A 72,089-nucleotide genomic window follows, 5' to 3' on the forward strand; every position below is an offset into this window, starting at 1 on the left:
CGACTATGCTGGACAACAATAGAATGCCGAAGAGACGAAGAACGGCTCTGGTGAATGTTGGTATGAATAAAGGGACTGTTGTGACACTCATAAAAATAACTGAAGACTTTCAGGTTTTCATTTTTTTTTCTTTTTTTTTTTTTTTTTGGTGGCAGTACAAGTGGTGGTGTCCTCTGGCTCGGGCTAAAAAGTATACCCACAGCAGACTGCTCAGCTGTTGGGCTCCTGTCATTAACACCTCTTTAAAAACACCTCCACCCTACGTTTATTCACAAGCAATTTGCATGATAATAAATTAAAGCATTTACAGACATTGTCCACTAAAGCAGTGGTGTCTTATATGGATAACAGCTTTCAGCAGGCTATGATGATGAATCCAGTTGAAAGGATGCAAGAGTCTCTCCCAGATGAAGCTCTAGTATTCACTCTGGAGCACTCAGGAACACCCATCACCTGAACTCTAGTGCCATCATACTGTAATTTTCTGGGGAGAACCCCGATTGCCTTTGGTGACTGGTTATAATAACTCATGGAAGAAGAACTGGAACATGGAACAACTTTAATAATTGTAGCCCGGGAAGTTTGTTGCCACACAGGTGACAATTACTGGGTTTCATGCAGCACTTTAATTTTAGTCCTTCAATGACTAGTGTAAGCAGACCGGCAATCTTTTACAATTTGACTTCACAAAAAATAAAGTTAAAAAAGACCCCCATTTAGGATGGGCAGTTAGGAACACGGCTGCAAAATTCAGCAGTCAAATATGGAAACAGAATGAGGAAAGAAAATAGAATGAAACAAATTAAAATATGATCAAATACATCAGTGGGCTTTGGATATACACAGAAACCAAGCAATCACTCATTTTTATCTGGAACAAGGTTGTGGGGGCAACAGCTCCAGCAGGGTGCCCCAAGCTTCCCTTTCCTGGGCCACATTAACCACCTCTGACTGGGTGATAATGAGGTGTTCAAAGGCCAATGTATAGATATAATATCTCCACCTAGTCCTGGGTCTTCCCCGGAGTCTCCTGTCAGCTGGACATGTCTGGAACACCTCCCTAGGGAGGCACCCAGGAGTAGAGCCCGACCGATATGGATTTTTTGAGGCTGATGCCGATAACGATATTTGGATGAAAAAATGCAGATAATTAATAAAACGGCAGATTTGGCGATAGCTGCTAAATCGGCCGATATTATTATTATTTTTTTTTATGAATAAAATGTTCTCTTTTGGACCCTTAACAAAAAAGGTATGAGCTAAAAGCTGAAGCTTTGTCCTCATTGTTATATTTCGGACGCAATCGGAGCACCGACCCAGCGTTTGAAGGACCCAGCATAAAATAAGCAGAGCACGGTTCAAAAGATAACAGAATTTAATAAACATAACAGAGTGACGTGCTAAACAACTAAAACATCCGCGGTCTGGTGAGGTGGAAACACGGCGCGCAGATTTGGCGATAGCTGCTAAATCGGCCGATATTATTATTATTTTTTTTTATGAATAAAATGTTCTCTTTTGGACCCTTAACAAAAAAGGTATGAGCTAAAAGCTGAAGCTTTGTCCTCATTGTTATATTTCGGACGCAATCGGAGCACCGACCCAGCGTTTGAAGGACCCAGCATAAAATAAGCAGAGCACGGTTCAAAAGATAACAGAATTTAATAAACATAACAGAGTGACGTGCTAAACAACTAAAACATCCGCGGTCTGGTGAGGTGGAAACACGGCGCGCAGATTGGCGATAGCTGCTAAATCGGCCGATATTATTATTATTTTTTTTATGAATAAAATGTTCTCTTTTGGACCCTTAACAAAAAAGGTATGAGCTAAAAGCTGAAGCTTTGTCCTCATTGTTATATTTCGGACGCAATCGGAGCACCGACCCAGCGTTTGAAGGACCCAGCATAAAATAAGCAGAGCACGGTTCAAAAGATAACAGAATTTAATAAACATAACAGAGTGACGTGCTAAACAACTAAAACATCCGCGGTCTGGTGAGGTGGAAACACGGCGCGCTCTTAACAGCGCAAACGGTCCGGAGCCACAGCAGTTCGGACCCAGGGACCCCGCCGACACCCCCCAGGTGGCCGCGACAAACCGAGTCTGTGAAGAAAGAAAACATGAGGTGAGTCCAACTCCACACAGAGAGACACAACTCAAAGGTGCACGCAATCAGCAAACACTTCCTGGCTTAAAGCTATACATCAGCTTCTCACCCTGCAGGCACGGAACAACTCAGTTCAAATCTCCACTGCAGCAGAAGCTGATTAGACAATTAGCATAACGTGACAGCTCACTAACACAAGGTGTGAGGGACACCTAATCCACTGTCATTACTTCATAAAAGTCACCAAAACCAAATTACCTCAGGAAGTGTGCTGAAGAGCGTGAGACCTCACCCAATCCTCCTTCACAGACTGTGGCGTCAAACCTGGAGCGGTCTCTGCGTCCGTGATGGTGAGATTGTTCTCCTGACGTCGATCTCACACGTCTGCTCACAAGGTCGAGTTTCTGGCAATCACACACTGTGCATTCAAGGTTTAAATGCAGCAATCTCTGATTATGACAAAATACACCACAGCTGTGAGTCCTGATGACCTGCATGTGAAAACAAGCCTCAGGTGTTCAGGGTGAGGTCCTGATGCTCAGACACTCAGTCCTGAATGCATACCACCTGGTGGGAGAAACAGAAAACAAAAACCAAGCCAGCCAAACACCCCAGCCCACAACACTCATATTGATTAACTTTATAACAGAGAAGAATTTTCAAGTTCAAAAAATGCAATTGGAGCAGTTAGGGGGCTATTCAAATGGGCCAACTAGTAAGATATCACTCCTGAAAATGATCTTTGCCATATCACGTGAGGTAAATCTGCCCTACAATTGTTTTTTGGAAAACCATGAGACGGAGAGCCAATTCCGATTGGACACTCACATTGCGCACGTCATCACACATCTTCTATGGGGAGTACCAAGATGGCCGACAGTGGATCGAAAGTCCGCGGAGTTAACTTTTCAGCAAAAAAAAAGAGTAAGTTTCTATCTCAAATCACTAAAAAGTTATTTACAATTTAGTAAAGCTTGGTCCCAGCCGTCGTATATGACGGCGTCAGCCCCAGAGGGTTAATGGCAAATGGCAGTAATTCCCAGAATCCTTCCGGACGACCAGTAAATCTGAATGTTTCAACCTCTTAGCAGTAAATGAAAGTTTTTCATGCTAGAAATAAGGTCTACACAACGTGGGCTTAATAAAAATTGTGACTGACGCAATGAAGCACATTTGACACATTACTACATAAATTGAGTTAATCAAACTGAGATGAAGTGAAATGGGAGAAATGTGGGGTGAATGTAATCACAAAGTTATTACAAACAACATCCTTATAACTGACTTGTATGCTTTTGTCAGCCGATCAGTGCAGTGTGACAGCGAACTACGGGGGCCGGTGATGAACACATTTAAGCAGGGTGTAAGCAGCTCTCAGTTGAATGGAGTCAGAGCTCCATCTACTGGACAAATGGTGCACGGACATTTTACATTGCCGACACAAACATTATTTCAGTAACTGTTCTGTTGATGAGAAATTATCGGCGTTCTATCGGCAAAATTTCGGCCAATGAGTACTTTGAAAAGGGCTTATATCGGTTGATAATATCGGCCGGCTGATATATCGATCAGGCTCTATCCAGGAGGCATCCTTACCAGATGCCTGAACCACCTCAACAGGCTCCTTTCAATGTGAAGGAGCAGTGGCTCTACTCCGAGCTCCCCACAGATGACCGAGCTTCTCACCTAGTCTCTCAGGGAGACACCAGCCACCCATTGAGGAAACCCATTTTGGCCGTTTGTACCCACAATCTAGTTCTGTTGGTAATGACCAAACCCTCATGACCATAGGCGAGAGTAGGAACAAAAATTGAGCAGTAACTCGAGAGCTTCACCATTTGGCTCAACTCCCTTTTCGTCACAACAGTACAGTACATCGAATGCAACACCGTCACTACTGTATCGATTCTGCTTCAATTGAAAGCCTCAATAACTGTAACATGTCGAATACACATTTTTACCACACTTACATTTTCCTGTAGCTTCTCTAATGCCATGTTGGACACTCTCAAGATTGCACATTTAGCACATCGACCTTGCCACACATACCCTACCACCTCCTGGCTACCATTTGTAATATCAGGTGAAGTGCTGGCAATTCACATGAACTCAACATATTACATGTATAACCCCTCAAAAAAACACTACAATCAAAAGAACTGAACAAAGAACACTTCAGTTTCTTATTCTGGGGCACTTCAAACATTTAGGGGAACCCTTAATCAACTTAAGTGGAAGGATGCTATTATGGCTCAAATGTGAATTTGACACTTGGCTACATTCTCCCCTGCAGCTAGTCAATGCCCTCGTTGACTCACAAATCTTGGCTGTCTCAAATGCTCCCTGTAGCACCTTCTCAAAAAGAGCTGTACTCAGGTTTGTTAAAACCTGTGAAACCATGTCTGTACTAACTGTTAACGCATTACAGGCTGATTCTGGCAAATGGAATGGGTTCAAGTGACAGCCAGCAGTAACTCTCTTGCTTTTCCTAACCGTAGGAATGGGTGGGTGGGTGCTTCCACCTCCCCTAAACCTCCCTGTCCTCAGTGTGGGTCTGTCCCCATCTTCTATGTCTGGCATGTCACTGTCACTAGCTTCAGAAGGAATATCATGTATGCTGTCTGTGTCCATCTCACACCTACTTGTACATGTAACACTCATCTCTGGTGTGCTAGGGCCACCAGCACCCATGTGTGTGGACACCAGGAAATCAATCCTCTGTGCCATTGCCACTGAGGGAGAGGATCAGACCCATCGCCAGAAAAAAAAATATTAAAGGGGGCGATGAGTTTATCACAGGGGTGGGGTCGCTCCCCCCCCCCCCCCCCCCCCACACACACACACACAAAAAAACAAGGTGCGCACCGGAGGAGACATGCCTCTGAGCGTGCGTAATGAATTGGGTGCGCTCCTGGAAAGCTCGTCTATTTAGGCTACACCGTTGTAAGAGACTGACTGAGTAAGAGTAAAGAGTGATGACAGTATTTTTTTAATTATTATTTGAACATATAGACCCTCGGTCAAGTGATCTCCTGCATACCACAGAGAGCCAGTGTTCTGTCGAGATGAGGTGCGCCTTTTCGACACTCTGAGCTGTGACGTACCTTCGTCTTGTCCAATAGGAATGACGCGTTGGGCCAAAACACGGAAGACTCGTGGCAGAAACCACTGATCTGTACAAAATGGATTGGACCAATCCGATTGGTGCAGAAACCAATGATCTGTACAAAATGGATTGGACAAATCCGATTGGTGCAGAAACCACTGATCTGTACAAAACATTAACGTGTGACAGGGCTGCTCATTTAGAGAGCAGTTTTCTGAAGAAAAATCATTGGAAATGTTTTTTTTGTTGTTGTTGTTTGTTACCTCAAAATTTCTGATTACTGTTAAAAAAAAAAGTTTAGAACACTTGTAATTAAAATAGCTAAATAAATCAATAAATGGTTCTTTAGAAACTTTCATCTGTAAATTAAAACCACCTGTTATTTCAGATTAGATAATTTCTTGTTTAACATAAGGAACCTCAGACATTTATTACACTAATTATTTTCCACTTGAATGTTTTTTCTTGCAATTGAAAATCAAAAATATGTGGTTATACATTTTTGTGGTTTTGTAGTTGAATGCATATGTTGAAAAGCACAACAAATATAACAACAGCAACAACAACAACAATAATATGTTCCAATTCCAAACTATCTCATATTTGACTTTGTTTCTGAATAACATGCCTATCAAAGTCTAAACGCTGAATCTAAAGGAATATATCTGCATCATGTGGAAGAACAACATGACCAACACTGTCAGTCAAATATGTAATATCCACATAACAGCTGCCTGCACTTTGTATTCTTTAACCTTTTTCTCTTTGTGAATTTGTGCATCTAAACCAGGTAAGAGCGTTTATTCAAGTATAGGTAGCAGGGATGTCCCGATCAGGTGTTTTTGCACCTGATCTTTTTATTTATTTATTTTTACAAATTTAACAGATTTTTTTTAATATGGTTCATCAATGCCACTCAGAGCTGCTTTGTACAGTAGTAGTGAGAACAAAATATTCAGCGTAATCTTGACTGAGCAATGTTTTAGTTGTTATAAATACTGTATATTCATCATCATCAGCATTACTGTTGTCAATATTCTTATTGCTTTTATTAATATATAAAATATGGCAGCACAGTGGTTTTGTGGTTAGCACTGTTTTTACACAGCAATCATCATCATATCAGACCAGAGTGTGAGCCATGATTTTGCCGATGGTGTGGCATTTTTTTAGGTTGTTATCAGTGACATGTATGCTTAGGGGGCAGTACTGTTTTATGTGGACTAGGTCTTCTTGGGGTTCTCCACAACTGCAGCTACTATCCATTTGCAGGCCCCACCTCACCATATTTTTCCCTGTCTTACATACTCTCTCCTACTTAAGCCTGGTTCACACGGCAAGATTTTAAAATTATCAACAGGATTCCAAAACCTGAGAGACCACTCATGTGGAGCTAAAAAAAATCATAGATCTAACAGTTTTGGTCGTACAGTGTGTGGTGTGCAGCCACACAATAAGGACAACACACCACATACAGACAGATTTCACACACTAACATTCTCAGGTCAGACAGGAAATCTCGCAAAATCTCTCAAGATTAAATGTGACTTCAGAGTAAACAAACGGAGATAGTTTGTGGACTATTTAAAACAGAGGAGAAAAAAGATACAAAAAGAAAAAGAAAAGCATTCTTTAAAGGAGTGGAGACTGTTGGGAAAGTGTCGGTACACGGACCCACAACAGGGGGCGCAAAGGAACGGACAATGGAATAGGTCAAATAACAACACTTTACTGTTGTGAATGTGCACAACAAATACAACAGATTACAACAATAGATCAGAATCAATTCACAAAGGTGTCGTGTGGGCAGGCTCGAAGATAGGAGACACCTGTCCAAAGCAGAACCGGAACCACACGATTTCCTCCGCCACCAGACCCCGGGAATACTGGAGCCGCCAAGTCCCGAACTCCCAGGTGGCCACTGCCTCCGCGTGTCGGACCTGGTACTGCTGGCGAGGAACAAAAACACAATTAAAGGTGGGCGCGTTTGCACCCAGTAATCCGCACGGCAGGAAAGCTACCTCCACCTCTCGTTGGAAAAAAGGTCTGTTATCACTCACAAAAATCACAAAAGGTTACTGTCAAGCAGTCAGCTGAGAATATTACCTTCCAGGTAGAACGATATCTCGGCAAAGAGGTGGAGACGTCGTCCTGCTGATGTATCCCTGCTGATTGGTAACAGCTGTTGCAGGTGATGCGTGACAGCTGTCACCCTGGCTGCTCCTGTGAGGCGGCTGCGCCCTCTGGTGCCTGGAGCCCGCACTCCAGGCAGGGCGCCCTCTGGTGGTGGGCCAGCAGTACCTCCTCTTCTGGCGGCCCACACAACAGGACCCCCCCCTCAACGGGCGCCTCCTGGCGCCCGACCAGGCTTGTCCGGGTGGCGGCGGTAGAAATCGGCCAGGAGGGCCGGGTCCAGGATGAAGCTCCTCTTCACCCAGGAGCGTTCTTCGGGGCCGTACCCCTCCCAGTCCACCAAATACTGGAAGCCCCGGCCCATCCTACGGACATCCAAAAGCCGGCGTACAGTCCAAGCCGGCTCGCCATGGATGATCCGGGCAGGAGGCGGCGCCGGACCTGGAGTACAGAGGGGTGACGAGTGATGAGGTTTAATCCGGGACACATGAAACACAGGATGGATCCGCAGTGAGGCCGGCAGCCGAAGCCTCACTGCGGCTGGACTGATGACCTTCAGGATCTTGAATGGGCCGATGTAACAGTCCTGTAACTTGGGGGAGTCCACTTGGAGGGGGATGTCCTTTGTGGATAACCACACCTCCTGCCCAGGCCGAGATATCCTGTTGGGAAAGTGTCGGTACACGGACCCACAACAGGGGGCGCAAAGGAACGGACAATGGAGTAGGTCAAATAACAACACTTTACTGTTGTGAATGTGCACAACAAATACAACAGATTGCAACAATAGATCAGAATCAATTCACAAAGGTGTCGTGTGGGCAGGCTCGAAGATAGGAGACACCTGTCCAAAGCAGAACCGGAACCACACGATTTCCTCCGCCACCAGACCCCGGGAATACTGGAGCCGCCAAGTCCCGAACTCCCAGGTGGCCACTGCCTCCGCGTGTCGGACCTGGTACTGCTGGCGAGGAACAAAAACACAATTAAAGGTGGGCGCGTTTGCACCCAGTAATCCGCACGGCAGGAAAGCTACCTCCACCTCTCGTTGGAAAAAAGGTCTGTTATCACTCACAAAAATCACAAAAGGTTACTGTCAAGCAGTCAGCTGAGAATATTACCTTCCAGGTAGAACGATATCTCGGCAAAGAGGTGGAGACGTCATCCTGCTGATGTATCCCTGCTGATTGGTAACAGCTGTTGCAGGTGATGCGTGACAGCTGTCACCCTGGCTGCTCCTGTGAGGCGGCTGCGCCCTCTGGTGCCTGGAGCCCGCACTCCAGGCAGGGCGCCCTCTGGTGGTGGGCCAGCAGTACCTCCTCTTCTGGCGGCCCACACAACAGGACCCCCCCCTCAACGGGCGCCTCCTGGCGCCCGACCAGGCTTGTCCGGGTGGCGGCGGTAGAAATCGGCCAGGAGGGCCGGGTCCAGGATGAAGCTCCTCTTCACCCAGGAGCGTTCTTCGGGGCCGTACCCCTCCCAGTCCACCAAATACTGGAAGCCCCGGCCCATCCTACGGACATCCAAAAGCCGGCGTACAGTCCAAGCCGGCTCGCCATGGATGATCCGGGCAGGAGGCGGCGCCGGACCCGGAGTACAGAGGGGTGAGGAGTGATGAGGTTTAATCCGGGACACATGAAACACAGGATGGATCCGCAGTGAGGCCGGCAGCCGAAGCCTCACTGCGGCTGGACTGATGACCTTCAGGATCTTGAATGGGCCGATGTAACGGTCCTGTAACTTGGGGGAGTCCACTTGGAGGGGGATGTCCTTTGTGGATAACCACACCTCCTGCCCAGGCCGAGATATCCTGTTGGGAAAGTGTCGGTACACAGACCCACAACAGGGGGCGCAAAGGAACGGACAATGGAGTAGGTCAAATAGCAACACTTTACTGTTGTGAATGTGCACAACAAATACAACAGATTACAACAATAGATCAGAATCAATCCACAAAGGTGTCATGTGGGCAGGCTCGAAGATAGGAGACACCTGTCCAAAGCAGAACCGGAACCACACGATTTCCTCCGCCACCAGACCCCGGGAATACTGGAGCCGCCAAGTCCCGAACTCCCAGGTGGCCACTGCCTCCGCGTGTCGGACCTGGTACTGCTGGCGAGGAACAAAAACACAATTAAAGGTGGGCGCGTTTGCACCCAGTAATCTGCACGGCAGGAAAGCTACCTCCACCTCTCGTTGGAAAAAAGGTCTGTTATCACTCACAAAAGTCACAAAAGGTTACTGTCAAGCAGTCAGCTGAGAATATTACCTTCCAGGTAGAACGATATCTCGGCAAAGAGGTGGAGACGTCATCCTGCTGATGTACCCCTGCTGATTGGTAACAGCTGTTGCAGGTGATGCCTGACAGCTGTCACCCTAGCTGCTCCTGTGAGGCGGCTGCGCCCTCTGGTGCCTGGAGCCCGCACTCCAGGCAGGGCGCCCTCTGGTGGTGGGCCAGCAGTACCTCCTCTTCTGGCGGCCCACACAACAGAGTGTGCCATTCAACCTTGCGCCAAACCATGCCAGCTGTGTAGAACACAGTCATCCAAGCTCTTCATCAATTTTTGGTGTGAAGGTCTGTTTTCTCTTCTTTACAGCCACCTTGACTAGCAAATGGGTAAATGATATTTATCATCTCATCGAGACATACCATTTCGCTCATTACTATGTCAGTCCTGCTGTTTCAAAGTGGTTACACTAACTCTGAGAGCTTTGGATAATCCTATCCCAACTCCATTGCTTCATTGATCATTTGCTCCACTGTACTCTACACTGTACACTGTCCCCATTACTGAGGAAATGAGTCAGATGAGACACAAAGCATAATGAGCACGATTAAATTGTGCATTGAATGTCTATATCTTTTTTCTGAATGAATGCAATGAACCTGCAGACACATGATTTTAATTTAGCAACAAAGGAAATAATCCTAAATGTATTGATTTGTTATATGAAACCATAAAACTTTACAATTCACAAGAGTGAATGAAAAATTGGAGGGTTGGAGACCTACACGGATTAAGCAGAATTGCAGCTAAGATGGTGCTTTTTGGTTAAGGGCAGGCTCAAGTTTAAACAAGAGCTTATGTGCACCAAGGCCCTTATCTTAAGGAAAGTTTAAAATGGCTTTATTTTGATGGGCAGGTTTACATGTTAAAATCAAGCCTTCATCAGGAAGTGAACAAACAACTGAATCAAGTCTGGATTTAACATCATGTGAGTTTAGCAGTAGACAGTTTAGACATTTAGCCAATCAGTCTGCCAAAGCAGTCACAATATGTGTTCAGTTATGTCAAAAAATCAGATGGACAGCAAGGGGCCCTTCCACCAACCCATCTATATACTATATATAGGCCCCTACTTTATATAGCACCCATACTATACCCATACTGTACTGTATATGGGCTACAATTAGGACAAATAACTATCATTTTAAAGAAAAAAAAAACAAATGCCCTTCTATTCTCAGGGATATACGTTTTGATCATATACCATATTCCATACAGTATGTGGAGGCAGTAGGATAGTAAGTCCTTTCAGCTGCTCCCTTGTTTTATGCATTCAGGGTCACCAGAGCAGATCCAATGTGGACCTGCATGTTGATTTTACACATTTTACACCAGATACCCATCTTGACACAACTCCACATTGCATGGAGAGAGGCAGGGTAACCTGGAACCTTCCCCATTGAAACCAATTGCACAAACCACTTGGCCACCACCTCTGCATGGAAGCAATAGGATAAAATTATTAAATCAACGAGAGTGTTTGGCTCTTCAAGTTGAGGGTGACCCACTACCCATGTCTTAGTGAAGCTCTAGAATGTAGTCATTTCCTCAAAAGACTGTTTGTGATATATGTGTTTTATATTTCAGTGTAATTAATTGTATGTGCTGGATGGGGTATTTATTTCTCAATGCATTACGGCTGGGTATTGATTCAAATTTCAAGAATCAATTAGATTCCGATTCTTAACATTCAGAATTGATTATTTCGATTCCATTCAATATTTGATCCAATCCAATATCGATTTGGGTTAGTGTTATTAAAACCATTTTTGAGCTGTTACCTGATTGTCTAGTTATGCAACATATTAATGCTAGTATTATATTGACATTTGACAGCAAATGAATGAAGTATTGGTAGTTAATAATGATGGCTATAACACTGATGGAACGGACCAATCCCCTCCCAGAATGATAAAGTAGTATTTTTATTTTACAACCATACTGAATGGCAGAATTGCTGAACAGATACAGGGCAGCCCAAAGAGGGCACCAAAGGTACGTGGTTCATTGCAGGTACATTTCTACACACTTCCGTGTTTTTGCCTGATGCCTTGTTTCTTTTGGCTTTAAAGTAAGGAAGTATGTAAACTTGCCCATCAAAACAAAGGCATTTTAAATTGAGTGTCTTGGCACAAACAAGTTCTTCATAAAAGTGATTTTTGACTGAGAGTAGGGCTATAAATAAAATACTGATTGTGTTCGGACTGTACTTTGCGTCTTAATGGCCAGAATAACAAAAAGCCCCAGTGCTTTTCCATGGATATCATAACTTGAAGCAGATGAAAGTCCCTCACCAAATGCGATACCAGTCCATCACAGGTTACTAGTCCAGTCAAAGCTGGCATCTATTTACAGCTGGGTGGTCAATGGAGGTGAAGTGTCCTGTTCAAATTCATCCCAGGTATAGATACAGTATAAAAGGTTTCTCAATATAAAAATTTAGATTTGTAAATTGATTTGTGTATTGAGAAACCTGATTTCTTTCTTCTTTCTTTACCTTTATTTAACCAGGAAAAGAGTCTCATTGAGATTAAAAACACTATGTAACAAATTTTTATTTTTGTTTTGTTCCTGGGTACACGGTGTGTTTTCCTAACCTGTTATGCCTTAAATAAATAGAAAATAGCTGTTATTCCACAGAAACTTTGCTTCTGTGATCAGGACAATGATATTTTGAAATTTGTCTGTTTTCAAGAATATTCTCAATTCGCCTTCACTACTACTGAGTAGTCTTCTGGGAATATTCTTTAACTGCTAGAACTGTCCAGAATTTTCTAGAAGTTTCCAGAATTATCTAGAAATTTCGAGAAACTTTTAGAACTTTCTAGAATGTTAAAAAAATATATAAAATCAAAGTTTGTGCTAAGTGTAGTCATTTTTCCATAGACTTTAGACATAAGCAGTTGAAATATAACACTTAGAAGCCAGGCACACAAATTGTGTTACATAGTGAAATTGCTTTTACAAGAGTGCCCTGGCCAAGACAGGCAGCAAGGTTACATGTCAATTTCAACATTCCACCACACATACAGAATAAACAATTACCAACCAATGAAAAAGTTTCAGTATGAAAGTTCAGAAACAACACGTTTTTACAATATAATTAAAAATAATCAGTTAAAACAACTACATGTCAATGTGCCAGCATCTCTATAATTTAAAAGTCCTTTAAAAGATTCTAAGGAGACCAGCTCGCTCAGTTTTAGGTCATTCTGTAAAAGGTTCCATGCACAGGGTGCAGCAAACTGAAAACCCTTCTTTCCCAGCTCCGACCGGACCTTTGGAGCTGACAATAAAAAACGGTCGGCAGAACGAAGATGATAGGAACCAGTACATTTCTGAGAAATATACATTTGTAAGTAACCAGGAAGCTGACTAAGTAACAGATGCCAAAGCCTGCGAAATGCCAAGGAGGACCAACCAACACGAGCATAGAGAACACAGTGATGTGTAAGAGCTATGAGGCCAGTGATGAACCTCAGAGCTCCATGATAGACAGTATCGAGAGCTCTCAGACTCTGAGCTGATGAGTGCATGTACAATGCATCGCCATAGTCCAACATTGGTATAAAAGTGGCGGCACCAAGCCTCCTCCAGGCCTCAAAGGACAGACAAGTCTGAATTCGAAAAAAGAAACCCAACCTGATTCTAAGTCAATTTACAGATTAATATGATGTGCAAACGAAAGTGTATTGTCAATCCAAATTCCAAGGTATTTGTATTGTTTAACAGATTCTATTTGAATTCCCTGTAAGGTGATGATTTGTGGCAGGATTTGAAAGTTGGATTTGATGTTTGAGAACAACGTGACCTTTGTTTTGTCTGAGTTTAGGGTGAGTATTAGATTAAGGAGATTATTTTGAATAATGTCAAAAGCTGATTGTAAATGAGTGTGTGAGTGTGAATGAGTGAGTGTGCAGAGCTGTAGATAATTGTGTCATCAGCACAGAAATGCGAATGTGCATTTAAGATATTCTGATTTACGTTATTAATTTAGAGAATGAAAAGGTCCTAATACTGATCCTTGTAGTACTCCTTTGGTTATGGTGAGTGTTTGTGATGTGAATCCATCTTCATACATTAAGTCCGACCTGAGAGGTACTTGTGAAACCATTTTACTGTCTGATTTGAAAGTCTGCATGCAGTGATCCTATGTTCCAAAAATGTATGATCAACTGTATCAAAAGCTTTTGTGAGGTCTTTGAACAGGGCTGCACAATGATGTTTATTGTCTAGGGTGGTAATGATGTCATTGACGACTTTAAAGGCAGCAGTGGTTGTGGTATGTTGCTTTAACCGAGAAACCTGATTTACTTTTTGTATTTGAAATGCCATAAACAAATTAAAATGCATGAAATACCAAGGGGCTGAATACTTTTGCAAGCCACTGTATTGGTAGTTCAACTCTCCAGCTACCTGTGCTAATGCACATTCCCATAACGCAAAATACTCCAGTACATAAGCATGATTAATGATTAATTATCTCAGTGTTAACAGCCACATTCCCCATCCTGTACACACACACACACACACACACACACACACACACAACGGTGTTATAAAACTGAAGATAATCAAGACTGTAATTTTGAGCTGTTAATTACTCTGGAAGTATCAACCTAATGAAATCACTGTTACGTACTGACATCATGGACTTGGTATCATGGTATTGTACTTAAATCCTCAAAATAAATTTGTGTTTCATCATTCTTACCTAATTCTGTCTTCCAAATGTGTCACACATTGACCTCTCACCTGTAGTCTCTGAACCTCAAAAACAACGTAACATTTAGCATTAGAACACAAAATGACTGTGGTCCATCCAGCATCTAAAGAAAGCGAACAACACAGGTCATAGCTCAATCCTACACATTGTTTCCTTTCTCACCAACTCCCAGTTTGGCCACAATTGGTCTGTTTCATACTCAAGCCCCACCAAAGAGGATTCTCTTACAGCGAAGGACTGCTTGATGTTATCTATCCATCTTTTTCTAGGCCTTTCCATTGGTCATCTACCATTAGGTATCCAGTCCAGAGCTTTCCTCGGATTTCTATGTTCTTCCATTCACTTGACATGGCCAAACCAGTGGAGTCATCTCTTTTCAATCATTGACATGATTTCAAGCTTCAGAACGTCTATGATTTTAACGTTTCTTATTTTGTCTCATCTTATGACTCCATAAATTAATCTTAAAACTCTTATGTCAGTGGCTCTGGCCTTGGATTCAGACTTCTTTGTCAATGTCTATACCTCAGCACTGTAGAGAAGAATCAGTCTTAAAATTGTTGTGTGATTTAGTACTGTCACTTCTCTTCCTATGTTCTCATTTTTTATTTTTGCTCTTGTCAATTCTCTATTCCAATTGTCTGCTAGGGACTGAATCATCTCAAAAAATTCTGCAACTGCTGCAGTATCATCAGCACACATCACTGTTGAGTCTACACTCTCCACCCTGCATAAAATGCTGTCCATCTATATTATAAACCGCAAAGGGTGCGGTTTGTGTTAAAACCACGCTCCCCCAAATCACAGTCACCTTGGCTCAATTACCTGCATGACCTCAAGCATAAGGCAAGAGGTCTAGAACGGAAATGGCGTCATTCAAAATTAGAAGTATTCCCCCTTGCGTGGCATGATGCTGTCTTAGACTATAAGCATGCATTATTGGCTACAAAGTGGACCTATTACTCTGATTTGATCAACAAAAACAAGCATAACTCAAAGTTCTTATTCAACATGGTGGCAACACTTATTCATGGACAACCACCTGCAGTTCGTGCTGCTATTACAGCACAAGATTTCCTGGATTACTTTGAGAAGAAAATAGAACACATTAGGTTAAACATATCCCAGCATGCCTGAACCCAGCCACTACACACTGCTATTGAGGTGGGCACCATTACTGAGGTATTACCTAGATTTACAGAATTTGATAGTATCTCACTAGGCATGCTGACGAAACCCGTAACGTCAACTAAAAGCAAAACCTGTTTATTTGATCCTATACCAACAAAACTGTTTAAAGCTAGAGTGCCAGGAAGCATATTGAAATTGAGATGATTGTTGCATGAAATACCAAGATAAATACAAAGACAAGGTGTAGGACTACTTTGTGTCCCTAGGGTGAATAACAAGTCTGCAGGTCATAGAGCTTTCTCTTATTGTGACCCTGTTCTGTGGAATGATCTCCCTGCGTCAATAAAACAGTCAGATTCTGTGAACTTTGATGGGGGCCAAAGTAATTTTTTTGTTAGTGTGAATATAAAGGATTCCCAAAATATTAATCCGAACATGATTAAAATTGGTCCATATCGAAACAAATCCTGAATTATTGGCACGTGCCAAAAATTCGAAAGCCAGGACGCCATCGGGGTGACGTCACAGGTCACGTGGGGGGGTTTCACCGCTAGCTGCAGTGACAGAAGACTGGTAATCGAACACACGAGCATTTTGCAGCGCTGCTTTTGGACAGGTGAGTTGCATGGTGACTAGTGTCTGATGGTGTACAGTTATGGTTATTATCTGAGTCTGTTATTATCTGATTATCTGAGTTATTAAGTGCATCTGCGCAAGGGCAGATGCACTTCCGGCTTGAATTCATCTGCAGGTTTTGACGTTCGCTGGGGTGAAATACGCTATGGATTTCCCTCAAACTATGTATGTTCCCACGAATTAAAAATTCCCAAAACATTTGAATGGGTTCTAAATATGATGTAGATTATATATATTAAACTTCAGACTATATTTTATCTATTGACGATTGCCGGCATTCTAGCTTTAAGGACCTGTATCCCACTCTTGGGCCAACTGTGCTGGAAATTATTAATCTTTCTTTAACTTCTGGATCTGTTCCTAAATGTTTCAAATCTGCAGTGATTAAACCATTACTTAAACCTAATCTTGACCCTAGTGTATTGAAAAACTATCGGCCAATATCAAATCTATCATTTTGCTCTAAAATATCTTACTGAGAATAATCTCTGAGCCACTGCAGTCTGCTTGTACAAAATATCATTCCACAGAGACGGCTCTCACTAAAGTGGTGAATGATCTTCTGCTTACAATGGATTTGGACACCACTACGGTTCTGGTGCTGTTAGATCTCAGTGCTGCATTTGATACTGTGGATCATCATATTCTACTTGATAGGCTGGAAAATCATTTTGGGATTACTGGAAGTGCCCTTGCATAGCTGACGTCATACTTGACCAGTCGTTCTCACTGTGTTTTGTACAGCAACACTACCTCTAACCTTAGTGACATGAAATTTGGGGTTCCACAGGGGTCCATCTTAGGCCCCCTGCTTTTCTCCCTTTATATAGCACCCCTTGGGCACATATTGTGGCATTTTGGGATTACCTTTCACTGCTATGCTGATGATACTCAGTTACACATGCCGATAACTGCTGGTAATCTCATTCACATAAAATCCTTAGTAGATTGCCTTGCATCAGTGAGAAGTTGGATGTCTAGAAACTTCCTACTTTTAAACTGTGATAAGACTGAAATGATGATTCTTGGTCCAGTGAGATATCGGAATCAATTTCACCAGTTAACACTCAGCCTAGGCTCGTGTGTTATACATCACACTGACAAAGTGAGGAACCTTGGGGTAATTTTGATCCTCCATTGTCTTTTGACCTCCACATTAGAAATATTACGAGGACTGCTTTCTTCCACCTGCGAAATATAGTGAAGATTTGTCCCATCCTGTCTATGGCTGATACTGAAACCCTGATCCATGCGTTCATCTCTTCTAGATTGGAGTACTGCAATGTTCTATTTTCTGGTTTACCACAGTCTAGCATTAGGGCTCTCCAGTTGTTTCAAAATGCTGCAGCCAGACTTTTGACACGAAGCAGAAAGTTTGACCACATTACACCTATTTTGGCATCCCTTCACTGGCTCCCTGTCCCAGTGAGATTAGATTTTAAGGTTCTGCTACTAGTCTATAAAATTGTTCACGGACTGGCACCTCCCTACCTAGCTGACCTAATTAAACCTTATGTACCGGCCTGGGCTTTGTGTTCTCAAGGTGCAAGACTACTTTGTGCCCCTAGGGTGAATAACAAGTCTGCAGGTCATAGAGCTTTCTCTTATCGTGCCCCTGTTCTGTGGAATGATCTCCCTGCTTCAATAAAATAGTCAGATTCTGTGAAGACTTTCAGGTCCAGACTTAAGACGCACTTATTTTCCCTTTCGCATAGCTAGCATACTGATATAGTTTTGTTTTACGCGTTTTACTCTTTTAATTAATTTTTTTTAGGAAATGGAGCGTGCTGCGGTCTGAACTTTACCTAAATTCTGGGTCTTTTAGTGAATCTTAGGGCTAGTGGCCGGCAATCATTTTAGTATTTGTTCTGTTTTTCTTGTTGTTTAATGCTTGCAAATTATACAATATTTCTTGTCTTTCTGATGCCTGATTCTGTTTTTTTCTCTCTGTTTAAGGTGCAGCTCCATCCAGAGATGGGAGTTGTATTTTTGCTGGCGACCCTCCTCTCCTGTGCACCAACAGCGTTTCCTGTATATTTGTTTTGTGAATTGTTCTGTAATTTATGTCCGTAGCATGGCCCAAGCAGAGGTTCACCCCTTTGAGTCTGGTCTGCTTGAGGTTTCTTCCTCAGAGGGAGTTTTTCCTTACCACTGTGCCAAATATCATTGTGGATCTGGCTGTATCCGCTGTGGCAACCCCGAACACAAAAAACAGGAGCAGCCGAATGGACAACCATTAAACAAACATTAAACAGTTATTAGAAAGAGATAGAAAAAATAAATAAATTGTACAAAAGTAAAGGGATTCTTTAACATTAATTCTCTTAAGGCCTGGTTGCATGATGTTTTGTTTCTTTTGAAAATGGAAAAAAAAATAATCCCTTATAGAGTGTGATAGTTTTGGACAAGTTAATTTTCTGGCAAAAAATGTGAAGGTTGAATGAAATTGAACAGGGCTTCATGCTGAACCGTTGTGCTGCTCTTTACTTGTGGAAAGGTTTTGTTAAAAGCTGTTTACTAGGAAATGTATTTTATAATTTTTTTATTTTTATAATATTTCATGCATTTGTCATTTATTTGAGAATATTTTATTTTACTTATTACTAGGCAGCACTTTGCAATTATTTTATTTCCTGTTTGTAAAATGGTACAATAAATTGTTAGTTTAAACAAGCAAATTTAGGTTTTGCATTTTGTTCCCATACTGTACTGAAAATGAACCAAACCATGACCTCAGAACCAACGTACATACCGAACCGTGATTTTTGTGTATTGTTACACCACTAACGTGTGTGTGTGTGTGTGTGTGTGTGTGTGTGTGTGTGTGTGTGTGTGTGTGTGTGTGTGTGTGTGTGTGTGTGTGTGTGTGTGTGTGTGTGTGTGTGTTTTTCCAAAATGGAGTTTATTTATGTTTGAGAGGTCACACTCACATTTTTGAGGTGCAAATATGCAGATATGACTCAAGAAAATATTTTATATTTAGTGATAATTTTGTGGAACAGCCTCCCTCATCATGTGGTAAATGCTCCAAGTGTTATTACTTCAAAGAAAAACTATGATTATTTTTAGTGTTTGATTTTTATTGATTGACAATTTTATTATGGTTGATGACTTTTACATGAGTTTTATATGGTTATATTTATGAGTTTTGACAACTACTATAATGCTTTTTTAAATGACGAATGATGTATACTTTTGTTGTATTTTTATACATTTTATGAATAATTAATGATTATTGACCGTGATTTTCCACCACAGTTTCTGACGGTCTGCATGCTCGTCTCAATAATATTAGCAAGTTTTGTCATGAATATGATTTAAAATCAACAATAACTTCATTCAAGCTACACTTTGAACATACTTTGCAAGTGATGTAATACCCTATCACTAAAGCCCAGCATTTCAGCCTGGAGATAGGAGTGGATGTGTCTGTTAGTCAATGGACTAACAGACACATCCAAGGGAGAAAATCGGTTCACATTTCGCAGTGGCGAGTGTGATCGGGGTACCGCAACCGCACCAAGCCCTACGTGACTTCCTCCACCTAACCACGGTCCGAAAGCCATCATCCATAGCCAGCGATTCTAGGCTAATGCTAATAGGCATGCTAGCTGGCCTAACACTAACCTCAGTGCCGTAACATCTAACTCCACTGAATTAAGAAGCTGTTACAGCTTACGGACACAGATCTCTAAAAGATCCACCCTCTCTGCCAGCATCACATAGGATTAATGTAAAGTGTAAAACCGTGTACTTTGTGCACTAGAAAATTCAAGAGTGTAGCCAAGCTAACGCGAGCTAACTGCTAACAAAAATGCTAACCTCTCCTAAGATTCACACAGGAATAGCATAATGAGCTACAATTCACAGCAGTTACACTGAAAAACTAACAGAAGTATTAGACTGGTCATAACAGTAATAAAAGAAACTATTTAAAAAACTGGACTTGTTGCACTCAGCAAGTCCAGAATCAAATAACTAATGCAACACAGGTATTTTAAGAGTTTGCATTACCTGCCAGTATATATGTCAGCAATCCAGGGCAAAGCCACATAAAAATGCATGAAATACTCCTGCTTTGGCCTTCTCACTAGTGCAGTAATGTTGGGTGTTATCAATAGCAAGCAAGCAAATGTAAATGTAGTCGTGCATACAACAATAACATTTGCTTTTGTGGTATTGATAGCATTAGATACTTGCTGTCACCTGTGGGTGTTTACCATACTGGAGACACAATGTCTGAAAAGGCCCATTACTGGGCTGTTCCTGTAAATGCTTGTGACACGAGGGAAGATGTTTCAGTTCCTGAAGTGCAAATGGGGCTACTGGTGCTGGTATATATCCCAGGATTCTGTCCCTTGAAGCACATGCGTCTACAACTCCAACTGGAAGGGATGCCAGTCATTTGCTACTTTCCCTACCAAGAACGTATTTCCAGCTGAGTGGACTAGGACAATGCAAATTAAGTGTCTTGTCCAAGGACACAGAGAAGTAGTGTGACAAGGAACTGAACCCAGGTATGCATACGGTGCATCCAGAAAGTATTCACAGCATTTCACTTTCCCACAATTTGTTATGTTACAGCCTTATTCCAAAATGAAGGAAATTCTTTTTTTCCTTCTCAAAACTCTACGCACAGCACCCCATAATGACAACATGAAAATAGTTTTTTGTTTTGTTTTTTTGCAAATGCATTAAAAAAAGATAATAATAAATCACATGTACATAACTATTCACATCCTTTGCTTAATACTTTGTTGATGCAACTCTGGGAGCAATTAGAGCCTCACGTCTCTATGTATATGATGCCACAAGCTTGGGCACCTATCTTTGGGACAGTTTGCCCATTCCTCTTTGCAGCAACTCTCAAGCTCCATCAGGTTGAATGGGAAGCATTGGTGCACAGCCATTTTTAGATCTCTCCATAGATGTTCAGTCGGATTCAGGTCTGGGCTCTGGCTGGGCCACTTAGAGACATTCAAATTGTTGTGCTGAAGCCACTCCTTTCATGTCTTGGCTGTATGCTTAAGAGTCATTGTCCTGCTGAGAGATGATCTGCCGCTCCATTTTGAGGTCAAGAACACTCTGGAACAGGTTTTCATCCAGTATCTCCCTGTAAATTCATGTCTTCCTGACTAGTCTCCAAGTTACTGCCTTTGAAAACATCCCCACAACGTGATGCTGCCATTACGTTTCACTGTAGGGATGGTGCCTGTTTCCTCCGAAGATGATGCCTGCCATTTACACCAAAGAGTTCAATCTTTGTCTTATCAGACCAAAGAATTTTGTTTCTCGTGGTCTGAAAGTCCTTTAGGTGCCTTTTGGCAAACTCTAGGCTGCCATGTGCCTTTTACTAAGGAGTGGCTTCCGTCTGGCTGCTCTACCGTACAGATCTGATTGATGGATTGCTGCAGAGATGGTTGTCCTTCTGGAAGTTCCTCCTTTCTCCACATAGGAATGCTGGAGCTCTGACAGAGTGACCATCGGGTTCTTGGTCACTTCCCTAACTAAGGTCCTTCTCCCCCGATCGCTCAGTGGAGATGGGCGGCCAGCTCTAGGAAGACTCCTGGTGGATCTGAACTTCTTCCATTTATGGATGATGGCCTCCACTGTGCTCATTGGGACCTTCAAAGCAGCAGAAATGCTTCTGTAACCTTCCCCAGATTTGTGTCTTGACACAATCCTGTCTGTGAGGTCTATAGACAATTCCTTTGACTTGATGCTTTGTTGTTGTCAACAGTGGGACCTTGTATGTAGACAGGTGTGTGTCTTTCCAAATCATGTGCAATCAACTTAATTTACCCCAGGTGGAGTCCAATTAATCTATAGAAACATCTCAACGATGATTAGTGGAAACAGACTGCAGCTGGCAAAACCTGTGAATACTTATGTCCAAGTGATTTCTTTGTTTGTTTGTTTTTTGTTTGTTTTGTTTTTGTATTTTATTTGCAAAAAGATCTAAAAGAAAAAATGTTTTCACATTGTCATTATGAGGTATTGTCTGTAGAATTTTGAGAAAAAAAATTCATCCTTTCTGGAATAAGGCTGTAACTGTCATGTACTGTGTGTCATCCAGTGTTTGGTCATGCCTTGGTTTGGGTTCTCTTTCTTTTCTGTGTAGTTCCTGCATTGTTATTATGGTCTGATTGGGGAAGATGTTGGTTTGTGCTGTATGTGTGACTTCTCTTGCTGGGTGTTTCCTGCTTAGGCTTCTCTGTCCCTATTTCTATTGTCTGTCTCGCTTGGTGCTTGGTAGGGGGGCGTCACACTCTGTCTAGGCCACACCCTGTTCCGGTTCTTTCCACAAGTGTTCCTAATCTGTATCTCACTACTTGGTGTATTTAAGCTTCACTGGTTGCTCTGGTAATTTGCCTGATCGTTGCGCCTTGTGCCATCACTTCTAGCTCCATTCTTTTGTATTGTTCAAGTCCTGCTGCCACGTGTGTTTTGACCCTCTGCCTGTTTTTCTCGACCACGCTACTCGCCTGATGATTTTGATCTGTTTACTATTCTTGGACTGCCTCTTTGTGTACCGGACCCCACTGATTTCTTCAGTAAATGTCTTATTGAACCAGAACTTCTGTGTCCAGTCCCGCATTTGTCTCCAGCCATCCCTGCTAAAGTATCTTGACAGTAACATAAGGTGGAAAAAGTGAAGCCCTGTGAATACTTTCTGGATGCACCATACTGGTCTACATATTGGTAGCACAAAGGATGACATGAAATAGACCATAAATGAATAGAAATAATGCGCCAGAAGGTGTATCCTAGATTTCATATTGTCAGTTTTGACTAAAGCATTTTTCTGACACACTGCATCTTTTAATGTTGAACGAAATTGCAACATACTGGAATTTACAGGTGAGCATCACCAAAATTTACTTTAAACAGACATTCTACATCCAACATCCAATAACTTTTAGAGTGCACATATCAGTTGATTAGTTTTTGTGCTCTCCTGCCTCACAGACTGAGGTGAAGTAATGAGGGCAGAAATATGTGTCGACTAAAGGAGCTCTAAGAGGCTGCTGTCAGCAGCTTGGCATCTATTGCATTTGTTGCCAAACTCATAAAGGAGTAATTTAGCATACAAAGTGATTCCTCAGCATTACTTGTGAAGACACATTTTAACAGCAACTGTTGCAGGGGTAATATTTGCCAGTAGAACACCAGATAGGTGAACATTGTTTTCTCTGTCAGCCATTCGACTGCATCGCCACGTCTCCAAGTCTTCACACTTCACACTCAGCAATAATATGTGAAATGATAGCACTGGGACTTTGATACGGTTTCACACAACACCATCTAAGTGAGAACTGAGATTATGGGATATCACTCTGACCTCAACAATTATGACTCTGAACCAAATCAAAATAATTTGATCAACATGAGACACATGAACCCCAAATAAAAAATAAAATGTACAAAGGAAAAATGAGAATGTTGTTGCAAACAGCAGCCGACTCATTTATGTTTTATGTCTGCTTGCAGTTTGTTATTTATGTTCTTATTTGATATCTTGAAGGCACCAGCGTGAGACTTTTAGTGTTCCTTTAAAATAACTGAAATCATTCCTATGTTTGCTTCTCTTACTGGATAACTACTGAGTACACAATGTCCTGCTGCTTATTGGCTTTCTACATCAGTTCAAGCAACACAAATACATGACCACAAAGTCTACAGCTGCCATTACATTTCTAAAATGATATGCTTGGACTGAAAAGTCAAACTGTACTGCAGCAGGTATTGTGTATTTCACAAAAAAGTCTGTTCCATTTGTAAGATTGGCACCTCATTTATAGCTGTTGTGGAAAGAAAAAAGTAGGCTTCAGCATACATTTACACAGTACTTTTACTGCAAATTTCAGATTACTAGCAAAAAGCATCAGAGGGCTGACACACACCCTGGGCACTCGACACACAGCAATATAAATGTACTCATACATATGTCTGCAATGGTGTTTTTGACATTACTTTATCATATGTGGTTCAATTAGTTATACCTAACAGCTAACATTAGCTTATCTAGCCGGCCTTAGCAACGTTCATCGTAGCTTACAGAATAGTTGGTTCTTTTGTGTTTGATAACTCACATTAGTTCATACTTTTGCCCACATTTATTTTATATGTATTTGTTATTACCATTACTGCAGGTTTAACTACACTATTGTATTTATACACTAATTACCATTTTTGTTTATCGTGTTAGCTTGCTGGGTACGGTTGGCTTATTCACGGCTAATTTAGCTAATTTAGCTCTTCCACTAGCTTATTTTCGCCATTTACAATTCTATTTTACATGGTGTCAATTTTTAATGATTCATCAGTTTATGTGTTCCTCTAAAGACATCAACATATAGTACCGAAGTTCTTAGGTTTCCATTTGATAACATAATGATTATACATTTTATTTTCCTATAGTATGTACTATCTAAAGTACAGAGTTACTTTAGATAGATACCAGTACACTCACACACTTACAGCTTCTGCTTCTACAGCTTAGCCTACTAATTTTACTACTAGTCTACATACTAATTACTTATACTACAATCTTCTCCTGTGATGTCTTATCCTTCTTATGTCTTATTATTTATTATATTATATATACCTTTTTCTTGAGCTGCTTGGGTGGGTAGGGAGAGTTCCCATGGGATAAAAAAAGCTTTTTAACCTACCATCCCTGGTTCTCAAGACCAGGCACCTAAGTGGCTCTACTCTACTCTTTTCTACTCTCCTATTTTACTCTTCCTTTTTAGATATTTAGATATACCTTTGTATACTGGTGTTGGGTATTTTCTCCTCCAAACATTCTTAAAACCTTGATAAGACAAACAGAGTCAAGAAACACCAGTGAGACAGAAAGTCAAATTAATCTCGCGCGGAGTGCAGCCAGGCTGTACACCAAGGCTACACTAAAGTCTGGCCTGCGCTCCTGCTCTTTTATTTAGGACTTCCCTACATACATGGGCGGTACAGCTCCTAAGGGGAGGAGTGATAGCGCGTGAGATGTTGCCGCAGAACCGCTGATTGCACAATACATTCAGGACTTTGAGAACCTTTTTAATCTTGGGCTCGATTAAGATGTGTTTAAGACATCTAACGATTAATCACACTTCTTCTGACACAAGGACTAATGTATCATAATCACACTGTGGTTGGAACATTCAATTCTCTATTCTTTATCTCACTGCTCCGCTTATGGCTGCATTCTGCCTGGGTCATCTTCACATGTCCTGAAAAAGAGCTTAGCGTGCACACAGAGATACCACAACTTGCAGAAGCACGTCATGTCACATATCTTAAGTAACCTTCACCCATCACATCAGTACAGTACACTTTATCAGAGCAGAGAGAACTACATTCTACCAGAGCAGAGAACACAAAACATGCATGATAAAATAAAACAGTGTATCTACAGAATAACTCCAACATTCCCCTCTGTTTATCATGCATTCCAACGGTATTACAGCTTCACCTAAAAGTAAACAATTGTTACTAAGCAACCACTTCTTATTCAGATTTTCAGCTGCAATTTTCAGGCACCACAGACTTTAGGTGCGTCAACAAGTCCTTGGCTAAAATGGGAATGGCTTTTACTGGGAGGAGTAGGGACACTAAAGCACAGTAGCCTGACACATTCCTAGGCAATCTGTCAAAAATTCTATTATCTCCACACCACCACCACACGCCACTTCGGCTGACTGGTATAAATGAACCGTTTATCTGTATTATTCGACTACACCACTTGTCTTACTACATTTTCAGCTAAAGCTTCATAGGCTAAGAGTGTGTTAACTCATCACGTCAACAGTTCAAGCTTGAACTGCAGTTGTGAGCTTTTCAATATCATCATAATTCTCAGTACAGTCATTATAGTTTTCTCCACTAAGGTCTGACTGTTTCAATGCTTGATATTTTGGCATAGTTTGTTGGAAGGCCAGATTACACTGTACAAATGTATTTGACACCATTTTGCCAACCATTGTTTTGATATCAATCAATCAATCAATCAACTTTTTTCTTGTATAGCGCCAAATCACAACAAACAGTTGCCCCAAGGCGCTCCACATTGCAAGGCAAGGCCATACAATAATTATGAAACACAGTCTACGTCTAAAGCAACATAACCAAGGGATGGTCCAGGGTCACCCGATCCAGCCCTAACTATAAGCCTTAGCGAAAAGGAAAGTTTTAAGCCTAATCTTAAAAGTAGAGAGGGTATCTGTCTCCCTGATCTGAATTGGGAGCTGGTATAAGGGATATAAGGGATCACACAACACATGCAAAGTCCAATCAGAATTAGGACTATAATAACTGGTGTCACCATTTTCAATAGTAACTGCCAACATGGTCCTGAAGTCAACCAGGACCAGGGATTCCACCGGTTCACGGCTAGGGTGTCTTTATGCATTGCATCACGAAGTTTATTCAGCTCTTCCAATGCATCCTGCATATCCACTGAATGAATGGAGTCTGGGAAGTCTGATGAAGATAAGTACCATCCACATATTATGTTTTGGTTAGGCTTAAATTATTTGATAAAACATACGTTTGGGTACACAGACGTTTCTTAATTTTACCTACAGTTTTATTCCCTGTCCCGTAAAAGCAAATTGGGAATGGCCGTTGTGATGACAATTTAACGTGATGATATTTTTGCGTTTCCCTTCAGTCTAGTCAATGGAGCAGCACTTGGGCACGCTTGTACGTCCTCTGTTGAAATCCCTATCATATAAGTGGTTGCACTGAGGCAAGTGGTGTTACATCTTATCAGATTTGCTGAGAACTGCTGCCCCCGAAATACAGTTTGATTATGCATCCGTATGATAAGACATTCTGTCACCCTAGCAGGGTACGGTTTAGCCGTCAGAGCTGGGTGTGTTGAGGATATAGGTATTTGCGAACAAACATAACAATTAGTAACGTAATTCCATAGCCAATAAATGAACATATCTGTACCACATATTAGTATGGTATATATGAGGGTGTCCATCTGTCTCATTCACATTATGAATAAACCTTTTCTGACGTTGCTTGCGTTGTTCTCTGGCTCGGTCCACAGTGAGCTGCAATTCTTGGGTCAACCACCAGGCCAGGAATCCGAGGAGCACGAAACACACTAAGATCACAACGCAACCGGCTGCCCTACCAACAGTCCGGCAGCGGCGGCGCTGAGCACGCCGCTCCGGGGTCTGCTGTAGTTCAGTCATGATTGCTAGGATACAGTGTTGTTAACCAACCTCACCTAATAGTGCAAGGATCTCCCTGCTTCACTGGCATTGAGACAATCTATTACTAATTAAATAGACTCCCTTTGTAGCCAGACTTCCCCTTACACTGTGGAGGCAGCCAACACACGCTGTATCTTACAGTGATGTATCCACGTTGATCTCTCCGCTATCTTTACTGCAGTTGGTGTTGTTAACAGCACTTGGTATGGACCTTCCCAACGAGGACTGGACCAGTTCTTCCTCTTAATCACTCTGATGAACACCCAGTCTCCTGGCTAGACTACTGGAAGGCCGTCCTGTGGAAGATCAAAATTATTCGGCAGTAAATGTGTTTAAGTTATCTCTTTCTGTGTTAATGTCTTTTTCATAAAATTTGCTAATGTTTGTTCCTCATCTGCTGTTTTAGTATCCATGTCAAAATTGGTAGACGATATGGTCGTCCATAAAGTATCTCAAATGGTGTTAACCCTGATGGTGTTGGTGTTATTCTCATATACAATTTTACTAGGTCCAAACATTCAATCCAGGTTCGTTTTGTCTCTTCTATACATTTCCTTAATCTTATTTTTATTGTGCCCTTTGTCCTTTCCACTAATCCTGCACTGTGTGGGTGGTAAGCACAATGATGTTTTAACTTAATTTTCATGTGTTCTGCTACTCTTTGTACAACTTCATTTACAAAATGTGTTCCATTATCACTGTACAATGTCTCTGGTATTCCATAATACTAGACTGTATTGATAAGGTCCACATCGATTTAGTTCAATAAAATCCATATGGACAATTTGAAAAGGATACTGTGGTTTTGGGAATTGCCCTCTCCGGGGTCTTATACTTCCCTGTGGGTTGTGTTTCAATCAGGTAACACAGGCTTTACAAAAATTTTTTGAGTATAAATTAAATCCATAGGTAGTAAAGTATTGGTCTACCATATATACCATCCCCCCTGTCGACACACCCATGTGTCGCAATTGCAGCTGCTTTGAATAAGCTTTTGGGTAGGATGGGTTTGTTATGTATACAATAAAGTCCTTTGGGGTTTGGGGTTGCCCCATTTTTCAACCACAAATGTCGTTCCTGCGCTGGTGCCTGTTTTTGCATATCCAATAAAAGGTCAGAATCTATTAATGGTTCATTGTCTGTCTGGCAGGCGATAAGAATGTAGCCAAACGTTTGGAATAATAGCCAACTGGTTTATTTTTATTACCATGTTGTTGTAGCAAGACTGCACACATGAATCCCTGTTTTGTGTCCACCATGAGAGTGAATGGCTTGGCATAATTGGGCAGAGATAATACTGTGGAACTCACAAGTTCTTGTTTAAGAGCTGTAAACTGTTCTTCAGCTTCTTTATTCCACTGTATTTTGTCAGTCATATCCATTGGTATAGAGTGTATTAAATCCTGCAATTTCTGCACCATCTCTGCATAACATGGAATCCAGGCTCTGCAATAATTACAGATACCTAGAAAAGTCATCATTTCCTTTTTCTGCTTCAGGTTTTAACGGATATTGTTTGATCCGTGGTCTCCAATCAGATCGTGGCTTAATTTTGACTGGCGGAATATTTTTCAACAGTCCTACATCTGTGGGTGCATTCACCCAGAGATGAGGAGGCAGTTTGGCCAATAAAGTCTCATCTTCCTGTGTCAACAACACAGATGTTGTTAAATTTCAATCATCCAGATCTACTTCATGTATCACCGGTGTCGTTCAAGCACTTACAAACTTGTATTTCCGATACAAGTCTGTGGATGGACTGAAATCCCACACCGACATTGCATCTGCTTCATGCCAATCAGTTGCTTCCTCAGCTATCTTAACAATTCCTCCAAGGTCCTTCCAGGACTGAGTGTCTGCCCTTATCAGTGAAATATGCGGCACAGCCTCAGGTTTTCCTCTGTACCATTTGTCTGCACTTTGGGTCAGCACTACACTACACACAGAGGTGGTTTTTCTGTCTGTGTATAGGTGTGCTACTGTCTGTAATTCTGATGGAATTTTCAGAAATCCTGCTCCATACCTTTCATCCTTTCGTGGAGTGAATAGTATAGTTATGTGTAGATCTTTAGGTGACATCATTACTACATGTTCTCTGTTTTCACAGGTCATCAGACCTTCCTCCAATAATTGTTCAGTTTGTCTCAATTCTGACAGATCCAAAGAGCACTGCCAGGCCTGGGCCAAATTTGTATATACAGTAGCGGGCTGCCTTTTTTGTTTTCAGATTTCTTTCTGCGTGTATGGCGTGGTCTACATACTCTTGTAACCCAGCTGTTGGGAACGTTATCATGTGTTTGTCTACCCATGCTTGGATATCTGATCTGGAGTTGGCATGGAGTGCATTTTTCAATTGTTGTTCATACACGCTATCATTTTTCAGTGGTAGAAGACCACTGTGCACTTTAAAACTTTTTCCATTTGATGTCGATAGTCTTCGAATGGTTCATCATCTTTCTGTTCTGTGTAATTTGACTTCTGCTGGTATTTCTGCTTAATTCTCAGCAATAGTGCGGCCAATCGATCTTGCAATTCCTGACTATCATGGGCTAATGGAGTGTGGTCTGCCTCTGCAGGATCCCAATCTCCTTTTACATCAGCCCAATCCTTTGTCACAGTTGCCATTATGACTTGTTGAACTTCATCCCCTCTAAGATTGTAGGATTTAACCAAAGCGGTTACGTCAATAATGTACTGGGCTACATCTTCTCGTGGGGGAGTTACACCTTCCACAGTTAGGTGATACGACTTTCTAATGTTTTCTATGTCTTGCATGAATCCCTCAATGTCAACATGAGGTGATGGTATCATGTCAACTGCTGCTTTGATATCATCAGCATTCCATGTTCGATATACGAGCATGGTTGATCGGTGCCCTGGAGTTCCTGCACGAGGATTTGGTACTTCTATCAAAGGATAGGTACCTTCCTGGTCACTGTGTTCCTCCATGGGAGGAGCTGTAGGCACTTTTGTTTGACTGCGTGTTTGTGGCTTTTCTTGTTTTTCACTTTGTACTTTAGGTCGCACCGCCATATCATACTGCGGTGGCGGCACATCATCATCCTCTGGTAGAGGAGGGTACAAATGCGTTGTTGCCGGCGGTCCAGCCGTCGGTGGTTTCTGAGGTTGTTCAGGTTCTCTGTGCTGAATTATCACATCTTCTTCTGCCTTACCTACAGCTTTCTTTTTCCTTGCTTTCTCTAATCGTCGCTTCTCTGCTCCCTTCCGTCTGTTCTCTGCTTCCTCCTCCCAAAATGCCACTAAATCTGCCCCTACTTTCTGCTTCTTTTTTTTTTATCACCTTTATGTTCCTTTTCCAACCTTTCCTTCAGTTTTTGAATACTAGTCAGGTTTAGTCGTCCGTCAAAGTCATGTTTATTTATCCAGGTCTCCAATTTCTTTGTTGTTTTTGGATTTTTTGCTTCCATAAATTTCCAGTCGTCAGTTGATAAATTTTCCTTATTTTTAGACGTCTTACCCCCCATTTTTATTATCCCTTGTTATAATTTGGACTTCAGACGGGGGCACACCTAGGGTGTTCTAAATCTGAAGTTTTCACACTTTCTTTGGACGTGACAATTAATTTGCCGTCGTGTGGTTGATTCCTTTCACCTCCCCGTAGGAAGCGGAATCACTTGCCTCCGCATCCACACACGGTTGTCACTAACGTTGTTCAAAGTATTACACTTTCACACAGTTATTCTATTTACACTTACACAAAACACTATTTACACATAGAAACACCTTTAATAACCGTACGCGTATTCTTAGGCCAGGGGAGCTCGCCCTCCCGTGAAATTTAACTAATGTCCTGCATTAGGGGACTCCGCCGTCCCTGCTAGATTTAACTGCCTTTTTACAGTGCACGTATTTCTACCCGGGATTTCCTTTACGTATTAAAACAGAGGAGTCCGTACCCTCCTTCCGGAATTTAACTACGTGCGCTCCTCGCAACCGTAGAGGAGTCCGCCCTCCTCGCGGATTTTAACTGCTTTACATTAACAGACGATTCCACGCCATCGCTTACGGAGTTTAACTGTTTTATGTGATCTGATCACCACTCACTCAGTACTGTTACAAAGAAATTCTACTCACTGACTCGACCTCCTTTCTGTCTTCTTCGGGAAAATCTCGTCAACCAGACGATGCCAACGGTGGTCGACAATTGCAGACACGATCAATCGATCGGACCTTGGCCAAGGATTTACGTCTGGACTTGGCGACCCCCGCCGGACACCTCCGGTGTTGTTGAGATCCCGGACGTAGCCCCCAGTCAATGTTGGGTATTTTCTCCTCCAAACATTCTTAAAACCTTGATAAGACAAACAGAGTCAAGAAACACCAGTGAGACAGAAAGTCAAATTAATCTCGCGCGGAGTGCAGCCAGGCTGTACACCAAGGCTACACTAAAGTCTGGCCTGCGCTCCTGCTCTTTTATTTAGGACTTCCCTACATACATGGGCGGTACAGCTCCTAAGGGGAGGAGTGATAGCGCGTGAGCTGTTGCCGCAGAACCGCTGATTGCACAATACATTCAGGACTTTCAGAACCTTTTTAATCTTGGGCTCGATTAAGATGTGTTTAAGACATCTAACGATTAATCACACTTCTTCTGACACAAGGACTAATGTATCATAATCACACTGTGGTTGGAACATTCAATTCTCTATTCTTTATCTCACTGCTCCGCTTATGGCTGCATTCTGCCTGGGTCATCTTCACATGTCCTGAAAAAGAGCTTAGCGTGCACACAGAGATACCACAACTTGCAGAAGCACGTCATGTCACATATCTTAAGTAACCTTCACCCATCACATCAGTACAGTACACTTTATCAGAGCAGAGAGAACTACATTCTACCAGAGCAGAGAACACAAAACATGCATGATAAAATAAAACAGTGTATCTACAGAATAACTCCAACAACTGGCATAGTTCCACCTTAGAATTGGAATATAATATGTAAGATATACCTTACTGAATTTTCATATGACGTCTGTGTGTCTTCATGATGAAGTCATTTGTATCAATCACAAATATGTTACTGTTCAGTATATTTAGATCATCCATCTAAGTTTTTGTTTAGTGACATATACAAAAAAGTGATTTTCAGGCCATGTTTTTATTGATCTCTGACCAAACTACTGTTACCCACCACTAGGCAGAGGTGGGTAACACCGGCTAGTGAGTCAATGTCTAACCATGTATTATTTCTACCTGTGTACCTGAAACAGGTGAATTCACTGATTAGCTCATCTATCTGCCTGAAGAGTTGAAGAAATCAGAATCAGCTGGTTTAATGGGTGGATGCAATAAATATGTGATGGGACTTTTACTAGGTGGAACTGGAGTTACCAACTTTGAATCATCTAGGCTCCTTGTTTTTTTTACAAAAAAAAAAATAAATAAATGTATTTTTGGACCATGTTTTCTATGATCTTTACCTTTAACCTTTGACCAAGCTAATCCAAAATCTCATGAACACCCCTACCCCCACCATCATATTCCAGCTTCATGGTGGAGTGGATCAAAGAAGGATTTTCATACAACACTCTTTCATTCACTTATGTTCTGTACCCGCTTACTCAGAATCAGAATTTCTTTATTGTCCCGTAAAGGGAAATTAGTGTTGCAGCAGGATCACACAAAAGTCAAGGTACACAATGCCAATAATGAGACAATATTAACAGTGAAAATAAGACCCAATTAAAAGTCTAAAATCAGACATAATAAAAACAATACAATATTAAAAAGCACCATACACATACACAAAATCACTATCAAATATCAAATGTTCAATCCAGAATTCATGCCAAAAAGCTACAAAGTATTGCAAAAGTGCAATGTGTGGATGTGCAAATAAGCAATAGTAGTGCAAGAAAAACAAGAGCACCTAAGGGCTAATTGCAATTAAATAATAAAATTGCACTGGGGATAAATGACACTTGAAATCTTTTAGTCCTCCTCATAGGAGCCCTAAAATGACAGCCTGAGGGCAAAAGCTCAAACTCTTTTTTCAGTGGGTGATTAGGACAATCCAGAACAGCATTAGCCTTTCTCAGGATCTACCTGTTATAGATAGACATTACACCAGCCTGCTGACTTCCTGAGATTTTTCCAGCAGTTTTAACAAGACTACCAAGATGACTCTTATTGGAACAGTTCACGTTTCCAAACCATGCAACAATACAAAAAGTTAAAACAGATTCATGAAAATTTATATAAAAGAGAGCCATCATCTCAGAAGAAACATCCAATCAAGGGTGATGGGTGGGCTGGATCAAATCTAGGCTTCCATCTCCCATGAACGTTTAATCCTCCTCCATATCCTCCAAGCTTTGTAACTGGTGATGCCAAATGTAAACTCTACACTATTGTCAAACTCATTCACATGATGGTAAATTCAGAGTCACCATTTCACCTAACCTGCATGTCTTTGGAAGTATGAGGAACCTGGAGCACCTGGATGGAACCCAGAGCACCCGGAGGGAACCTGCAACTATATGTAGACACTGGAGTTAAAAACAAAATTTTAACATTTGACTGCAATGACCTTGACCTTTACAATTTTCAATTTTCAATTTCAATTTATTTTCATTTATACAGCGCCAATTCACAAATTGCCTCAAGGCACTTCACACAGGTAAGGTCTAACCTTATGTAGCAGCTGCACTCTGCGTTGTGTTGTTATGACTCCGCCTATTCGCTCCCCTCGGGACGCGAACTCACGAGCTCCAGCATGGGAGTCGGACTGTCTAACCAGAAGCATTCTGACCAGAGAATCCTTTTGAGCTGTTGGGAGTGACGTTTACTAAGTACATCTGCACAGCGACACCTGCTGGCCTCCGTTACACTTACCAACCCCCAGAGCAACAGTGGTAAGGAAAAACTCCCTCTGAGGAAGAAACCTCAAGCAGACCAGACTCAAAGGGGTGACCCTCTGCTTGGGCCATGCTACAAACATAAATTACAGAACAATTCACGGACAAATATACAAGAAATGCTGTTGGTGCACAGGACAGTAGGGTCGCCAACACAAATACAACTCCCAAACTAAAACAAACCCTTGAAAGGGCAGTTCTGGGCGTGACCACCATCCACACATGAAGTTTGATGGAAACTGGCCCAAAGACCAGGGATTAGGGTAAGTTTTTTTTTACCTTTATTTAACCAGGTTATTCTCATTGAGCTCTATATCTCTTTTACAAGGGAGACCTGGACAATTTTAAGTTTCCAATTCACCTAACCTGCATGTCTTTGGATGTGGGAGGAAGCCGGAGCACCCAGCAAAAATCCATGCAACCACAGGGAGAACATGAAAACTCCACAGGTGGGAATCGATCCCATGACCGTCTTGCTGTGAGGCCATAGTGTTAACCACTAAACCACCATGCTGGTCACAGAGGGGCTGGCGCCTATCCAGCAGTCATCAGGTGCAAAGAATGGTACACCCTGGATAGGACAACAGTCTATCACAGGGCCACATACAGACAGAAAAACACATTCACACTTCCATGCACACATACAGTCAATTTAACATTTCCAATCCACCTAACCTGCATGTCTGTGGAAACGTGAGGAAACTGGAGCACCAGCAGGGAACCCACACAAACACAGGGAGAACATTCAAACTCCACACAGAAAACACCAGGCGAGAAGCGATCCCAGGATTCTTGCTGTGATGCAGCAGTGCTAACCACTAATCCACCGTGCCACCCCTGTTGACTCATAATTACTGAGTATAAATATATATATTTAACATAATTTCACAATAGGGGAAAAGATGTGTAGATTGGACAGAATGGCTCTCAGCTGTTTCTGCAGGATTAGAGCTCACATCCATTAGGTGCTGCACTGCATAAATGTTATTAAATGGTATGAAAACTTCTTATTTTGGTATGCTGGCAGTTCTGATTTTACTTCCCCTTCCCGAAGTCCTTTGGGGCTCTTTGAACCATCAGCACAGTGTCTAATGATGATGTCTGTACAGTTATGAATAAGTATCCAGTTTCACGTGGGAAATGAACAACAGACTCACCCCAGGTGTCTGGGATGTGACTGCAAGTCTGCATGCTAATGAGGCCCAACTTGTGACTGAGCTCCATTTGACTGCAGAGTACGATCACAGTGACTCCTGTGTGTTCAGGCAGGAGGTACATTTTGCAGGAGGGCCTCCTTTGATTCACTGATTCATCATATCATCTCCAGTTTTGTTCTGGCTGTGTCTTTATATATTGGTGGTGTTATAAAGTGTTATAAACTCTTCCACTTTATGACAGCAGATGTAGCCATAGATGGAACTCACCTGCTGACTTTGGCCCAGCGGCGGACAAACAGAGCTGCTCCGCAGGTAAGCAGGGGGACGTGCTAAACCCCACTCACTCATAAAAAGTCTAATGTGTAATAATAATAATATTCACAGTAATAAGCCAGCTCTCTGCTGGTTAATTCGCCCTCCCCGGCTCACTCGACCCTCGTTCAATTTCGTTCAATTACCAGTAATTGTGAACAGAGCACTTACATAAGCTGGGAGCAGCCACTACGGGGCTGAGAGTGCCCCACCCCAGTCCACCCGATTCACCCTACCTTGTGCTATATGAAGAGATGCCCAATAGTAATATAAAGGCTGTGGAGGGATATTGCAAATTTGTACATTTCTATAATGAAGATTTAAGATTGTGTGCTCTGTCAACATGTATTCTTAAATTCTGCTTTAAAGAGTTCTAAATGTAAGAAAATGTCAAAAGATAGAATAAGTAGTAGATAGATAGATAGATAGATAGATAGATAGATAGATAGATAGATAGATAGATAGATAGACAGACAGACAGACAGACAGACAGACAGACAGACAGACAGACAGACAGACAGACAGACAGACAGATAGATAGATAGATAGATAGATAGATAGATAGATAGATAGATTTTATTGTCATTACAAGTGCAATGAAGTTACAAGTGCAATGAAATTATCTTCATACCCAGTCACCTCAGATAAAAATACAACAGTTAATCCACAATTATTACAAGTTGAATGTAATAATGGCACACATCAGAATTAAAATAACCATACATATACATTTGATTGTTTATGTACACTAAACTTTAAGACAGTCCGTCATCCGAATTGAGGCAATGTGAGCGTGGGGTGGCCGCAGCAGTATCCCATGCAGCCGCGAGCTCAGGGGGGAGTGGTGGTGCGGAGGCAGGGGAGATGCGACCTCCCTCGCCGGAGTCCTGAGAAATCCTGAGAAAATGCACAATAATGTTGGGTTGGAAGCAACAATCTGAACCCAATAGCAGACACAGAAATACATCACCCTGCTGGAATATCAGGCATCACACCAGCCCTTGTCAGATGACAAAACAATACAAACAAGGACTGCAAGCAGTCATATACGGGCCCTCATTCCGTGCGACCGCCTACCCAGGCCAGTGGGTGCCCTTGTGACCAGATGTGGGCATGTGCATACAGGGGCAACCACTCATCACACAGTTAAAATTTTAAACAAATCACACAATGCATGAAGGATTTAGGACATGTTGATGGTTCATCCACTAGGGGGCACTCAGTGTACAAACAGAGGGGCCAGTTGTGTTCAGCGGCCAACCGTCATCAGGCATGTGAAGTTTCAAGTCAATCAGGCAAAGCATGAAGGAGTTATCATGACTTGATGTTCCATGGCAAAGGGTCAACATGGCAGTGCCATTGCGACCACACCAACATAGAGAAAAGCTTTTGATAACTTTTGGTCAATATCATGTCTAGTTGCTGTGAAACAAATTTGAAGTACGTTGGACAAAATCCCTAGGAGGAGTTCGTTCAAACACAACGTGTGGAAATCATGGCAAAATGACAAGATAATCCAAAATGGCTGACTTCCTGTTTGGAGTAGACCAATGGTGCAAGAGACTTTTTTGTACGTCTATGTAAGTCATACAAGTGTACCAATTTTCCTCTCCCTACTCCAAAAAACCCCTATGGGGAGGGTTTTTTGAAGGTTTCAAGGGGGCGCTATTGAGGCTTTTTGCCCCGCCCATGGGCGACACCCCTATGAATTGTAAGAGGTTGTCGTGCTTGACCTGTGTATCAATTTTCATGATGATATGACAAAATTAAAGCCGTCAAAAGGAAGAATATAATTTCATGGCGAAGGGGCGATATTCGGTATGCTGCCACACAGACGCCATTACTCATAACGTCACGGCGTTCATCACCTATGTTCAAGAACACGCATGTCTTGTGGACAGTGCACCGCAGAACAGACACTGCATCATGTTGAACAGAGCTCATGTGGGTGACGTGACATTCAGATCGCCCACTGCGTGTTATGATCTGACGGTCCGTATCCAACCCAGTCTCACGATATGTCATGATTCAACAGCAAGAAATATATATTAATCTATTGGTTTGTGATATTGTGATGAAAAGCGCCACATTTTCATCATGGCAGCACAAATTAATTCTAATACATTCTGTGATGGCTGCATGAAATTAAAAGTGAAGCGGGGGGGTCAGGTGGTTATGGTTAGGGTTGGCGGAAGGAGTAGGGTTAGGTTATGGTTAAGGTTAGGGTTTGGGGTAGGAGTAGAGTTAGTAATCGTGAGTTAAAAAAAAATTTGTCAGAAATTTGAATCATGACTGGAGCAAAAAAAAAGACGTGAGACTGGGCTGTCCGTATCTCCTGGGGCAGCCTGTCAATGTACGCGCTGTGTTTGCTCTCCAACCCGTTGCAAAAGCGATATATGTTTTTATGTATTTCCACTAGGCATGGGTTGGTATGAGATTTGGACGGTATGATAACTATGGGGAAAAATACCGTGGTTTCACGGTATTATGTATAGCTTTAAAATGTGCTTTAACCACATTATGGCTATTTGCATACGAAGCGTGTGTGATTCAGGCACACTAATTGATGCGGTGTCTATCACTACGAGCACTATACCACTGATAACTTTAGAGAAAATACCAAAATGATAGTCTCTCTTTTAGACATGTAGTATCTGCCCCGTGGGAAACATGACTTATTTGCTTAGGGAGAAACATGGCTGGAATAAGGTCCAGAACTCCGGATGCTTAATACGTAGCCCAGCTTCACCAACAAAGTGCTTGGAATAGATGTATTTGTCCTTCTTGACATGTTTGTGGGAGAAATTTGGTCGACCACAAGCACGACTCGAGCACAAGCACGACTCAAGTCCACCGCTTGTACTTCTCAATGGTTTCAAAGATGGGATAAAGTTTACTCCTTCCATGTAATCCTTTGCAGGTATCTTGAATCGCTCCACGGGTGACAAGGTGTCACTATGTGATCAGATGAGATGCGCCTCGCCTGGGGGGAGAAGTGCGTGAAACATATGCACACGTGTTGTGGGGGGAACCGACACTCTGGCACACCACATGTGTACCTAGTAACTTCTTACTAACTTAGACAAATTTCATATTCAGCTCGACAGTGATCATCTGCTGACTGTTTTTGTGCTAACAGCATGAATGGCCAAACATTTTCTAAGTGCCAAGTGAGCAGTTTTAACCTGGAATTTGCCCGACACCTGTCGTGAGAGGGTTTGATGGGCTCTCACAGGGCACACTCTATCTTTCAGCCGCTGGTGTGCGCCAGTAGTTGTAGCAACAGGTGTACGAGGTGTTGGAGGCAGCTACGATTTTACACAATTGGCATGCAATTCCTCCTTTGTGTGCTAGTTGATTTAAATCGTGTTATGTGTGATTAGCCTTTGCTATAACTCTCTTCTTCTTCTTGTACATCTGCATTGTTCCCTTGTTCCTTTGTTCATATCTCCAACTATCCTATTTATTTGTTTGTTTTTTGCCAACTTTTTTCTCCTTATACCTTTCTGTACTTCCTAATTCCACCACCAAGTCTCTCTGCCTTCCTTCCTCTGTCCAGATGTCCTGACTGTCTCCTTCATGCTTCTGCAGAAGTTCTCTAGTTATCCAGGATCACTGCACTTACATATGAAGACAAAAATATTAAGCCCCCTATGAAATTCAACATTTTCTTCAAAATTTTCCCAAGTGCTTTTTTTAAACAGAGCAAGGTATTTTCAGCACAGCATTTCTAAACATTCTAATTTTAATTTGGATTTTACTTTGCACTCAGAAACAATACTATTACACAAAAAACAAAAAGTACCATAGTCAAAATGATTAGTCTCAATTCAATTTCAATTTATTTCATTTACATAGTGCCAAATCACAATAAAGCTGTCTCAAGGTGTTTCACACATGTAAGATCTAACCTTACCAACCCTGAGAGCAAGAACACAGGTGACAGTGGTAAAGAAAAACTCCTTCTGATGATTTGAGGAAGAAACCTCAAGCAACACAATTAACAAAACGAATATACAGAAAATTTTGGGAGTCCATGCCAGTGCACAGGACGGAAAGCATGCAGAAGAAGCCACCACTCCCATCTCTGGATGGAGCCGCAGCTCATACAGAGAGAAAAAACTGAATCAGGCATCAGGAAGACAACAAATACAGTATAATTTGTCAGCATTAAGCAACAAGGAAAACAGAAGAAAGGACATCGCCGAGCATTAGCCCTAAGCTTCACTAAAAGACCCAGACTTTAGATAAAGTTGAGGCTGCTGCCTGCTCTCTTTACTAATAAATTAATTTAAAAGGGTAAAAAGCACAGTAACATATTATGCCAGTATGCTAGCCATATGAAAGGGAAAATAAGTGTCTTAATTCTGGACTTGAAGTCTCTACAGAATCTGACTGTTTTATTGATGCGTTCCACAAAGCAGGTACACGATAAGAGAAAGCTCTGTGACCTGCAGACTTTTTATTCACCTTACGGACACAAAGTATTCCTGCTCTCTGTGAAAGAGCCCGGGCCGGTACGTAGGGTTTAAGTAGGTCAGCTAAGTAGGGAGGTGCTATTCCGTGAACAATTTTATAGGTTAGTAGCAGAACCTTAAAATCTGATCTCACAGGGACAGGAAGCCAGTGAAGGGATGCCAAAATGAGTGTAATATTGTCAAACGTTTTGCTTCCTGTCAAAAGTCTGGCAGCAGCATTTTGAACCAATTGGAGACACCTAATGCTGTACTGTGGTAAACCAGAAAATAGAACACTGCAGTTGCCTAAACTGGAAGAAACAAATGCATGAATCGGTCCCCTTGATACTAATAGTCAACTGTGCATCAATTTTTTGCTGGATAACAGCCTGCAGTCATTTGTTGTAGTTTTCAAGTCTCAGACATGTCTCCTGAGGAATCCTGGGCCATTCTTCTTTTGTGAATCTCTCAAGCTCCTCCAGATTTGATGGTCTTCTGGCATGGACTTTGGTCTACAGTTCACTCCACAGATTTTCAATGGGATCCAAGTCAGGGCTTTGTGCAGGCAGTAATGTTCACTTTGTTCTTCTGGAGGTAGTTTTTCACCAGGAGTGACGTATGTTTTGGGTTGTTGTCATGTTGGAAGACAAAGTAATGACAAAGACCCAGTTTTGCTGCTGACTGCTGGAGGTTTTCTTTGAAAATCTTTACATTTCCTTCTTTCTTCATGATTCCTTCCACCTTGAGAAGATTCCCAGTTTCAGGGACACTGAAGCAACCCCACAGCATAATACTCCCACTGCCATGTATCACTGTGAGGACGGTGTTCTCTGAGTTATACGCCTCTCCCTTCTTTCTCCAAACATAAAAGCAGCGTCTCTATGGCCAAAGAGCTCTAGTTTCATTTCATCTGATCAATAACATTCTTGCAGTTTGCATAATCTTTATTCAGGTTGCCCTATTTCAGTCTGGCTTGAAATTGGCTCTTCTGCACTAGTGAAGTTTTTCTTGGTCTGCAACCTCACAGTCCATTCCTGTCCAGGGCTGTAGTTAATGTCTTTTTGAGACTACAATTCCTGACTTGACTAAGTCATTCACTTGTGCCATGGCAGTTGTTCTAGAGTCTTTCATCTCTCACTAGTTTTCTTTCCAGAGCCATTGAATTGTTTTGCTTCCTACCTCTGCCAGGCTTGTTCTGTACTGTGTCCCTCTTTGAATTTCTTGATAATACTTCTCACTCCTGTTCTTGACACTGGGAAATGCTGTGATAACTCCTTCTCTTGTCTTTGTACTTCACCTGCAAGGTCATTCTACAAACCACCATCCAATGCTGTTGAGTTAAGCACGCTCCTGTCACCACCTTACAGTCTTTAGTTTCTTTCAGGTTGTTTTAAACACTTAGGGAATGAAACATTGAAGTTTAGATGTGATTTTATATTACATTACATTACAGCAGCAAATTATTGATGTACTACAATTGAGAAATTAAAACAGGCATGAAAAATTGATGGGTTTTAGTGCCGTACATCCCACATCCCATCATCCCAATTGTAAATGTTTAATCTGAAGGAGATACTGTAGCACAGATGGGAAAAATACAGGCACTTAATGACTACTGCATTCAATAAAATGTGTCAGATATGGAGCAGAGTTTATTATGCCCATAACAAACCCTTGAGAAATTTCCCAATACAGATTTAACACCCATTGCAGACTGAAAATGTGAAATAAGATTTTTTTTATGAATAATGGTAACTACACTGAACATGAATATAAATGCAACACTTTTGTTTTTGCTCCCATTTATTATGAGCTGAACTCAAAGTTCTAAAACATTTTCTATATACATAAAAGTCTTATTTCTCTTGAATATTGTTCAGAAATCTGTCCTAATCTGTTTTAGTGAGCACTTCTCCATTTCTAAGATAATCCATCCCACCTCACAGGTGTGACAGCATGATTATTGCAAGTGTGCCTTAAGATGGCCACAATTAAAGGCCACTCTGAAATGTGTAGTTTTGCTTTATTGGGGGGGAGGAGTTGGGGGTCAGAATACCAGTCAGTAGCTGGTTTCACCACCATTTGCCTCACACAGTGCAACACATCTCCTTCACATAGGAATTGATCAGCAGCAAGGTGACATCAAATGTAAGTATTTGTTCACTCAAGTCAGTTACAGCGACAAACTGCAGTCAGATCGAGACCCCGGTGAGGACAATGAGCATGCAAATGAGCTTCCCTGAGATGGTTTCTGAGAGTTTGTGCAGAAATTCTTTGGTTCTGCAAACCGATTGTTGCAGCAGCTGTCTGGGTGGCTGGTCACAGATGATCTTGGAGGTGAACATGCTGGATGTGGAGGTCCTGGACTGGTGTGGTTACATGTGGCCTGGGGTTGTGAGGCTGGGTGGATGTCCTTTGGAGACAGCTTATGGTAAAGAAATGAACATTCAATTCACAGGCAACAGCTATGGCAGTAGTAGGTATAGTTAACCAAAAAGACAGCTTCAATAACCACCAATCCCCTAACTGAAAAGTTAACTTTTATAACGCTAAAGTGATAAACATCAAAAAAAAAATTTAGCGGAGGTTACAGCTAACTGCTAGCCGCTAACTTTCAGTATTGATTTAGCACACTGTCAACAACGTTTAGCGCTGCAGAGGCTTCTGAGGAAATTCAATACAGCATCTGTGTCTTTAAACACCCTGTCAGCTGCTGCAAAGACATTTCATTTACCTCTCACCGTGGCAGTGTAGATCACTTTCACTTTCACCCATGGTTTCATTTATAAACAGACTAATTCCAAACAGTTAATCAACACATTAACAGCAATGCTGTCATTTTTACAAAGTGAAAATATCGCACTTTTAAAGTAATGAAGAAGAAAGAATAAAGAAGGTCTGAGTGTTAAACCGACACAAGCACCAAAAGGCATTATGGGAACTCAGACTCATCCTCCACCCCCGGACAGAACTCATAGAACACTGCCATGTACTGGATGGGAGTGTGCAAAGTGGCCAACATGCTGAGTCACACTTCACAAACAGAATTTTCAGTTTTGCAAATGCATTTTTTTTTTTGTTTTGTTTTTTACAAATGGAAAAAATTACATATTTTTGAAATACACATCTATTTGTAAAAAAACAGCACACAAGTTACAAATCAGAAATTTGTGTTTGTGGATCACAAAACACGTGCAAATCAAGGACTATTTGTAGATCACTCTCTATGCATTTGCAGGTATTAATGAGACAAATTTAACTCCATAAATAAGTGTCTTTTCACTTATAAAAGTAAAGGTTTGCATGGACACACTGTCTTTTAAAGCAGACACACTGTTGATCATAATGAATTGCAGCAATGCATTATGGGAGTTCTGGGTTTGTTTGGTTTTTATTTTTATTATTGTAGTACATTAGTTTAGGAGTGTTGTTAGTGTTATAGATTTGTTGTGTTTATAGTTCAAGGAATTAGGGCTGCAGCTATCTATTATTTTAGTAATTGAGTAGTTGTTGTGTGGGCCGCTGAAGAGGAGGTACTGCTGGCCCACCACCACCAGTCGGCGCCCTGCTTGGAGTGCGGGCTTCAAGCATGAGAGGGCGCCGAGACAGAGAGTGACAGCTGTCACTCATTTACACCAGCTGTCACCAATCACCTGCAGCTCTACAAAAGCCAGACCATTACTCCACCTCCTCGCCGAGAAATCACCTACCGTTGAAGGTAAACCTCTCTGCAGTTTTGGTGCCGATCGCACAGTGAGTTTTGATTGCCTTGCAGGCGTTCCTGGACCTTTCCTCAGCTGGAGGCTGGGATTGCAGATCCAACGTACTTCTCTCCTCACGGATAAGTAGTATCAGGACCTGCACGTAGTTGTTTGGAGGTGGAGGTTTTCCCTCCTTGAAGACCTGTAGAAAAAGGATTACTGGGTGTGTGGATACACACTCATCATAACTGTTTTTGTCATCTTCTGCCAGCAGTACCAGGGTCTGCAACAGAAGATGGTGACCACCTGGGGACTCAGGACTTGGCGGCTCTGGTGTTCTTCAGGCCGTTGGTGGTGGAAGCTGTGTGGGTCCCGACTCTCCGATCGCCAGAGGTCTCCTATCTGCGAGCCTGCCCGCACGTCACCTTGTGTACAATTGGCATTATCTGTGTCTGTATTCAGTTCTGCGTTTCACAACATTAAATTGTTACTCTTTGTCTTATCCATTGTCCGTTCATTTGCGCCCCCTGTTGCGGGTCCGTGTTACGACCCTCTCCCAACAGGATTTCTCGGCCATTCGTCATGGATCCCGAGGGGCGTCAACCACAGCTTGAACAGCCAATGGGAGAACAAGGAGCGCAGGCGTCAGCAGGAGGCGTGGTAAGTGATCTGCAGCAAATCCTTACCGCTTTCACCGCTCAGTTAAATCTGGTAGCCGAGCAGAATGCAGTCCTCAATCGGAGGGTGGAGGCTGTCACCGCCAGAGTGGAAGCGCGCGACTCAAGCGCTGCTGCAGTGACTCCTCCTGCTGGCTCTGGGCCACAGATAGACATTCCACTGGCCGTTCAACAAACCCCCCCACCGTCCCCTGAAGCTTACATAAGCCCTCCAGAACCGTACGGAGGCTGTGTCGAAACGTGCGCAGACTTCTTAATGCAGTGTTCGCTCATTTTTGCACAGCGTCCAGTTATGTACGCATCAGATGCCAGCCGGGTGGCTTATGTGATTAATTTGCTTTGAGGTGAGGCACGCGCTTGGGCTACGGCGCTTTGGGAACAGAATTCGTGGCTCCTGACATCATACGCTGGGTTTGTACGGGAATTCAAACAGGTGTTTGATCATCCCAACAGAGGCGAGACCGCCTCGAGCGTGCTGCTGTCAATGAGAGAGGGGCGCCAAAGCGCAGCTGATTATGCAGTCGACTTCCGCATCGCGGCTGCGAGGTCCGGCTGGAATAATGTTGCGCTCCGCGCCGCCTTCATAAATGGACTGTCTCCAGTTCTGAAGGAGCATTTACTGGCTAAGGACGAACCGCAAGACTTCGATGGGCTTGTCAGTTTGGTTATACGCTTAGACAACCGGTTGAATGAACACCGTCGGGAGCAGGCCGGGGGGCGTGGTCGGGCACAAGCCGTCCCTCTCTCCTCCAGGTCCGAAAGGGTGTCATTTTCCCCACGTTCCACTGCCAGAGGGCTCCATGTGGCAACAGCTCCCCCTGCTGACGAAGCTATGGACACGAGCAGGGCCAAATTAAAATTAAATATTAGACAAAGGAGGCTGGCCCGCGGGGAGTGTTTTTTCTGTGGCTCTTGTGAGCACATGTTAAAAGACTGCCCCAAGCGATCAAACTCCAACGCCCATCCTTAGGAACTGGGTTAAGGGTGGGCCATAATATGTACACGGGGTAAACCCATAAATCTGCACGAATCCCAGTAACAATCCTGAGCGGGGATTTAACCCTTCATGCCCCAGCACTGGTAGACACGGGGTCAGAAGGGAATCTGCTGGATAGCAGATGGGCCAGGGAAGTAGGGCTTCCTCTGGTGGCTCTTCCTTCACCATTGAAGGTGCGAGCACTAGATGGCACTCTACTCCCGTTAATTACACATCAGCCACACCTTGGTTGTGTCTGGGAATCACAGGGAGGAGATCGTATTTTTTGTGACACCTTCTACCTCCCGAGTGATTCTGGGATTTCCATGGATGGTGAAGCACAATCCCCGGATTGATTGGCCGTCTGGGGTGGTGACGCAGTGGAGCGAAACCTGCCACCGGGAGTGTCTTGGATCCTCGGTTCCACCCGGAATTACAGCTAAAGAGGAGGTCAAAGTCCCCCCCAATCTGACGGCGGTGCCCAAGGTGTACCCCGATCTTGCTGACGTCTTCAGCAAAGATCTGGCACTCACTCTTCCCCCGCACCGACCATACGATTGTGCCATCGATTTGATTCCGGGCGCTGAGTACCCGTCCAGTAGATTGTACAACCTCTCACGTCCGGAACGCGAATCAATGGAGACCTACATCCGGGACTCCTTAGCCGCCGGGTTGATTCGGAACTCCACCTCCCCGATGGGTGCAGGTTTCTTTTTTGTGGGTAAAAAAGACGGCGGACTTCGTCCATGCATTGACTACAGAGGGCTGAACGAGATTACGGTTCGCAATCGATACCCGTTGCCCCTGTTAGAATCGGTGTTCACGCTCCTGCATGGAGCCAAAATGTTCACCAAACTAGATCTTAGGAATGCGTACCACCTGGTTCGGATCCGGAAGGGAGACGAATGGAAGACGGCATTTAACACCCCGTTAGGTCATTTTGAGTACCTGGTCATGCCGTTCGGCCTCACTAATGCCCCCGCGACGTTCCAAGCATTGGTTAACGACGTCTTGCGGGACTTCCTGCACCGGTTTGTCTTCGTATATCTGGATGATATACTCATCTTTTCTCCGGACCCTGAGACTCATGTCCAGCATGTACGTCAGGTCCTGCAGCGGTTACTAGAAAATCGGTTGTTTGTGAAGGGTGAGAAGTGTGAGTTCCACCGCACTTCTTTGTCCTTCCTGGGGTTCATCATCTCCTCCAACTCTGTCGCCCCGGATCCGGCCAAGGTTGCGGCGGTGAGAGATTGGCCCCAACCAACAAGCCGTAGGAAGCTGCAACAGTTCCTCGGCTTTGCAAATTTCTACCGGAGGTTCATTAAAGGTTACAGTCAGGTTGTTAGCCCCCTGACTGCCCTGACCTCCACTAAAGTCCCCTTCACCTGGTCGGATCGGTGCAAAGCCGCGTTTAGGGAGTTGAAACGCCGGTTTTCGTCTGCACCAGTTCTGGTGCAGCCTGATCCTACCCGCCAGTTCATAGTGGAGGTGGACGCCTCTGACTCAGGGATAGGAGCCGTTCTGTCCCAGAGCGGGGAGTCCAACAAGGTTCTCCATCCATGTGCCTACTTTTCCCGCAGGTTGACCCCCGCTGAATGTAACTATGACGTGGGCAATCGGGAACTCCTCGCGGTGAAGGAGGCTCTTGAAGAGTGGAGACACCTGTTGGAGGGAGCTACGGTGCCTTTCACGGTTTTCACGGACCATCGGAACCTGGAGTACATCCGGACCGCCAAGCGGCTGAACCCCAGGCAAGCCCGCTGGTCCCTGTTCTTCGGACGCTTTGACTTCCGGATTACCTACCGTCCCGGGACTAGGAACCAACGATCCGATGCACTGTCCCGGGTGCACGAAGAGGAAGCCAAGGCCGAGTTGTCAGACCCCATCGAGACCATCGTTCCCGAGTCCACTGTCGTGGCCACCCTCACATGGGACGTGGAGAAGACCATCCGGGAGGCCCTGACCAGGAACCCGGACCCGGGGAACGGTCCCAAGAACAGATTTTATGTCCCACCAGAGGCCAGGGCTGCCGTCTTGGACTTCTGCCACGGATCCAAGCTCTCCTGTCATCCCGGAGTGCGTAGGACCGTGGCAGTAGTCCAGCAGTGCTTCTGGTGGGCGTCACTGGAAGCCGACGTCCGGGACTATGTCCAGGCCTGCACCACCTGAGCTAGGGGCAAGGCGGATCATCACAAGATCAGGGGCCTCCTCCAGCCCCTGCCTGTGCCTCATCGCCCCTGGTCTCACATCGGCCTGGACTTCGTCACGGGCCTCCCGCTGTCCCAGGGTAACACAGTCATCCTCACGATAGTGGACCAGTTCTCCAAGGCGGCCCACTTCGTGGCCCTCCCGAAGCTCCCGACGGCCCAGGAGACAGCAGACCTCCTGGTCCACCACGTCGTGCGTCTGCATGGGATACCATCAGACATAGTTTCGGATCGTGGTCCCCAGTTCTCCTCGCAGGTCTGGAGGAGTTTTTGTAAGGAACTCGTCCGGGTATCACCCACAGACGAATGGCCAGGCAGAGCGGGCGAACCAGGAGTTGGAACAGGCTCTCCGCTGCGTAACCTCCGCGCATCCGGCGGCTTGGAGTGACCATCTGGCCTGGATCGAGTATGCCCGCAACAGCCAGGTCTCATCTGCTACCGGCCTCTCCCCTTTCGAGGCGTGTTTGGGGTATCAGCCCCCATTGTTTCCACTTGTGGAGGGAGAGGTCGGGGTCCCCTCGGTCCAGGCCCACCTGCGGAGGTGCCGCCGGGTGTGGCGGACCGCCCGTTCTGCCCTGTTGCAGGCCCGGACGAGGGCTAAGGCCCATGCAGATCGCCGGCGTTCCCCGGCCCCTGCATACCAGCCTGGGCAGGAGGTGTGGTTATCAACCAAGGACATCCCACTGCAAGTCGAATCGCAAAAACTCAAAGACCGGTTCATCGGACCATTCCCGATACTCAAGATCCGCAGTCCGGCCGCAGTGAAGCTGAAACTCCCTGCAGATTCACCCAGTGTTTCATGTCTCAAGGTTAAAGCCATACCACGCCTCACCACTCTGCACTCCTGGACCCGTACCGCCTCCTGCCTGTATCATCGACGGGGAGCCGGCATGGACTGTTCGTCGGCTCCTGGACGTCCGTCGGAAGGGCCGGGGTTTTCAATATCTGGTGGACTGGGAGGGGTACGGACCCGAAGAACGCTCCTGGGTGAAGAGGAGCTTCATCCTGGATCCGGCCCTCCTGGCCGATTTCTACCGCCGACACCCGGACAAGCCTGGTCGGGCGCCAGGAGGAGCCCGTTGAGGGGGTGTCCTGTTGTGTGGGCCGCTGAAGAGGAGGTACTACTGGCCCACCACCACCAGTCGGCGCCCTGCTTGGAGTGCGAGGTTCAAGCATGAGAGGGCGCCGAGACAGAGAGTGACAGCTGTCACTCATTTACACCAGCTGTCACCAATCACCTGCAGCTCTACAAAAGCCGGATCATTACTCCACCTCCTCGCCGAGAAATCACCTACCGTTGAAGGTAAACCTCTCTGCAGTTTTGGTGCCGATCGCACAGTGAGTTTTGATTGCCTTGCAGGCGTTCCTGGACCTTTCCTCAGCTGGAGGCTGGGATTGCAGATCCAACAGGAGATGACGTACTTCTCTCCTCACGGATAAGTAGTATCAGGACCTGCACATAGTTGTTTGGAGGTGGAGGTTTTCCCTCCTTGAAGACCTGTAGAAAAAGGATTACTGGGTGTGTGGATACACACTCATCATAACTGTTTTTGTCATCTTCTGCCAGCAGTACCAGGGTCTGCAACAGAAGACGGTGACCACCTGGGGACTCAGGACTTGGCGGCTCCGGTGTTCTTCAGGCTGTTGGTGGTGGAAGCTGTGTGGGTCCCGGCTCTCCGATCGCCAAAGGTCTCCTATCTTCGAGCCTGCCCACACGTCACCTTGTGTACAATTGGCATTATCTGTGTCTGTATTCAGTTGTGCGTTTCACAACATTAAATTGTTACTCTTTGTCTTATCCATTGTCCGTTCATTTGCGCCCCCTGTTGCGGGTCCATGTTACGACCCTCTCCCAACAGGAGTCTATCGATTATTCTGATGATTAATCAAGTAATCGGATAAAAAGTACTTATGTGTTTTTAAACAACATCAACAGTCCAGGGCTCTCCCAAAGGAATGGCACAATGTCAAATTTAGTGTGTATCCCTTTCTGTTTTCCTGGGTAATTATTTTTTCACATCTTTACAAGTTTTGCATCTTTTCTGGTGTCAGCAGGTCAGCCAAAGCCTTGACATTTTTGCTGAAATGGCGATGGGATTTCTGTTTTTTGTTTTCCCAAAATTGTAAAATTTAACCATATTTAAGTTTTATTTTGTTTTTTCAGGTTGGTGGACTGACTCACTGCGTGATTTTTTATCCCTCTTTCTCTGCGATTCAGCAGATGCATTTCAGCTGGAGGTTGAACATGCAAGCCTTGCAGTCAGTTTTTTTTAATTATTATTTTATTTAAGTTAGCATGTTTGTGAAGCGTTGTGTGTTGCCCACAAAAGCAAAACATTTAGTGCAAATCAGTGCCAAATACAGAAGAAAGAGAGGATCTTCTTTCAGAGACTGTTTGTCCATGTGGCTGGTGCCGGAGCTGTGACTCGCCCGGTGTGAGTGGAGTGTTGAGCTGCTCACACCGGGCACAGAGAGACAGCAGCCGGCCGTCGTGCGAATAGTCACTCCCCAAGTAGAGCGGAGAGCAGCCAGCAGAAGAAACAGTGTTTTTTTTAAACAGAAACACACAGACAATCAGCTTGGACCCTCTTTCTCCTTAAAGGCTCTGTGTGTCATGTTAAAAGGATGTAGCTTTTGTGCTAAATTAATTAGCGCTTACACGGCCTATGCGCATGCCAGCAGTACTGTACCCACCACTGAGTTCTGGTGTACATTCCTGCAGTCAACATGCCAATTGCATGCTCCCTCGAAACTTGCGACATCTGTGGCATTGTGCTGTGCGATAAAACTGGACATTTTAGAGTGGCCTTTTATTGTGGCCAGCCTAAGGCACACCTGTGCAATAATCATGCCATCATCTGTAGGCTCCTATGGGGAATAATTTACAAAGCGAATCATCACTCCTCAATGTTGTAATTAATCATTTGTGGGCAGCAGTGGTGGCTGCTGGTCTGACAAAGAGGGGAAGCTCATTGTCGGCTTACATCATAAAATTTTTCAATTTATTTATATGTAAATTTAAATATGTAAAATGGTCATAGCAGTGGTCATAGCATTTCACAATTTATATCTCCATTATATACAGTATTTTATTATTGCACAATTATAAAATACAGCCACATGGGGTGTGCAGCCAGTACATTCTGAGTGCCGGTCCCAAGCCGGGATAAATGAGGAGGGTTGCGTCAGGAAGGGCATCCAGCATAAAACAAGCCAACCCAACGATGCAGAATAAGAATCGAATTCCCATACCGGATCGGTCGCGGCCCGGGTTAACAACGTCTGCCACCGGTGCTGCTGCCCAACAGGGTGCCAGTGGAAATTGGGCTACTGCTGGGCAAAGATGACGAAGAAGAGGAGGAGAACGTTGCCACAAACAGCGGGAGAAGAAGAAAACTAGAAGGGTGGAAATGAGAGTGGGGACTTTGAATGTTGGTAGTATGACTGGTAAAGGGAGAGAGCTGGCTGATATGATGGAAAGGAGAAAGGTAGACATATTGTGTGTGCAAGAGACCAAGTGGAAAGGAAGTAAGAGCAGGAGCATCGGCGGTGGGTACAAGTTGTTGTACCATGGTGAGGACAGGAAGAGAAATGGTGTTGGGGTCATTTTAAAGGTATGTTAAAAGTGTGTTGGAGGTTAAGCGAGTGTCTGACAGGGTGATGAGTGTGAAGTTGGAAATTGAAGGGGTTATGATGAATATCATCAGTGCATATGCCCCACAGGTAGGTTGTGAGATGGAGAAAAGATTTCTGGAGTGTGTTAGATGAGGTGGTGGAGCGTGTGCCCAAGCATGAAAGAGTGGTGATAGGAGCAGAATTCAATGGGCATGTTGGTGAAGGGAACAGAGGTGATGAGAAAGTAATGGGTAGATATGGTATGGTATCAAGGATAGGAATGAGGAAGGACAGATGGTAGTTGATTTTGCAAAAAAGAATGGAAATGGCTGTGGTGAATACCTACTTTAAGAAAAGGGAGGAGCACAGGGTAACATATAAGAGTGGAGGAAGGTGCACACAGGTGGACTACATTCTTTATAGGAGATGCAAGCTAAAAGAAATCAGAGACTGTAAGGTGGTGGTAGGAGAGAGTGTCGTTAGACAGCATAGGATGGTTGTTTGTAGGATGACTTTAGAGGTAAAGAAGAAGAATAGAGTGAGAGCTCAACAAAGGATCATATGGTTGAAGCTGAAGGAGGAAGACTGTTGTGTAAAATTTAGCGAGCAGGTAAGAGAAGCACTGGTTGGAAGGGAAGCAATTTTGGACAACTGGAAAAGTACTGCAGATGTGGTGAGGGAGACAGCTAGGACAGTATTGTGTATGACATCTGGACAGTGGAAGGAAGACAAGGAGACTTGGTGGTGGAATGAAGAGGTCCGGAAAGCATAAGGAGAAAGAGGTTGGCGAAAACGTTTTGGGATAGTCGGAGAGATGAAGAAAGTAGACAGGAGTACAAGGAGATGCGGCGTAAGGCGAAAAGAGAAGTGGCAAAAGTGAAGGAAAAGGCATATTGTGAGCTGTACAAGAAGGTGAATGGTAAGGAAGGAGAAAAGGGCTTGTACCGATTGGCCAGACAAAGGGACAAAGATGGAAAGGATGTGCAGCAGGTTAGGGTGGTAAAAGATGCACATGATAATGTGCTGACAAGTGAGGAGTGTGTGCTGAGAAGGTGGAGGGAATATTTTGATGAGCTGATGAATAAAGAAAATGAGCGAGAGAAAAGGCTGGATGATGTGGTAAGAGTAAATCAGGAAGTACAAGACATTAGTAAGGAAGAAGTGAGGGCTGCTATGAAGAGGATAAAGAGTGGAAAGGCAGTTGGTCCAGATGACATTCCAGTGGAGGCATGGAAATGTCTAGGAGAGATGGCAGTAGAGTTTCTAACCAGATTGTTTAATAAAATCTTGGAAAGTGAGAGGATGCCTGAGGAGTGGAGACAAAGTGTGCTGGTTCCTATTTTCAAGAACAAGGTTGATGTGCAGAGCTGCAGTAACTACAGAGGCATAAAGCTGATCAGCCACAGGATGAAGTTATGGGAAATAGTAGTAGAAGCTAGGCTTAGAAAACAGGTGAAGATCTGTGAGCAGCAATATGGTTTCATGCCAAGAAAGAGCACTACAGATGCAATGTTTGCTCTGAGAATTCTGTTGGAGAAGTACAGAGAAGGACAGAAAGAGTTACATTGTGTGTTTGTCAACTCAGAAAAAGCTTATGATAGGGTGCCAAGAGAAGAGCTGTGGTATTGTATGAGGAAGTCTGGAGTGGCAGACAAGTATGTTAGGGTAGTGTAAGACATGTACAAGAATAGTGTTACAGCGGTGAGATGTGCAGTCGGAATGACAGACTCATTCAAGGTGGAGATGGGATTACACCAAGGATCAGCTCTGAGTCCTTTCTTGTTTGCAGTGGTGATGGACAGGTTGACGGATGAGATCAAACAGGAGTCCCCATGGACTATGATGTTTGCAGATGACATTGTGATCTCTAGTGAGAGTAGAGAGCAAGTTGAGTCTAGTCTGTAGAGGTGGAGATATGTTTTGGAGAGAAGGGGAATGAAAGTCAGTAGAAGCAAGACTGAGTACATGTGTGTGAATGGAGGGAGCCCAGTGGAATAGTGCAGTTACAAGGAGTAGAAGTGGTGAAAGTAGATGAGTTTAAATATTTGGGGTCAACTGTTCAAAGTAATGGAGAGTGTGGTAGAGAGGTGAAGAAGAGAGTGCAGACAGGGTGGAGTGGGTGGAGAAAGGTGGCAGGAGTGATTTGTGACCGAAGAATATCAGCAAGAGTGAAGGGGAAAGTTTACAAAACAGTAGTGAGACCAGCTATGTTGTATGGTTTAGAGACAGTGGCACTAACAAAAAGACAGGAGACAGAGCTGGAGGTGGCAGAGCTGAAGATGTTGAGATTCTCTTTGGGAGTGACAAGAATGGACAAGATTAGGAATGAACATATCAGAGGGACAGCTCAGGTGGGACGGTTTGGAGACAAAGTCAGAGAGGCGAGATTGAGATGGTTTGGACATGTGCAGAGGAGGGACCCAGGGTATATAGAGAGAAGGATGCTGAGGATGGAGCCAACAGGCAGGAGGAGAAGAGGGAGGCCAAAGAGGAGGTTTATGGATGTGCTGAGGGAGGACATGCAGGTGGTTGGTGTGACAGAAGAAGATACAGAGGACAGGGTGAGATGGAAACGATTGATCTGCTGTGGCGACCCCTAACAGGAACAGCCGAAAGACAAAGATTTTATAATGGCACAATTGGCACACAGATTGGTTTAGATAGAACCTTATTTTATACAATTATAGACTTTTGATGAGGTGTACCCGTGATTATGTCCGCATAATCATGGGTACACTGAAATCAAAAGTCTATAACTGCTTTTTTATATGGTAAACAAGAAAATTGTGAGTTTGTCAAACATACTAAAACTGAAAAATCAATCTCAAGTTTCAACTCTTTATTATTACTGTCATACTGCACCAACTGACATCCCATCAATCAACTGGAGATGCCTGTTAAGTCCATGACAAAGAGTCATCAGGCTTGTTTTCTTATAAAGTTCGCTATTCTCCTGTCTAGCTTCTGCGTAAAATCGACCAAATACTCCTTCAAGCATCCGTCTGTCATAAGTTTCAAAGTTGGGCACATGTCCCTTTTCAGTGACGTACTTGCGAAACAGGTTGGCTGCTGACTGTGTATTTCTGCGGGTGTTCTTCGCATCTTTTTCATGTAAAATTCATTTTAAGTCAGTGTCACTAACAGATGCAAACCTGTCTTCTGCCATCTTGTTGACAAACTGACAGCCAAAGTAGGTGTTGTATTGCATTATCTGATTGGTCGTTATCGATAGAAGGCATCGCTTGATTAGCTAGCGCTACGCTGAACGCAAGGTGTACTCGTTTCGCACGCGCGGTCTACTCGGCTCCACCAGCGGTCAACTCGGCATGTGGTACAGCTCAGAAAGTGGCGAATGGGCCAATCAGAAGTTGGCAAAATCACATACTATGGAGCCGAGTTGACCGCTGGTAGAGCCGAGTACACCTCGAGTATACAACGCCTACTTTGGCCTGCTTCAAGTTGCATTGTGCGTCGTCATGACGACACCGTGTACACAATGCAGTAAAAAAGGCACAGAAAAAAAATGCTGCTGCAGCAGCTCCTCGGTCTTCTCTCACAAATGTGTTTAAATACAGTCCATAAAAGTCCTGCTCACAGACTGATTTCCAGAGACAGGACAGGTCCACATCAAGTATAACTCCAGACATCTCCACATTTACTCACAGACAGTTAGTTCGCACGCGTGCGCACGCGTATCTCTCACGCGCATCTCGCAGCCATAGTAGGAAAGTTAAACTATAACAGAACTCAGAGCACAGACCTGCAGCTCAGCACAAATATAAACTAGAAGATAAATCAGAGTGCAGTTTGGCTGCAGACAAACTGCACTCTGATTCCTCTGTGCAGAGAACCTGCAGGCTGCGTTCTCACCTTCTCTCTGCACGCACCTGACGCAGACATTCCTGCGTCGTCATGACACCACAGGAAGCTCAAAAATTTAAAGGAGCACATAGACCCTTTATTGTTAAACATACATAACAGAGTCTGCCTGTTTGATGACATCTTGCGCTTTATTGTTCCAGGCAAATGCTATGTTAAAGATTGGTCAGCAGATGCCGCCATATCTAACTGTATCAAAAGCTTTGAAATGCTGAAACATTGCTTCATATTGATTAAGTGGTTCAAAACGCTTCAGTTTCTCTGTCACTACTTTTCATAAATAAAATACATCAGAAAGTACTAATTATTATCACATGGGCCCGGACAGACTTACAGTCATGAATACTTTGATGTTGTGTTGTGAACCTGAATGTTAATTAACGTGTGATGATTTTTAAACACTTACTGAAGAACGAAGCAGAGAGTAACTCACCTAGATCTTCTCATATAATGTCTCATCCAGTGTGCTTCTCTGTGTGCCTTTAAAACAGACTGATTTATAGTGCACAAAACACTTTGGCATAAATTTAAAAATGCATAAATACGCAAAATGTGAAAACTATTTCTCACATTCCCATAGCTTTCAATCAAAATGGGATTTAGCTGTTTGACTGATCATCCGAACGTGCAGAACTCCAGCGTCCAGGCCAGCCCACAGCTCCATTCACCCCCAGAGACACTCATTGTCTGGGGGCAGGACAAAATCGTGGCTTTATCCAATGACCGTCACATTTTGTGGCAATGAAAAAACCTTTCCAGGCAGTTCCATTGAAGTGAACGGACACTCGGCTTCTACAGGCAAATGCATTGACTACAGACCGTATAAGAAAAAGATTTATGAGAAAACAAAATACAATCAATCGATTTGTGATAAGTAGCTGATTTTGAGCAAACTCGTCTTCAAAATGGACATGTTCTAATGTATTTGTAGTCAATGAAATGATACACTACATATTTGACCATTTAATTTGTTTGACATTTTAGGGGAAGCTGAGCTTTTCTTGCAGAAACCGTCTCTGGTGGGCAGTGATGAGGTCGGACCCTAGATGCCAAACTCAAACTAAATGCTGGTGTGGCATTAAAGGTTATCTAACATGAGCTGTTGAACTCAGCTGTATCTTGAGTGTTCAAGTAAACTAATAAAATGTTTAAATTATAATTTGATGCATTTAGAGCTAAAAAACAATTGATATGCAACTTGCTGTATAATTATGATGGATGACTAGATGGGTATTGCCACGGTACCTTTGCTAGTAACTTCCTTTTGCTTACTGAATTTCACAAAAAAATTACAGATCAGAGGAAAAATACATTATATTCCGTTTGTATGTGTGTGTTTTTGTTTGTTTTTATGGCAAAAAATGCAGCATTTAAGATGCTTTGAAAATTATGATGGATGAGAATTCAAGTGACATGGAGCACCTAGTTTGAAGATGATGAGGAGGAGGAATGGACTCCTACTGAAAGGATTCAGGAAAGCACAGTCAGCAGTGATGAGGAAGACCCAGAAGTCCCAAAAGAGGATGCAACACAAAAGCAATCAGCAAGGGGCAAAATGAAAAGGAAGGCATATCAGTGGAAAAGAAAACCGTTTCAACCTCCAGCTGTTGACTCTGTGGAATGTGTTGAGCAAGACTCTGAAGACAGGACTGACTGGTCACCATGCATGTACCTCCTCTCCAGAAGCAATGCCAAACTCTTCCTGTGAGAGAAAAACCACTGGGGTGCCTCTGAGGAAAAAGGTTGGCCTTGATCATTTCCCAACATGGGAAACCCGACAAAGATGCAAGTACTGCACAGGCCACTTTCCTCATGTGTACTTGAGTGCATCTTTGCCTGAACAAGGACAGAAACTGTTTTAAGGCCTTCCACTATGCAAAATAAAAAGGTTGTGGACAACAGAATGAGTAAAACTAACTGAAATGTTCCTCTTCCACTACCATTGCCAGTTCCATTGGTGGATTTCTCAGTGCTGTATATAATAGCACTTATACAGAATAATAATATTGAAAATTAATGGAAAATGTTCTTGTTTATGTTTGGAATTATCAATATGTCAGATATGTTTGTGTAATATGTGTCGCAGACATGAATGAGCGAAGCTCTTCAGCACCTCACCATGTCATTTAAGTCCTTCATTGAGGACTTTTTTCAGTAAATGCTTCTGGAGAGCATTAGCATGGCTATAAATCTTCAGCTACTCCCCAACTATGCCCCTGTTAACACCCGCCATTTTAAGTATTTTCTTCATTTGCATCTCACCTGTCTGGAAAAAGTCCTCACCATGTCATTTAGATCCTTCAGACTTTTTTCATTAAATGCTTCTGTGGAGCAGAAGCATGACTAAAAACCTTCAACCTCTGGGGGGCTTCACTCTCCAGACCCCCCAACTATGCTCCTCTTAACCCCCTGCAATTTTAAGCATTTTTTTTTAAATAGATGTAAATTTATATTCAAACTTTTCAGCTAGTTGACAGTACGCCTGCACAATATGGCCAAATTAACGGAATTTTCAGGTTTTCTTTATAGTAAAATCCTCCTCTACACCACTCCATCAGGAAGCTGTATCTTATATTTTTTTATTTAATTTATACCAAGTTGTCAAGATATGCTATCAGTTTGAGTTTAAGGAAGATAATTTTAGATTTTTTTTTTTTTTTTTTTTGTATTTGAAATGGCATCAATAAATTAAAATGTGTGAAATACCAACTGTTCCAATACTTTTGAGGGCAATTGAGAAATGCTCGGCAATTGAGAAACTCTCAAATAAGCAAACACAGTGAGTTGGAAATGTTCATGTTTCCGTTCCGACTTGTCTGAAGAAAACTGGCAACAAAACTGATGACTATTTCCAGGTTTTATCAAGTTTTAGAGATTTGCTTTCAGTTTGAGTTTGAGGAAGATAATTGTCGAAATTTTTATTCTTTATATTTTTTTGCATTTCTTGTATTTGAAATGGCATAAACAAATTAAAATGTGTGAAATACCAAGTGTTCCAATAGTTTTGGAGGACACAGTATCCTAACCTTATGATGAGTGCAAAATGAGTGTGGTGTTATTACTGTTTTGTGTAAGAATGTTTTACACTGTTGCTGCACTTTGTGTCAAATCAGTCATATCGTATTGATATGATAATATTGAGATACGACAATGTGGCCATTTTGTACAGCCCTACTGTCAACTAGCTGAAAACTTTGGATATTAATTTACATCTACAGGAGGGTTAAGAGGGCTGTAATTAGGGGGTCTGTGGGGTGGAGCCCCCCCACAGAAGCTGACAGTCAAAAAAGAAGCTCCCCAGGAAGCTGAAAGGTTTTAGCCATGCTAATGCTCCCCTGAAGCATTTACTAAAAAAAAAAAAAAAAAAGTCTGAAGGGCCTAAATGACATCATGAGATGCTGAAGAGCTTCACTTGTTCATGTCTGTGACATACGCATCTTAACAAATATATCAAAACTAGGGGGAAATTATAAAAATAAAAAAAAAACAACTTTCCAAATTTAAACACATTTGACATTTCCTGTTTCATTGCAGACTCAAAATTTGGCACTTCCCATTTCAGTGTGAATTTGCCACTGAATTCCTGTGAGAGTCCACAAGATCTCGTCCACTGTCAATCCAGGAAGTGTTCAACATTTGACATTTCCTTCTTCACTGTGGATTCAAAATTTGCCACTTCCTGTCTGGGACTCAGTGTACCATGAGCGAGCTTCACGCCGCTGCGTGCCACTTCGCTTGTATTATTATGTTTTTGTTTGTTAAAAAAGAATATTTGAGCATTATGACCAGATATATCAAATATGATACAAATTGAAATATAAACAGTTTGTTTGTTGAGAAGGACCAATAAAGGCTCCAGTTTTAAAGAAGTAGAATTTTCTGGCTTTACAGGTTTAAATAGAATGATGCAAGGAAAGGGTTCTGCAAGCACAGCTTTCTGCTTACCTCTAAATGGTAAATGGGCTGAATTTGAGCATCTGCTACAGACACTCAAAAGCATTTTACACACTAATGCCTCACATTCAGCCCAATGTGAGGGTGCTGCCATACAAGGTACTCACTACACACCGGGAGCAACTAGGGGATTAAGGATCTTGCCCAAGGGCTCTTAGTGACATTCCGGTCAGGCTGGGATTTGAACCAAGGATCCTCTGGTCTCAAGCCCAGTGCTTAACCACTAGACCATCAACAACCCTTGCTTGCCTTACCTCTTTCACTTTAAATGCTCATCTTTGTGGATGGTGTCCAGAACACTATTGGTCATATTTTAACATAGACATGACATAACATAACAACATAACAGACATAAATTTAGCTAATCAGTGTCATTATATCTGTGAAAACAAGGACAATTGTATTATCACACAAAAAGAAATATGGTTCCCAGCAGCAAATGTTTGAATTTTCACTGTCATCATCAAAAACATGTAGTATGGATGCTTATGGCTCCTATTTATTCAGCAAAATCTGATCTAATATTCATTTGTGAAGAGAATATCAGTGAAGAAACTGCAGAACCATTGGCACGGCTTTATGTTAAATATAGAATTTAAAACAGGCAGCAGTGGCCTTGGTGCCACCAGACCGAGACTTTGGAAATTAATGAAACTGACAGCTGAGATCATTTCAAAGAATATGTAACTTCACAACCACACAAATGTGCAGAAAGACAGAAATAAAACATGTTTGCTTCATACAGAATCATTTTCACAGGGTCATGTGAAGTTGTTTGCTTGTTTGTTTGTCTCTCCTTTGCACATTTTCTATTGGCCATTTTATTTGCACATTTTATTGTGAATTACTTTGTGTTTAGTGTTTATTTATAATACCTGCAAGGCTTATGACAAATGTGGGTGTGGAATCCAATAGCATAGTGGGGAAATTAGTGCAGAAAATCCACTATGGTGATAGTGCAGTTTATCTGCCAGGGAGGGAAATTCAACAAGTTGAGACTGTGGCCTGCTTCCGTACACGTGTCCATAAAAATCAGAGAGGGATATGCTTTTCAAACTTAATACCCATTACTACATTGGATGATGTTGAAAGTGAGGATGGCCCAGTGGTTGTTCCAGCAAAAGCCAAGATTTCGTGTCTGCTACCATATTCTACTCTGGAACCAAACAGTTAAACTATCAACCCCACTGAGATCCTTAGTCTGGGTCTCATTAACATAAGATCACAGTCCTCAAAATCATTGTTAATTAATGATCTAATTATTGATCATCACTGTGATATGATTGGGTTATGTGAAACCTGGCTTAAACCTACAGCTGTCCTCCCCTTAAATGAAGTCTGCCCACCAGCATATACATTTAGTCATTCATGTCCCTCATGATGCAAAGCAAGGCGGGGAAGGGGGGGGGGGGGGTTGCTCTTATTTATAAATCTATGTTTAGCTTATTAGCTGTTGGGGCTCACAAATATAACTCATTTGAGCATCTGATTCTCCACTCTGCTCAGGATATTACGCATTGCCAAGGTCAGAAGGATAAAAATCAGCCATATTACTTTGTCACTGTATACAGGCCTCCTGGCCCATATTCTGAATTCTTAGATGAATTTGGTGCGTTCATCTCTAACTTGTCAACTCGTGCAGATAACATTCTGATCATTGGTGACTTTAACATTCATATAAATAGGCCTTCTGATCCCCTCTGTAAATCATTTATGGAAATTGTGGATGCATTAGGATTTCGGCAATGCATTCAGGACTCGAGGCACATTAGTGGAAATACCCTGGATCTGGTTCTCACACATGGTATTGCTGTCACAGATATTGACATCATGCCTCTTACATCAGTGGTCTCTAAGTTTACAGTTTCACTACAGTGTTTAGTGGAACAACAACCTTATATATCACTATGGTGATGCATCAACTCCTCAACTAAGACTGAACTCGAAGCTAGACTGCCTGATGTCTTAGCTTCACATTTGTCAAATACCCAGTCAGTAGACAGTCTTGTAGATAGTTTAAACTCTGCTCAAAATTACACTCAACATGATTGCGCCACCTGTGTTAAAACCGCACTCGCCCAAATCACAGTCACCTTGGTTCAATGATTACCTGTGTGACCTCAAGCAAAAGGCAAGAGGTCTAAAACGGAAATGGCGTCGTTCAAAATTAGAAGTATTCCACCTTGCGTGGCATGATGCTATCTTAGACTATAATCAATCAATCAATCAACTTTTTTCTTATATAGCGCCAAATCACAACAAACAGTTGCCCCAAGGTGCTCTATATTGTAAGGCAAGGCCATACAATAATTATGAAAAACCCCAACGGTCAAAACGACCCCCTATGAGCAAGCACTTGGCTACAGTGGGAAGGAAAAACTCCCTTTTAACAGGAAGAAACCTCCAGCAGAACCAGGCTCAGGGAGGGGCAGTCTTCTGCTGAGACTGGTTGGGGCTGAGGGAAAGAACCAGGAAAAAGACATGCTGTGAAGGGGGGCAGAGATCGATCACTAATGATTAAATGCAGAGTGATGCATACGGAGCAAAAAGAGAAAGAAACAGTGCATCATGGGAACCCCCCCACAGTCTACGTCTAAAGCAGCATAACCAAGGGATGGTCCAGGGTCACCTGATCCAGCCCTAACTATAAGCCTTAGCGAAAAGGAAAGTTTTAAGCCTAATCTTAAAAGTAGAGAGGGTATCTGTCTCCCTGATCTGAATTGGGAGCTGGTTCCACAGGAGAGGAGCCTGAAAGCTGAAGGCTCTGCCTCCCATTCTACTCTTACAAACCCTAGGAACTACAAGTAAGCCTGCAGTCTGAGAGCGAAGCGCTCTAATGGGGTAATATGGTACTACGAGGTCCCTAAGATAAGATGGGACCTGATTATTCAAAACCTTATAAGTAAGAAGAAGAATTTTAAATTCTATTCTAGAATTAACAGGAAGCCAATGAAGAGAGGCCAACACGGGTGAGATATGCTCTCTCCTGCTAGTCCCCGTCAGTACTCTAGCTGCAGCATTCTGAACCAACTGAAGGCTTTTTAGGGAACTTTTAGGACAACCTGATAATAATGAATTACAATAGTCCAGCCTAGAGGAAATAAATGCATGAATTAATTTTTCAGCATCACTCTGAGACAAGACCTTTCTGATTTTAGAGATATTGCGTAAATGCAAAAAGGCAGTCCTACATATTTGTTTAATATGCGCTTTGAATGACATATCCTGATCAAAAATGACTCCAAGATTTCTCACAGTATTACTAGAGATCAGGGAAATGCCATCCAGAGTAACGATCTGGTTAGACACCATGCTTCTAAGATTTGTGGGGCCAAGTACAATAACTTCAGTTTTATCTGAGTTTAAAAGCAGGAAATTAGAGGTCATCCATGTCTTTATGTCTGTAAGACAATCCTGCAGTTTAGCTAATTGGTGTGTATCCTCTGGCTTCATGGATAGATAAAGCTGGGTATCATCTGCGTAACAATGAAAATTTAAGCAATACCGTCTAATAATACTGCCTAAGGGAAGCATGTATAAAGTGAATAAAATTGGTCCTAGCACAGAACCTTGTGGAACTCCATAATTAACTTTAGTCTGTGAAGAAGATTCCCCATTTACATGAACAAACTGTAATCTATTAGACAAATATGATTCAAACCACCGCAGCGCAGTGCCTTTAATACCTATGACATGCTCTAATCTCTGTAATAAAATTTTATGGTCAACAGTATCAAAAGCAGCACTGAGGTCCAACAAAACAAGCACAGAGATAAGTCCACTGTCCGAAGCCATAAGAAGATCATTTGTAACCTTCACTAATGCTGTTTCTGTACTATGATGAATTCTAAAACCTGACTGAAACTCTTCAAATAGACCATTCCTCTGCAGGTGATCAGTTAGCTGTTTTACAACTACCCTCTCAAGAATCTTTGAGAGAAAAGGAAGGTTGGAGATTGGCCTATAATTAGCTAAGATAGCTGGGTCAAGTGATGGCTTTTTAAGTAATGGTTTAATTACTGCCACCTTAAAGGCCTGTGGTACATAACCAACTAACAAAGATAGATTGATCATATTTAAGATTGAAGCATTGAATAATGGTAGGACTTCCTTGAGCAGCCTGGCAGGAATGGGGTATAATAAACATGTTGATGGTTTGGATGAAGTAACTAATGAAAATAACTCAGACAGAACAATCGGAGAGAAAGAGTCTAACCAAATACCGGCATCACTGAAAGCAGCCAAAGATAACGATACATCTTTGGGATGGTTATGAGTAATTTTTTCTCTAATAGTCAAAATTTTGTTAGCAAAGAAAGTCATGAAGTCATTACTAGTTAAAGTTAATGGAATACTCAGCTCAATAGAGCTCTGACTCTTTGTCAGCCTGGCTACAGTGTTGTGTGGGCCGCTGAAGAGGAGGTACTGCTGGCCCACCACCACTAGAGGGCGCCCTGCCTGGAGTGCGGGCTCCAGGCACCGGAGGGCGCTGCCGCCTTACAGGAGCAGCCAGGATGACAGCTGTCACCCATCACCGGAGACAGCTGATCCCAATCACTACGGAGGTATATCAGCAGGACGGCATCTCCACCTCATTTGCCGAGATATCGTTTCTACCAGAGAGGTAACGTATCAAAGCAAATAGAGTGCATCTTTTGGATTGAGCTAGTTTTTTGGATTACTGTTCCAACGAGAGGTGGAGGTACCTTTCCTGCTGTTCGGAGTCCTGGGTGCATACGCGCCCCCATCTAACTGTTCCTATCTTCGAGCCTGCCCACACGACACTTTTGTGAATTGACTGTTGTCCCTTTCTGTGATTGGTTGTATTCGTTGTGCACATTCACAACAGTAAAGCGTTGTTATTTTGACTTACTCCATTGTCCGTTCATTTGCGCCCCCTGTTGTGGGTCCGTGTTCCTACACTTTCCCAACAGGATATCTCGGCTAGCGTCATGGATCCCGAGGGGCGTCAACCGGCTGTTGAACGGCCAATGGAAGAACAGGACGCGCAGGCGTCCGCGGGAGGGGTAATCGGTGAGTTGCAGCGGATCCTCACCGCTTTCACGACTCGGTTGGATTTCATGACCGAGCAGAACGTCCTCCTGAACCGCAGGGTGGAGGCTCTCGCCGCGCAGGTGGAAGCGCGCCCGCCGGGTGCCGCTGCGGCTCTCCCTCCCGTAGATCCTGTGCGTAACGTTGACGTTCCACTGGTTGTTCAACGACCTCTCCCTCCTTCCCCGGAAGCATACATAAGCCCTCCAGAGCCGTACGGAGGCTGTGTGGAGACGTGCGCGGATTTTCTGATGCAGTGTTCGCTCGTCTTCGCACAGCGTCCCGTTATGTACGCGACCGATGCTAGTAAAGTAGCTTATGTCATAAACCTGCTTCGCAGTGAGGCACGCGCTTGGGCTACAGCGCTCTGGGAGCAGAATTCACGGCTCCTTCTGACATACGATGGGTTTGTGAGGGGGCTCAGAACCGTGTTCGATCACCCTAATAGAGGAGAAACCGCTTCAACCGTGCTACTGTCAATGAGACAGGGGCGCCGGAGCGCAGCTGTTTATGCAGTCGACTTCCGCATCGCGGCTGCGAGATCCGGCTGGAATAACGCTGCCCTCCGCGCCGCCTTTGTAAACGGACTGTCTTTGGTTCTCAAGGAGCACCTGGTGGCTAAGGACGAACCGCGGGATTTAGACGGGCTTATCGATCTTGTCATACGGTTGGACAACCGGTTAGAAGAACGTCGGCGGGAACGAGACGAAGGGCGTGGCCGGGCACGCGCCGTCCCTCTCCCTTCCGGTTCCGACCGCGCTCCGCCTTCCCCACGCTCCACGGCCCCTGCGCTCCGTGGGGCCACAGCTCCCCCTACTGACGAAGCTATGGACACGAGTAGGGCGACATTTAGGGCACCAGCTGCACAGAGGAGACGGGCCCATGGAGCTTGTTTTGTTTGTGGTGCACTAGAGCACCATGTGAGAGACTGCCCCGAGCGGTTACAACACCAACGCCCGCTCCTAGAGACTGGGCTAGGGTTGGGCCAAGACATTCACGTGGGACACACCCACATTGCTACACGACTCCCAGTCACGATCCTGTATGAGGATTTAACCCTGAAGGCCCCAGCACTGGTGGACACGGGCTCTGAGGGGAATCTGTTGGACTGCAGATGGGCCAGGGAGATAGGGCTCCCTCTGGTGGCGCTTACCTCGCCTGTGCAGGTTCGAGCACTAGATGGCTCCCTGCTCCCTCCGATCACACATAAGACACCACCTGTAACGCTGGTGGTGTCAGGAAACCACCGGGAGGTGATCGAGTTTTTTGTGACTCAGGCCACTTCCCGTGTGGTTTTAGGCTTTCCCTGGATGTTGAAGCACAATCCCCGGATTGATTGGCCGTCCGGGGTAGTGGTTCAGTGGAGCGAGACCTGCCATCGGGTGTGTCTAGGTTCCTCGGTTCCTCCCGGCTCCCAAGCTAAGGAGGAGGTCAGAGTCCCGCCCAATCTGGGGACGGTGCCGGTGGAGTACCACGACCTTGTCGACGTGTTCAGCAAGGACCTGGCGCTCACACTCCCCCCCCACCGTCCGTACGATTGTGCCATCGATTTGGTTCCAGGCAGTGGGTTCCCGTCCAGTAGACTGTACAACCTCTCACGGCCTGAGCGCGAATCAATGGAGACCTACATCCGGGACTCGTTAGCTGCCGGGTTGATCCGAAATTCCACCTCCCCGATGGGCGCAGGTTTCTTTTTCGTGGGTAAAAAAGATGGCGGACTTCGTCCATGCATCGATTATAGGGGGCTGAACGAAATCACGGTTCGCAACCGATACCCGTTACCCCTGTTGGATTCGGTGTTCACGCCCCTGCATGGAGCCAAGATTTTTACCAAGCTTGATCTTAGAAACGCGTATCATCTGGTTCGGATCCGGAAGGGAGACGAGTGGAAGACGGCATTCAACACCCCCTTAGGTCACTTTGAGTACCTGGTCATGCCGTTCGGCCTCACAAACGCCCCCGCAACGTTCCAAGCCTTGGTTAACGACGTATTGCGGGACTTCCTGCACCGGTTCGTCTTCGTATATCTAGACGATATACTCATCTTTTCTCCGGATCCTGAGACTCATGTCCGGCATGTACGTCAGGTCCTGCAGCGGTTGTTAGAGAACCGGCTGTTTGTGAAGGGCGAGAAGTGTGAGTTCCACCGCACTTCTTTGTCCTTCCTGGGGTTCATCATCTCCTCCAACTCCGTCACACCTGATCCGGCCAAGGTTGCGGCGGTGAGAGACTGGCCCCAACCAACAAGCCGTAGGAAGTTGCAACAGTTCCTAGGCTTTGCTAATTTCTACAGGAGGTTCATTAAGGGCTACAGTCAGGTAGTTAGCCCCCTGACAGCCCTGACCTCACCAAAAGTTCCCTTCACCTGGTCGGATCGGTGCGATGCCGCGTTTAAGGAGTTGAAACGGCGCTTCTCGTCTGCACCCGTTCTGGTGCAGCCCGATCCTAGTCGCCAGTTAGTGGTTGAAGTGGACGCCTCGGACTCAGGGATAGGAGCCGTGCTGTCCCAGAGCGGGAAGACCGATAAGGTCCTTCACCCGTGTGCCTATTTTTCCCGCAGGTTGACCCCAGCCGAACGGAACTATGACGTCTGCAATCGAGAGCTCCTTGCGGTGAAAGAGGCTCTTGAGGAGTGGAGACATCTGTTGGAGGGAACGTCCGTGCCATTCACGGTTTTCACTGACCACCGGAACCTGGAGTATATCAGGACCGCCAAGCGACTGAACCCCAGGCAAGCCCGCTGGTCACTGTTCTTCGGCCGTTTTGACTTCCGGATCACCTACCGTCCCGGGACCAAAAACCAAAGATCGGATGCCTTGTCCCGGGTACACGAAGATGAGGTCAAAACGGAGCCGTCGGATCCCCCGGAACCCATCATCCCGGAGTCCGCTATCGTGGCCGCCCTCACCTGGGACGTGGAGAAAACCGTCCGGGAGGCCCTGACACGAGACCCGGACCCCGGAACCGGACCGAAGAACAAACTCTATGTCCCACCAGAAGCCAGGGCTGCAGTTCTGGACTTCTGTCACGGTTCTAAGCTCTCCTGTCACCCTGGGGTGCAAAGAACCGTGGCAGTCGTCCGGCAGCGCTTCTGGTGGGCGTCCCTGGAGGCCGACATCCGGGGTTACATCCAGGCCTGTACCACCTGTGCCAGCGGCAAGGCGGATCACCGTAAGACACCGGGATTGCTACAGCCGCTGCCCGTGCCTCATCGCCCCTGGTCCCACATCGGCCTGGATTTTGTCACGGGTCTCCCGCCGTCCCAGGGAAACACCGTCGTCCTCACGATAGTGGACCGATTCTCCAAGGCGGCCCACTTCGTGGCCCTCCCGAAGCTCCCAATGGCCCAGGAGACAGCAGACCTCCTAGTCCACCACGTCGTCCGTCTGCATGGGATACCATCAGACATCATCTCCGATCGCGGTCCCCAGTTCTCCTCGCAGGTTTGGAGGAGCTTTTGCCGGGAACTGGGGGCCACGGTCAGTCTCTCATCTGGGTACCACCCCCAGACCAACGGACAAGCAGAACGGGCAAACCAGGAGATGGAGCAAACCTTGCGCTGTGTGACAGCCGCGCACCCGACGGCCCGGAGTACCCACCTGGCCTGGATCGAGTACGCGCACAACAGTCAAGTGTCGTCCGCCACCGGCCTCTCCCCCTTTGAGGTGTGTTTGGGGTATCAACCCCCGTTGTTTCCGGTGGTTGAGGGGGAGGTCGGTGTGCCCTCGGTCCAGGCCCACCTACGGAAGTGCCGTCGGGTGTGGCGTGCCGCCCGTTCTGCTTTGTTGAAGGCCCGGACGAGGGCGAAGAACCATGCAGACCGGCGGCGGGCCCCGGCTCCCACGTATCGTCCAGGGCAGGAGGTCTGGTTGTCCACCAAAGACATTCCCCTTCAAGTGGACTCCCCGAAACTGCAAGAACGATACATCGGCCCCTACAAAATACTCAAGGTCATCAATCCCGCCGCAGTGAGGCTCCGGCTTCCGGCCTCACTGCGGATTCACCCGGTATTCCATGTGTCAAGGATTAAACCCCATCACACCTCACCCCTCTGCACTCCGGGTCCGGTGCCACCTCCTGCCCGGATCAATCAATCAATCAATCAATTTTTTTTTTATATAGCGCCAAATCACAACAAACAGTTGCCCCAAGGCGCTTTATATTGTAAGGCAAGGCCATACAATAATGATGTAAAACCCCAACGGTCAAAACGACCCCCTGTGAGCAAGCACTTGGCTACAGTGGGAAGGAAAAACTCCCTTTTAACAGGAAGAAACCTCCAGCAGAACCAGGCTCAGGGAGGGGCAGTCTTCTGCTGGGACTGGTTGGGGCTGAGGGAGAGAACCAGGAAAAAGACATACTGTGGAGGGGAGCAGAGATCGATCACTAATGATTAAATGCAGAGTGGTGCATACAGAGCAAAAAGAGAAAGAAACAGTGCATCATGGGAACCCCCCAGCAGTCTACGTCTATAGCAGCATAACTAAGGGATGGTTCAGGGTCACCTGATCCAGCCCTAACTATAAGCTTTAGCAAAAAGGAAAGTTTTAAGCCTAATCTTAAAAGTAGAGAGGGTGTCTGTCTCCCTGATCTGAATTGGGAGCTGGTTCCACAGGAGAGGAGCCTGAAAGCTGAAGGCTCTGCCTCCCATTCTACTCTTACAAACCCTAGGAACTACAAGTAAGCCTGCAGTCTGAGAGCGAAGCGCTCTATTGGGGTGATATGGTACTACAAGGTCCCTAAGATAAGATGGGACCTGATTATTCAAAACCTTATAAGTAAGAAGAAGAATTTTAAATTCTATTCTAGAATTAACAGGAAGCCAATGAAGAGAGGCCAATATGGGTGAGATATGCTCTCTCCTTCTAGTCCCCGTCAGCACTCTAGCTGCAGCATTTTGAATTAACTGAAGGCTTTTTAGGGAACTTTTAGGACAACCTGATAATAATGAATTACAATAGTCCAGCCTAGAGGAAATAAATGCATGAATTAGTTTTTCAGCATCACTCTGAGACAAGACCTTTCTGATTTTAGAGATATTGCGTAAATGCAAAAAAGCAGTCCTACATATTTGTTTAATATGCGCTTTGAATGACATATCCTGATCAAAAATGACTCCAAGATTTCTCACAGTATTACTAGAGGTCAGGGTAATGCCATCCAGAGTAAGGATCTGGTTAGACACCATGTTTCTAAGATTTGTGGGGCCAAGTACAATAACTTCAGTTTTATCTGAGTTTAAAAGCAGGAAATTAGAGGTCATCCATGTCTTTATGTCTGTAAGACAATCCTGCAGTTTAGCTAATTGGTGTGTGTCCTCTGGCTTCATGGATAGATAAAGCTGGGTATCATCTGCGTAACAATGAAAATTTAAGCAATACCGTCTAATAATACTGCCTAAGGGAAGCATATATAAAGTGAATAAAATTGGTCCTAGCACAGAACCTTGTGGAACTCCATAATTAACTTTAGTCTGTGAAGAAGATTCCCCATTTACATGAACAAATTGTAATCTATTAGACAAATATGATTCAAACCACCGCAGCGCAGTGCCTTTAATACCTATGGCATGCTCTAATCTCTGTAATAAAATTTTATGGTCAACAGTATCAAAAGCAGCACTGAGGTCTAACAGAACAAGCACAGAGATGAGTCCACTGTCCGAGGCCATAAGAAGATCATTTGTAACCTTCACTAATGCTGTTTCTGTACTATGATGAATTCTAAAACCTGACTGAAACTCTTCAAATAGACCATTCCTCTGCAGATGATCAGTTAGCTGTTTTACAACTACCCTTTCAAGAATTTTTGAGAGAAAAGGAAGGTTGGAGATTGGCCTATAATTAGCTAAGATAGCTGGGTCAAGTGATGGCTTTTTAAGTAATGGTTTAATTACTGCCACCTTAAAAGCCTGTGGTACATAGCCAACTAACAAAGATAGATTGATCATATTTAAGATCGAAGCATTAAATAATGGTAGGGCTTCCTTGAGCAGCCTGGTAGGAATGGGGTCTAATAAACATGTTGATGGTTTGGATGAAGTAACTAATGAAAATAACTCAGACAGAACAATCGGAGAGAAAGAGTCTAACCAAATACCGGCATCACTGAAAGCAGCCAAAGATAACGATACGTCTTTGGGATGGTTATGAGTAATTTTTTCTCTAATAGTTAAAATTTTGTTAGCAAAGAAAGTCATGAACTCATTACTAGTTAAAGATAATGGAATACTCAGCTCAATAGAGCTCTGACTCTTTGTCAGCCTGGCTACAGTGCTGAAAAGAAACCTGGGGTTGTTCTTATTTTCTTCAATTAGTGATGAGTAGAAAGATGTCCTAGCTTTACGGAGGGCTTTTTTATAGAGCAACAGACTCTTTTTCCAGGCTAAGTGAAGATCTTCTAAATTAGTGAGACGCCATTTCCTCTCCAACTTACGGGTTATCTGCTTTAAGCTACGAGTTTGTGAGTTATACCATGGAGTCAGACACTTCTGATTTAAAGCTCTCTTTTTCAGAGGAGCTACAGCATCCAAAGTTGTCTTCAATGAGGATGTAAAACTATTGACGAGATACTCTAACTCCCTTACAGAGTTTAGGTAGCTACTCTGCACTGTGTTGGTATATGACATTAGAGAACATAAAGAAGGAATCATATCCTTAAACCTAGTTACAGCGCTTTCTGAAAGACTTCTAGTGTAATGAAACTTATTCCCCACTGCAGGGTAGTCCATCAGGGTAAATGTAAATGTTATTAAAAAATGATCAGACAGAAGGGAGTTTTCAGGGAATACTGTTAAGTCTTCTATTTCCATACCATAAGTCAGAACAAGATCTAAGATATGATTAAAGTGGTGGGTGGACTCATTTACTTTTTGAGCAAAGCCAATAGAGTCTAATAATAGATTAAATGCAGTGTTGAGGCTGTCATTCTCAGCATCTGTGTGGATGTTAAAATCGCCCACTATAATTATCTTATCTGAGCTAAGCACTAAGTCAGACAAAAGGTCTGAAAATTCACAGAGAAACTCACAGTAACGACCAGGTGGACGATAGATAATAACAAATAAAACTGGTTTTTGAGACTTCCAATTTGGATGGACAAGACTAAGAGACAAGCTTTCAAATGAATTAAAGCTCTGTCTAGGTTTTTGATTAATTAATAAGCTGGAATGGAAGATTGCTGCTAATCCTCCGCCCCGGCCCGTGCTACGAGCATTCTGACAGTTAGTGTGACTCGGGGGTGTTGACTCATTTAAACTAACATATTCATCCTGCTGTAACCAGGTTTCTGTTAGGCAGAATAAATCAATACGTTGATCAATTATTATATCATTTACCAACAGGGACTTAGAAGAGAGAGACCTAATGTTTAATAGACCACATTTAACTGTTTTAGTCTGTGGTGCAGTTGAAGGTGCTATATTATTTTTTCTTTTTGAATTTTTATGCTTAAATAGATTTTGCTGATTATTGGTGGTCTGGGAGCAGGCACCGTCTCCACGGGAACGGGGCAACGAGGGGACGGCAGGGGGAGAGAAGCTGCAGAGAGGTGTATAAGACCACAGCTCTGCCTCCTGGTCCCAACGCTGGACAGTCACAGTTTGGAGGATCCAAGAAAATTGGCCAGATTTCTAGAAATGAGAGCTGCTCCATCCAAAGTGGGATGGATGCCGTCTCTCCTAACAAGACCAGGTTTTCCCCAGAAGCTTTGCCAATTATCAATGAAGCCCACCTCATTTTTTGGACACCACTCAGACAGCCAGCAATTCAAGGAGAACATGCGGCTAAACATGTCACTCCCGGTCTGATTGGGGAGGGGCCCAGAGAAAACAACAGAGTCCGACATTGTTTTTGCAAAGTT

The 72,089-nt window shown here is 43.8% G+C and overlaps 1 long non-coding RNA gene across 1 annotated transcript; it reads left to right on the forward strand.

Annotated features, from left to right (window-relative positions):
- Window positions 1-37,421: 37,421 nt before the first annotated feature.
- Window positions 37,422-57,390, forward strand: LOC117511590. Its single transcript, XR_004560980.1, has 3 exons — window positions 37,422-37,562; window positions 46,942-46,952; window positions 57,379-57,390. It is a non-coding gene; the product is annotated as an uncharacterized LOC117511590 (long non-coding RNA).
- The last annotated feature ends 14,699 nt before the right edge of the window (window positions 57,391-72,089 follow it).

Source organism: Thalassophryne amazonica, chromosome 6 (assembly GCF_902500255.1).
Source record: "Thalassophryne amazonica chromosome 6, fThaAma1.1, whole genome shotgun sequence".
Lineage (NCBI taxonomy): Eukaryota > Metazoa > Chordata > Actinopteri > Batrachoidiformes > Batrachoididae > Thalassophryne > Thalassophryne amazonica.